Source organism: Phocoena sinus, chromosome 1 (assembly GCF_008692025.1).
Source record: "Phocoena sinus isolate mPhoSin1 chromosome 1, mPhoSin1.pri, whole genome shotgun sequence".
NCBI lineage: Eukaryota > Metazoa > Chordata > Mammalia > Artiodactyla > Phocoenidae > Phocoena > Phocoena sinus.
Genome location: NC_045763.1, coordinates 63,376,014 through 63,448,102, shown reverse-complemented (window position 1 = coordinate 63,448,102; position 72,089 = coordinate 63,376,014). Strand labels below are relative to the sequence as shown.

Below are 72,089 nucleotides of genomic sequence, written 5' to 3'. Positions count from 1 at the left end.
ATTTTCACCTCTCATATGTTTTATTATGCCTATTTTCTAGAGCAGTATGCATCTTACAATGGATAGAAGAACTCTCCTGCTATATTTTTATGTCTATTTCCTACTTCAAATCTATCTATTTATCTTGTACATGATACCTGGTAGTAATGTTATTTAAGGCATAATTATGCTATATGCTACTTTTCATCATTAATGAAAATTTTCCATTATAAAATGACCTGATTATTTTTAAAGTATAGTTTGTTGTGTGTTCTAACTTTTAAGTTTTAGTGTCAAGGATATAGTGTTGAACAAAATGACAAAAAATCTACCTTCAAGTAATGCAAATACTACAGGAAGAAACTAATTATAATCAAAATATAATTAATATCTAATTATTGGTACATGCTTTATAATAGAAAATGTTAAGCAAGAAACATAAAATTCATATATAATATATGATATACTGTCAGGTATATAATGTGATCACATTTTGAACAAGAAATATGGCAAAATGAGGGGATTTGAAAGTGACTAGACTGGGTGTGTGGGACTATTTTACGTAGAGTTGTCAGAGAAGGAGGAAAGAAGGTAACATTTGAAAAAAAACAGAATAAAATGACAAAACGAGCCATGTAAATGTTTAGGGCAAAAGTGTTTCAGACCAAGTGACCAGCAGGTTCAAAGGATCTAGGTTAGGCATATACTTATCATATTGAAGAAACAATAAAAAGAGAGTTAAAACACAGTAAGTCAGAGGCTCACAGCAGGGTCAGATAATGTAGGGCCTTGTCACCTATGGAAAATACTTAGGATTTTGTTCATTAAATATAATGAGAAGCTTCTAGACAGTTTTGGGCATAGAAATAATATAAAACCACTTATGTTTGAGAAGATTCGTTGTCTATTGTGGCAGGGAAAAGAGTGTATGTAGGGAAAACATTGAGGAGGCTATTGCTATATTTCAGGCTATGTGATGGTGGCTTGGCCTTTTCTAAGTTTTGTTTTATTTCTAGATAAAGGAAGCTCTGGGAGTGTAAGATTTAGGGCATATATTTATTTTTCTAATGCCCAGTAAAGCACACGCCATAAAGTAGGTACTCAAAAAATGCCTCGTGTAAAGAAAATAGTGATAACTTGACCAAAGTTTTAGTATGAGATAGAAAGAAACCTAAAGACAAAAATGTTCTTCAAATATTTGTATTTTATTATAAATTTTGCAATATAACAATATCTAACCAATACAATAGATGAACTTTAAATGTAACTTGTACCAGAGGGTAAATGTTTCTCAATAAACCACACCACGCAGATCATGAAAGTTCTAATAAATGAAGATCTTTCATCTGATACACTTTATTACTTAATATTAAGAGTAATAACCAAAATTAGAAACATTATTGATGTAGAATGATTAAAATGTACCATATTTTAATCAGTATCTTTTCATAGGTGTCTTATTTTAACATATGTTACAAGAAGTCCCAAAGAAAGAAGATGAATTCCAATAGTATCTCCAACTGGGTGACCTTTGACAAACTTATGAGTTTTCTTATTTGTAGATTGGGACCAACATTCTGTTTCTACTATCTAACGTAGAAGGTTAATATGAGAAATCAATATGATGTAATATCTGAAAACAATTTTATAGCTTCAATTTACTACAAATTTATAAACTATTATTACTCTAACCAATTTTCTAAAGTCAGTTAACATGGCACATGTGATGGTGACTTTATTTCCCTTGTACCTCCTCTTACTGCATTATTGCCCTACTTATCAGACCATCAAGTCTATCTGGATTTTTATATGTTTTGTTTTAAATCCTACTCACTTTTTTATTATAACCAGTGACTCCCAAACTTGACAACATGTCAGCATCATATGAAGATCTCATTAAAACTTAGATTGCTGAGTCCCACCCCTAGAGTTCCTGAATCAGTAGTTCTGGATAAGATCTGAGAATTTTCATTTGTAACAAATTCACAGATAGTGCTGCTGCTACTGTTCTGGGGACCACACTTTGAGAACTACTGCTTATGGAGATAATGAGCATTTAATAGAGTTAAAGAAAAATGCTTATTTTAATTTTTTTGTCTTAAACTGTACTTCTGTCAATCTGTACACAGAATTTCTTTGGAACGATATATAACCAACAATTAACAATCACTTCAAATGGAAAAAAGTCAAAGTAATTACAAACAAATTTGAACATTTTGATGACTGAAATACTCCTACATGGGAACTCTCCTGAATGAGCTAAAAGATATGAATCTAAATTCCAAGTGACAGAGGCAAATCCATCTCTTACTAGAGTTGAAAGTTGAAATTACATATATGTTATTTATTATATTAAAAACACTGAGGTGTAAAATTATAAGTGCAGTGTCAAGTACTATTTCTTTATTCAGAAAAGTCAAAATATTTTGAGTGTAACAATATTTTTAATAACTTTCTTTACAGTATTAGTTATGACCAAAGAATAAGTTAATCAATATTTTTTAAAGCAGTTGAAGAATCTGTTGGAAATATAAGAAATATTCTTCCAAAATGCTTTTGGAAAAGTTTTGCAGTCACCAGAAAGACAGAAGAACCTAGGTAGAAACATGTAGACAATTCTTTATGATCCATACTCTCAGCTTTAGAAAATCAAATCACCTAATGGAATACAAATTAAAGTTCAAGAACCTGCTTCTATTTCTAAAACATCTTTATAAATGGTGTATGCTTTCACCTCTCTCTTTTTAGTGTATTTTATTGCTACAAGTATTAACAACTGTGTTCTCGTTAGTACAGAAGCATGATACTGTCCTTCCTAGGCTTTAAATGAATTTTCACATATGTACATGTGGAGGAAACAAAGTTATTCTTAACATCTACCCCCAAGCCACACCCACATATGAAGAAAAAGAAATATATATATATATATATATATATATATATATATATATATATTCAGAAATGAGAGACATGATATATGAAGTAAAGACCAATGATACTTATTTTCTTTGGCACATAAATATCTTTATAGAGCTTTTGCCTCAGTAAATATGTGTGCTGTGTTCCAAAGAAAACTTAGACACTTTTTACCCCCAAATAGATAATAAATTCACTTAATTTTTGATCATGATACAATTAATTTGACAATATTCTTAGTCTGAGGCCTTAACAAATGAATAGGGAAAATACAAAGTAGGAGAGCAAGATATGGAAAATTCCATTTTTTTCAAGAAAATGTAAATTCTGTTTCTAAAGAGGAAAGAATTAAGCTAAATACTGATATGAAAAGAACTACTCCTATGTTTGGTTGTCTATGTTTAGCTGTTACCTTGAATCTGGGTCAGAAGATATATTAATACTCGACACAATTTTGAATAGAATGTTGTTACTCCTTTTAAGACAAGCATCTCTGTCCCCTCTTGTGACATTAATGTAACTGGATACTAGGATTTTTGAGTGCACATAAAACCATTGGATTATCAGAACACTTATGTTGTTTCTTTCAGCTAACTTGCTAGAAGAAATACTGAGGAAAAAAGTATCCTATGTTATGAAGGACCTCTTAATATTATTCTCCTCTAGAAATTCTGCATAATATGAAAACCAGCTTGCATATGCTACAGTCTTTCCTTCAGTGGTGATTTGCTTCATTGGAGTTATGTTAACTTGGGCCTCCTCTGAGAGTCTTTCCCTCAACTGCCAACATAAGTGTTTCCATTCTGGGCAACTCAGTACCATTGGTTCAGGTTCAGTTTGTGGTCACAGGTGATATGTACAACACTCAGGTGCCAGAAGATGGGGAAGGTTCTAGTGAAGCCTGAACAACTGTAATTCAGTAAAGGCCAGAATGACTAATCTGTACTACTAACTCAGAATTAGTTTTCCATAGGTGACAAATCAAATTTCAGTAGAGACTTCACAGCATTAGTATCTGCTTCCAAATGCCTTACAGAATTGTATTTTTAAATTTATTTATAAAGATGTGCTCACCTACAATGAAAACAAGTTTTACAGTTCAAGATTAATATTCCCTTAATAATCCCTTTATTTTCCAACCCCTATTGTTTAAATGAACAACCAATCAAGCACTGTATATTCATTAAAACAGCATGTTTCTAGATAGTACACTGAGAATGTATATGCAAAAAAAAGATTTGGAAAGAAAATATGCCAATAGTTCAGCCTCTCCTATCCAGAAAGTAATAGGTCCAATTGCTGTATAAATTGCTATAGAAAGTATCAATATAATGTATAATATCAAATGCTTATCCTAGCATCTAAAAATCTATACACATTTCCATTAGAAAACAGAAACTTTATTGAGCCAGGGCCCCCTTGGGAAATTCTGAGCTTGCACACCAAGCCTCTTGGCCATGAGTCATGGTCTGTCCCTCTTCCCTCCGAGAAAGAACTGGATTCATAAATTGTCAGTAGTGTTCCTGTTTGCAATCACAAGACTGTTTTATTCCAAAAAGATAATTTTTATAAGTTACAGCAATGGAGAACATGAAAGTACAGAGTATACTAGAAAATTCATATCTCTTTCCCTCTGCCTTGAAATATGATGCATACTCACTACTTCATAATAATTCTATTAGAGACTAGGTGGTGAGTTTCTCATGACCCCAAATGACCAAAAATATTGTGATTTGATACCATTCCTATTTCAATTGCTCAACTTTAAGCAAGAATAGTCAGAACACCTTACTTCTGCAGAGAAAGTTGGAATAATGGCTTTTATCAAGAATAAAAAAGATAAATGTTGGCAAGCATGTGGAGAAAAGGGGACGCTTGTACACTGTTGGTCGGAATGTAAATTGGTGCAGTCACTATGGAAATCAGTATGGAGGTTTCTCAAAAAATTAAAAATAGAACTACCAAATGATCCATCAATTCCACTTCTGGGTATATATCTGAAGAAATAAAATCACTGTCTCAAAGAGCTATCTGCACTCATGTTCATTGTAACATTATTTACAATAGCCAAGACCTGGAAACAACCTACGTGTCCATTGATAAATGGATAAAAAAAAAAAAAACTGTGATATATTATGCACATACACAATAGCCCTTAAAAAAAAAAATAGCCCTTAAAAAGATCCTGCCATTTGCAACAACATGAATGGACCTGGAAGGTATTATACTAAGTGAAATAAGTTAGGCAGAAAAAGACAAATACTGCATGATCTCACTTATATGTGGAATCTAAAAATAATGAACTCATAAAAATAGAATAAGTAGGTGGTTTCCAGAGGCAGGAAGTGAGGAATTGGAAAAATGAGTGAAGGTGGTCAAAGGGTACAAACTTCCAGTTATAAGATGAATAAATTCTGAAGATGTAATACACAGCAAGGTGACTACTGTTAACAACACTGTATTATTTATTTGAAAGTTGTTAAGAGTGTAGATTTGAAAAGTTCTGACCACACACATACACAAAATTGTAACTATATGAGATGATGGATTTGTTAACTAACCCTACGGTGGTAATCATTTCACAATATATACATATGTTGAATCATTATGTTGTACACCCTAAATTTACATGATGTCAATTATATCTCAATAAAATTATATCTCAATATCTCAGTTATATCTCAATTATAACTCAATAAAATAATTATGTCTCAATAAACCTGGAAAAAATGAATTTACAGACTTGGTTTAAATCACCACAGTAGTCCCATCTAACTTGGAGGCTAAATTACCCAGAACATCTTTTGAAATATGACCATAATGTAATAACCTAAACATAGTATGTTATAATTTTCAAGTACCTTAGATTTTAATATCGTTTTTCTTATAATACTTAAATGCCAAAGAGACAATTCACATGTCTATCTTTTCATTGCCACTAATTATATAATGCTCTAAGTTACTTTTCACTAGAGTGTTATCTATATAGGCTATATGGAACAGCTAGTTAAGATAATACCCCCAGAGTGCTTAGGGTCAGAATTAGGTACAGACTTCAACTACTTTTTATTATGATTATAGCTAACACTAATATTTGCTAGACTTTTTTCCAAGCACTTTAAACTATGTCACTGTACTGTCCCAACAATCCTGTGACACATTCTTATCATGATCATGTTACAAATAAGGAAACTGAGGCCCAGAGAGTGTAAATAACTGCCCCATGGTCACACATTTAATAAGTGGAGGAACTGAGATTCAACACAAGCAGCTGGCTCTAGGAGCCATAACTGTTGCCTCCCAGTTAGAAAGATCAGCTCTTTTATCAGCTGGATGAAATTTAGCCCTCAACCACAAAGTAACATGAAAAGATTAAATGTATTCCTATGAAAATAAGAACCAATAGCTTAGAACTGGAGATTTTTAGGTTATTTCCAAGTGTCATGGAGATTTGCCCACTTTGTTCAGTTGTAGTTATTTACCTTGTACTGTAGGCAGATGTCAGGCCACTCTGTCAATCACTCAATGTATATATGAATGTATGTATCTATTATCTATCTGTCTATGTATCAATGATTCATCTATGTATCAATCAATTGATCTATGAGTCTATCTATTTATGATTCATTGATCTATTTACTTTATCTATCTGTCTGTCCATGATCATCTATCTATTTGTGTATTCAGCCATCTATACAGGTTGACCTCCTTGAGAAGCAGATTCTGAGGTGGAGATTAGTTGGCAGGATGTTTATCAGGAAGTGTTCTCAGGATATACAACTATAAGAGATGTGAAGAAGTAGGACTGAGCAGAAGAAGTGGACTATGAGGCAGTCATGGCAAAAGTACCAACTTACTCCACAGGGAACTCTAAGGCTGGGATGGTACTGCAGAGTTGTACTGAGTTGGAGCAAGTGAACCTATTTTTCAGCTAAGGGCAATTCCAGCAATAGTCTGAGAGCCCTCTGTTGTTGATTGGTCATGGTCCTAGCATGTGGTGGTATAGGACCTTCAGTGCTGAAAGAGGGAGACACAGATACACACACAGTGTGTGTATTTTTAAATGACATACATGTACTTCTTTAATTTGTATATTAAATATTTATAAAGTTATTCTTTGCTTACTTTTAAAAATAAAAAATGAGTGCAGATGTTTAAATATGTTTGCCTACATTTCAAATTACTTCTTGTGCTCTTCTATTTTGGAATTAATCTCCAGATAAAGATAACTATTTTCACACAGTTTATTGTTCATTTATTTACTTATGCTACTCTTTGATATAAAGATATTTTGAGGTGGTTTACAGAGATGTTTTAAGAATATCAAGATTAAAAAATAAATAAAAGCTATCAGGACAAAGGGAATTAGAATAAAAAATGAAAACAATAGGAATTTAATAGATTCATTTTTTAAAAAGGCCATAAGATGCTCTACAATTCCAAGATATGAAGTGCAGGTTTGGTGCTGAGCTTCTAACAAAAGAAAATAGTATCTATTATAAGGGTTAATGTCTATGAATTAAAAATATACCCAATGCTCATGGGAATGACAGATTTTCCTTATACTGATACCTTAGTGAAATTTCACCTTTGCCTCTCCATATGGTTTATTTTTTTCAACAAAAATTGATACTTATATTCAAAGGTCTATGCATAATCAAGTAGAGAAGGTAAGATTGTAAACTGTTGAACATGACTGAAAAGACTACTTACATAACATAATGAGGGCAAAGTCAATCAATGCAGACAGAAATAACAAAGAAGAGTCACGTAGGAGGTAGCATTTAAACTAAACTGTAATGCATAATTAAAACAGGTAACAGGAAGTTACAGTTTGGAAAGGCAGTAAAGCCAGAAATGCTACCATGTCTAAATATATGGAAGAAAAAAGGCAGAGCATATTTGTGAAATTAACTAAATTAGTTTTCTTGGTATCTTTGTCACAGCTACTTAAGGTTGGTAAGTGCTAAAAACCGTTGCCAAAATACCAGTAAGAGAGATCAGCTGAGAGTATTGTTTAAGCATGGAATTGGTATGACTAAATAATATTTTGTTTAAATTTATTTTAAAGCCAAAATGCAATATTTCAAAACTTACCAAAACTAATTTTGCCTTCAATATTATGAAGATATTACTCTTTACAAATGTTTATCATAATTTGGAAGGAAAAGGATTAGTAGTTGTACAGTGATGAAAACAAGTTAGTATGGTTTTACAGGTAAAGAAAAAGGGATGACTTTTCTGGAATCAAGAAATCAATTTTGCCTTATAAAAATGATTTTGATTATGGCCCAGCATATAACAGGCTTGGAAGTTGCCACTCCACCTAACAATAAGAGATAAGCTGAACAACTGAAAAATAAACTTTTCTTACATTCCTCAGAGAAGTAAGGTCACAGGGCAAACTGCTGCCTCAAAACTGGAGAGATTAACAGACAAACCTAGAGAATCACAACTTACTGAAACAGAAATCAGGACTGGAAATTTTCATGGAAGCCAGTGCTAGGGTAGGGAATCCTGAACTGTAATTAATGAATTACTAGAGGCTCAGTGTGGAAAACCCTGAGAGACAAAAACTCCAGGAGGGCATAGTAGTTTGGGAGACATCCACACTCCTGTGAGTTTTACCTCCTGAAGCTCTAACAAATTATTACAGTGAATATCAGAGAGAAATCCCCTTGTGCATTCATCAGGGTGAGGAAAAAAGGAACCATTTTGAAATATACCAGATTGTTCTATTCTTCTTAACATGGTGTGCCCTCATGTGAAACTATTTAACTGGAGCATAACCTTCTGGGGTTTTATCAGAACCCAACTTACCTGAAGGAAGAGAAATGCCCACCCCTAGACAACTCTCAACTCTCATGTAAAATAAGGGAAATATCCAACTCCAATCCACTCTAGGTATCCTGCCCCATATAAAGGGGGACGGGGGAGACTGAGAAGTATAGATGAAGTTCACAATCAAGAAGAACAGGCTATTAAAAGACTGAGACCTAATCATAGGACTACAGTCACTTTCCCTTCCCACACACCTTAACACTACATTTCTAATGACCCATTTACTGCAGGTTTTTTTTTTTATCCAGTACATCATATTCACCATCAACAAAAAATTACAAGGCATACTAAAATGCAAAAAACACAGTTTGAAGAGATATAGCAAGCTCCAGAACAAGACACAGATATGACAGGGATGTTGGAATTAGCAGAACAAGAATTTAAAATAACTAGGATTAATATGCCAAGGGCTTTAATAAAGTAGGCAGCATGCAACAGTTGATGGGCAATATAAGCAGAAAGATGAAAATTCTAAGAAAAAAACAAAAAATAAATGATAGAGATAAAAAAACAACACTGAAACAGAAATGAAGAATGCCTTTGATGGGTCTATTAGTAACTGGTCATGGCTGAGGAAAAAAGTTCTGAGTTTGAGGATACCTGAAATGCAAACAGAAAAAATAAAAAAGATTGACAAAAAGAGAACAGAATATCCAAAAACTGTGGGACAACTATAAATGGTAAAATATTTACATAATGGGAATACCAGAAGGATAAGAAAGAAAAGAATGAAAGAAATGTTTGAAATAATAATGACTGAGAATTTCCATAAATTAATGTCAGACACCAATCCACCAGACCCAGAGAACATCACAGAAGCTCAGAGAACATCAAGCAGGATAAATGTCCCACAAAAAAACAAAAAAATAAAAAAAAAAAAGCAAAGTACAGCAAAGCCTATCAGTTTCAAAATACAGAAAATAATATATAATAAAATTTCTGAAAAAAAGCTAGAGGAAAAAAATCCCTTACATATACAGGATCAAAGGTAATAATTACATCAAACTTCTCCTCAGAAACCATGGAATCAAGAAGAGAATACATATGTGTAACTGATTCACTTTGCTTTTTTACTAATACAACACTGTAAATCAACTATACTCCAATTAAATTTTTTTAAAAAAGAGAATGTAGTGAAATATTTAAAGTGTTGAGAGAAAAAACCCACCAACCTAGAATTCTATACCCTGCAAAATAATCCTTCAAAAGTGAAGGAGCAATACAACTTTCTCAAACAAACAAAAATTCAGGAAATTTGTTGCCAGTAAAAACTAAGATCTACATAAAGAAAGAAAAATCATCAAAGAAAGAATAAATTAAGGTAAAATATTAATTGATCAAAGAGAAAATCATATGTTCAAAATAATGACAGTGAATTTTAATTGTATATAGTTTTATATATGTATAAATGTATATATACCTTATATTTATATTTTAATATTTTATTTATAATTATATGTTTATATTTTCTTATATATAAGTGAAATGAATAACAGCAATGATACAAGGAAAGGGAGGGAATAATTAGAAATTCTGTATTATTAGAAGGTGCTTGCTCTACCTGTGAAGTAAAACTGTGTTATTTGAAAGTGGAATTGTATTAGTTTCATAAATGTATACTGCAAACTCTAGGGTAACCACTTTTTTTTAAAAAAAAAAGTATAACTGACAAGCTAAGAAAGGAGAAAATGGAATTATATAAAATTTTCAATTAAAATAAAAAAGGCAGAAAAGACTGGAAAGTTAAAATAAAAACAAAGAACAATGGCAACAAATAGAAAACAGTAACCAATATGGTAGATATTAAACCAGTATATCAATAATGGCTTCAAATGCCAATGGTTTAAATGTACCAATTAAAAGACAAAGATGGATCAAAAAATAGGACCCAACTCTATGTTGTGTATAAAAAACCCTCTAAAGATTTGAATTAAAAGTAAAGGATTGGAGAAAGATATACCATGCTGACAGTTATCAAAATAAAGTGGGCATAGCTATATTAATTTCAGACAGAGCAAACTTCACAGAAAGGGAAGTTATAAAGGATAAAGAGGGGCATTAGATAGTGTAAAAGAGATCAGTTCTCCAAGAAGACATAATAACCCTCAATGTTTAGGTGCCTAAAAACAGAGCATCAAAATAAGTGAGGCAAAAGCTGATAGAACTACAAAGGAGAAATAGATGAATACAATATTATTGTTGGAGATCTCAACACCTTTTTATCAGAAATGGACAGAAAATCAGTAAGGACAGAGTTGACCTCAACAACACCATTAACCTACCAGATATAATGGATATCTATAGACTACTCCACTCAAGAACAGCAGAATACGCATTCTTCTCAAACTCACATGGAACCAAGATAGACTGATTTCTGGGCCATAAAACACATCAAAAACACACTTGCCACAGACTACAATGGAATTAAACTAGCAGGCGATAGCAGAGAGATAGCTGGAAAATTTCAAAATACTTGGAGATCAAACAACACATTTATGAATAACACACGGGTCAAAAAAATATCAAGAAAAATTTTAAAGTATCTGAACTAAATAAAAATGAAACCACAACATCAAAATTTGTGAGATGCAGCAAAAACAGTACTTATAGAGAATTTATAGCACTGAATGCACATATTAGTAAAGAAAAAAGAACTAAAATCAATCATCTAAGCTTCCATCTTAGGAAGTCAGAACAAGAAGAGAAAATTAAATCCAAAGTAAACAAAAGAAAAAAAAAAAAGAATTAGAGCAGAAATGAGTGAAATTGAAAATAAAATATCAATATTAAGAAATCAATGAAACCAAAAACTGAGAGTTAGAAAAGATCAATAAAATTGATAAGCCTCTAGTCATGCTAAGGAAAAAGAGAAAGAACAAAAAACTACTAATATCAGAAATGAAATTGAGATCACCACACTTTCCATTTACAGTAAAAGGATAATAAAGGAATACTAGGAACAATGCAATGTTCACAGATTTGACAGCCTCAATGAAATGGACCAATCTCTTGAAAGATACAATCTGCAAAAACTCACATAAAAGTAGCCAATCTGAATAGGCCTATTAAAGAAACTTAATGAACAATTAATAACCTTCCAAGATAGAAAGCACAAGACCCAGATGGGTTCTCTGGTGAATTCTACCAAATACTTAAGGAAGAAACTATAATAATTACCATAAATCTTTTTCAGAAAATAGAAGCCAAGGGATTATCCTGTCATTCTGTGAGGCCAGCATTACCCTAGACAGTGGCATTAAAAGAAAATTGAAGACCAATATCTCTCAAAACATATCCCTCAACAAAATATTAGCAAATAAAATCCAACAATGTATAAAAATAATTACACACTAAAAGCACAATTTATGAAAGAAAGAATTGATAAGCTGGGCTTTATTAAAATTAAAAATTTCTGCCTTTTGTAAGACATTGTCAAGAAAATGAAAAGACAAGCCAGGTATTGGGAGATAATGTTTGCAAAACACACATCTGAAAAAGAACCGTTATACAAAATATACAAAAAACTCTTAAACTAAACAAACAAACAAAAAATCTGATTTAAAAATGGGAGAAAGCCCTGAAGAGACACCTCACCAAAGATATAAAAATGCAAACAAGCAAAAGAAAGAGTGCTCCACAGCAAGTAGATCATCAGGGAAATTCAAAATATAACAGCAGCTAGATACCAATACACCTATTAGAATGGTCAAAATCCAGAGCATTACAACATCAAATGTTGTTGAGGATGTAAGAGCAACAGGAGCTCTCATTCATTGCTGGTAGGAACACAAAATGGTACAGCCACTTGGAAAGGCAGTTTGGCAGTTACTTACAAAATTAAACATACACTTACCATAAAATCCAGCAAAAAACATTCCTTGGTATATACCCAAAGGTGTTGAAAATGTATGTCCACACAAAAACTCACAATTTTAATAGCAGCTTTATTCATATTTGCCAAAACTTGGAATCAACAAAGATTTCCTTTAGTATGTCAATGGATAAATTAATTGTGGTATATCCTGACACTGGAATATCATTCAGCATTAAAAAGAAACCAAAGTTATCAAGCCATGAAAAGACAGGGAAGAAACTTAAATGCATATTATTAAATGAAGGAAGCCAATTTGAAAAGGTTACATACTTCACCATGCCAACTACATGACATTCTGGAAAAGGCAAACTATGGAGAGTGAAAAGATGAGTGGTTGCCAGGGAGGCAGGAATAGACAGAGCAGAGAGGATTTTTAGGGCAGTGAAACTACTATGTGTGAAGCCATTATATGTTTGTCTAAACTCTTAGAATGTAAAAGACCAAAAGTGAACTGTAATGTAAACTATGAACTGTGAGCAATAATGCTGTATCTATGTAGGTTCATCAGTTGTAACAAATGTACCATTCTGGTGGGGGAATAGTGATCATTAGGAAGGCTATGCATGTGCTGGGCATATGCAAAATCTCTGTACAATATGGTACTCTGTGAATCTAAAACTGCTCTAAATAAATAAAGCCTGTTAAAGGAAAAAAAAATAATAATTTAAAGATGATTTTGTAATTATAATACAGATTAAAAATTAATTCATAGATCTTTTGTTAAGGTTTACTATAGAAGATTTTTACCTCAGTCTTTCTGTATAATCTACCGTTGATTAAGTAAATATTATTGAAATTTATTTTTTAATATACCAAAACCACACACGGTGTTTTAAAAAGTATTGATTAGTTGATCAAAAAATGTGCTATGGGGCTTCCCTGGTGGCGCAGTTGTTGAGAGTCCGCCGATGCAGGGGACACGGGTTCGTGCCCCGGTCCAGGAAGATCCCACGTGCCGCGGAGCGGCTGGGCCCGTGAGCCATGGCCGCTGGGCTTGCGCGTCCGGAGCCTGTGCTCCGCAATGGGAGGGGCCACAACAGTAACAGGCCCGCATACCGCAAAAAGAAAAAATGTGCTATGAACAAGATAAAACTACTTGTAAAACTTTTATAACTGCTAGATAAACTGAAAATTGAAAAATAGAAAATTTTCATAAAACATATTTCCTATGCAACACATATTGGTGTGATATTATAACTTCGAAGAAGTTATGATTAAACATAGAAAATTATTAAATGCATTCCATAAGATGTTACGGAAAACCTAAACAAACTTTTTGGCCAACCCGTTATATATATACTTGGATGTTAAACCCAGTATTTAGTGTCCTGTAGGAGTGGACACATACAGTTAATGGAACTGCTTTCAACTGTGTTAACTACAGAAAAGACGTATATTATCCTGCAATTAAGTAGTGTGCTGTGAAATATACACCTATTTTTCGTTTTTGACTTTAAATATAATGTGGGTCACTTTGGGGCCAGTTTGATATCTCTACTGCTTTAAAACAAATAATCATTTCCCTAAATTTAAATCTAAAATCCTTTAAGAATTATAGTATATATCTTCATACTAGATTTCTTATAGACATTATGGGTATTTCCCACTGCATATTCTAGTGAACCTGACTAAAATTTCTCTTTAGACGTCACTCTGAGTAGAACAGTTTGTCATGGAATCTGCTAAAGTCTTCATTTTTCTTTTCCCTTACAGTCACTCACTAAAATGTTCCTCTCTTGCATTCGCCTGAAATTTCAGCACTGCTGTTCAAGCACCCCTTTCCTTACACGTATGCCAAAACCCACATTCTGAAAAATGACTGTCCCTGCCAAACAGAGCCCTCTGAAATACTGTCCTTATCTCTCTGTCATAGCTCTTCTCACAGGGAGCAGCCCACACTTGGAATTCTGCTAAACATATTTCTCCCTCTTGTTACAGTTTAAGATAGCCCAAGATCACTGTCCTGATTTCTAATATTGTAACATAAAACATGTTAATTAGATGACTTAATTAATGTGTCCATTGAATTATCAGATAAATATTCAGTGTTCTTTTCTCTGAAGTTAAATGTTTACCTATAGAAAACAATCATTAGTGTAGAATATAATATGTTGATTAACTTGTGTTACCTAACTGAATGAATTTTACTCTATAAATGTACATTTTTTCTAAAAATTAGAATATAACATTAACTATTAAATCCATGACACTCACAGAGTTAAACTCATGCCCTTTCATGAGAATATAAAATCCACACTCTAATGTTTTTATTATAAAATATGGTACTTTTTTTCTAATCAAGTCATATTCTAATATTTGCAGACATTCCCTTCATCCTCCCCCCACCCATATTCTAATAACCCCCCTGGTTGGGCATGTTTTCCATAAGAGAAGCTAAAATCCTATGTTCAACTTAATCCTATATTGCATTTTATAATGCACAAAGCACTTTATATATATTATTTCACTTGCTCTGGAGCAATAAACTGGCTCCAAGAAATGAAATGGCGTTTGCTTAAGGTGACAAGAGGCAAAGAGCAACATCAGGATTCTGACTCTTACAGTTGTGCATTTTCCATCAGACCTGTTTTTAAAATATGTTTGCAAAAGTATTCTGGCCCTTTCAGTGCATAGTGCAAAATGTCGATTAAAGTAAGTTACCAATAAATTACTTCGGTACCATTTTGGGGAATGCAGAGTTCCAATTGTAATAAAGTTGTCCACACATATATCAGACCACTAACTTATTTATTAATATGTTAAATAAGCATAGCATTGCTGAATGTTTTTGTAGATTTTCTCACTTACTAAGATAATTTATAAACCATTTTTGTTTGTTAAATTTTTAAAAATCCCTATGTTCTCAAATTTATATTGTGTTTTACTAGCCTACAAAAATCATTTAAGTTAACCTAAAAATCTACCTTTTCAAATAATAACACAATATACAATATCAGCATCTATATTTGAATAGCCCTCTCTGTTTCTTGTTAAAGCCCAGAATCAATTAACTCATGTACCACTGAAAAGATCACAGAATTGAGACACTAATCAGATATTTTCCCCCTTGGTTATTGCTATATGTTTAAATATCCTACTATTCTGTAGGACACTTTATCCAGTTACCTAATCTTATTATGCCAACAATTAAAATATTCTAAAATAGGTCTTCCTCAATATAATATAGTAGTAACAGAAAGCTGGAACATTAATGTAAATATCCTCAAAATTTATGACTCCAGATATTTATATTTACATTATTTTTTTGTACATATATTTTTCTGAAGGAAATACATATTTTGAGAGAAACAATTTTGAGAGCAGTACTTCCTTTTCACAATTCTCACAACATTAACAGGAAGGGTATTAACAGTCGCTACAGGTTATTTTAACTACTGTTAAACTCTTTGGCATTAACATATCTTGTTTTAGTTTTTTAATTTTTATTGAAATATAGTTGATTTACAATGTTGTGTTAGTTTCAGGTGTACAGTAAAGTGAATCATATATATATATATATATATATATATATACACACACACATATATATTCATTTTTTACATTCCCTTCTATTATAGGTTATTACAAGATATTTAGTTCCCTGTGCTATACAGTAGGTCCTTGTTGGTTATCTATTTTATATATAGTAGTGTGTATATTTTAATACCAAACTCCTAATTTATCCCTCTTTCTCCTCCCCTTTGGTAACCTTAAGTTTGTTTTCTATGCTGTGAGTCTATTTCAGTTTTGTAAATAAATTCATTTATATCCTCTTTTTAGATTCCACATATAAGTGGTATCATATGATATTTGCCTTTCTCTGTCTGGTTTACTTTACTTAGTATGATAATCTCTAGGTTCATCCGTTTTGCTGCAAATGGCATTATTCCATTGGTTTTTATGGCTGACTAAAATTCCATTATGTATATATACTACATCTTCTTTACCCATCCATCTTTCGATGGACACATAGGCCACTTCCATGTCTTGGCTATTGTAAATAGTGCTGCCATGAACTTTGGGGTGCATGTATCTTTTTGAGTTAGAGTTTTCTCTGAATACATGCCCAGGAGTGGGATTCCTGGATCATATGGTAATTCTATTTTCAGTTTTCTAAGGAACCTCCATACTATTCTCCATAGTGGCTGTACCAATTCACATTCTCACCAATAGTTTAGGAGAGTTCCTTTTTCTCCACACCCTCTTCATCATTTCTTATTTGTAGACTTTTTGATGATGCCCATTCTGACTGGGGTGAGATGATACCTCATTGTAGTTTTGATTTGCATTTCTCTAATAATTAGCAATGTTGAGCATCTTTTCATGTATACATTGGCCAACTGTATGTCTTCACTGGAAAAATGTCTATTTAGATCTTCTGCCCATTTTTTGATTAGGATGTTTATTTTTTTGATATTGCACTGTATGAGTTATTTGTAGATTTTAGAGGTTAATGCTTTGTTGGTTGTATCATTTGCAAATATTTTCTCCCTTTCTGTAGGTTGTCTTTTTGTCTTGTTTATGGTTTCCTTTGCTGTGCAAAAGCTTTTAAGTTTCATTAGGTCCCATTTGTTTATTTTTGTTTTTATTTACATCAATCTAAGAGACAGATCCAGATACATACTGCTGAAATTTATGTCAAAGAGTGTTCTGCCTATTTTTTCCCTCTATGACATATTACATTTAGGTCTTTAATCTATTTTGAGTTTATTTTTGTGTATGCTATTAGGGAATGTTCTAATTTCATTCTTTTACATGTAGCTGTCCAGTATTCCCAGCACCATTTATTGAAGAGACTCTTTTCTCCATTGTATATTCTTGCCTCCTTTGTCACAGATTAATTGACCATAAGTGCGTGGGTTTATTTCCGGTCTTTCTAGCCTGTTCCATATATCCATATTTTTGGATACCATACTGTTTTGACCATTGTAGCTTTGTAATATGGTCTGCAGTCAGGGAGCCTTATTCCTCCAGTGCTGTTTTCCTTTCTCAAGATTGCTTGGCTATTCAATATCTTTTGGGTTTCTATACACATTTTAAATATTTTGTTCTAATTCTCTGAGAAATACCATTGGTGATTTGATATGAATTGCAATGAATCTGTAGATTGCTTTGGGTAGCACAGTCGTTTTAACAATCAGTTCTTCAAATACAAGAATATGGTATATCTATCCATGTGTTTGTGTCTTTTCGATTTATTTCATCAGTATCTTATAGTTTCTGAGCACAGGTGTTTTGCCTTCTCAGGTAGATTTATTCCTAGGTATTTTATTCTTTTGATGCAATGGTAAATGGGATTGTTTCCTTAATTTCTCTTTCTGACCTTTTGTTGTTAGTGTATAGAAATGCAACAGATTTCTGTGTATTAATTTTGTTTCCAGCAACTTTACCAAATTCATTGACGAGCTCTAGTAGTTTTCTGGTAACATCTTTAGAATTTTCTATGTATAGTATCATGTAATCTGCAAATAGTGACAGTTTTCCTTCTTTTCTAATTTGAATTCCTTTCAGTTTTTTCTCTGATTGCTATAGCTAGGACTTCCAAAACTATGTTGAATAAAGGCGGCGAGAGTGGACATCCTTGTCTTGTTCCTGATCTTACAGGAAATGCTTTCAGCTTTTCACCATTGAGTATGAGGTTAGCAGTGGGTTTGTCATATATGGCCTTTATTATGTTGAGTTAGATTCCCTCTATGCCCACATTCTGGAGAGTTTTTAACATAAATGGATGTTGAATTTTATCAAGTTTTTTTTCGGCATCTACTGAGATGATCATATGGTTTTTATTCAGTTTGTTAATATGGTGTATCACACTGACTGATTTGTGGATATTCAAAAATCCTTGCATCCCTGGGATAAATCCCACTTGATCATGGTGTATGATCCTTTTAATATATTGTTGGATTCAGTTTGCTAGTATTTTGTTGAGGATTTTTATGTTTATGTTCATCAGTGATATTGCACTATAATTTTCTTTTTTGTGGTATCTTTGTCTGGTTTTGGTATCAGGATGATGGTGGCCTCATAGAATGAGTTTGGAAGTGTTCATTCCTCTGAAATTTTCTGGAATAATTTCAGAAGGATAAGTGTTACCTCTTCTCTAAATGTTTGATAGAATTCACCTGTGAGACCATCTGGTCCTGTAGTTTGGTTTGTTGGGAGTTTTTAAATCACAGACTCAATTTCAGTACTTGTAATTGGTCTGTTTGTATTTTCTATTTCTTTCTGGTTTAGTCTTAGGATATTGTACCTTTCTAAGAATTTTTCCATTTCTTCTAGGTTTTCAATTTTATTGGCATATAGTTGCTTGTAGTAGTCTCTTATGTCCTCTGTATTTTTGTGGTGTTGGTTGTAACTTTTCCTTTTTCATTTCTAATTTTATTGATTTGAGTGCTCTCCCTTTTTTTCTTGATGAGTCTGGCTAAAGGTTTATCAATTCTGTTTATCTTTTTATCTTTTCAAGAACCAGATTTTAGTTCCATTGATCTTTTCTATTGTTGTCTTTGTCTCTATCTCATTTATTTCTGCTTTGATCTTTATGATTTCTTTCCTTCTGCTAATTTGGGTTTTGTTCGTTCTTTCTCTAGTTGCTTTAGGTGTAAGGTTAGGTTGTTTTTGAGGTTTTTCTTGTTTCCTGAGGTAAGATTGTATTGCTATAAACTTTCCCCTTAGAACAGCTTTTGCTGCATCCCATAGGTTTTGGATCCTTTTGTTTTCATATTTCTCTAGGTTTGTTTGTTTGTTTTAATTTTGTCTTTGACTTCTTCAGTGATCCATTGATTGCTTAGTAGCATATTGTTTAGCCTCCCTGTGTTTGTGGGTTTTGCAGTTTTTTCTTGTAGTTGATATCTAATTTCATAGTATTGTTGTCAGAAAAGGTGCTTGATAAAATTTCAATTTTCTTAAATTTACTGAGGTTTTCTTTTTCCTTCGTCTGGAACATACTCCTTTGCCATCTCATTTTGTTTAAGTTTCTATCTGTATTTTTATGTAAGTAATAGCTTATTTACATTTCTTGACCTTGGAGAAGTGGTCTTTATTTTGGGATGTCCTATGTGTCCCAGCAGTACACTCCCCTATCATCACCCAAGGACCAGGATCCAGCTGGTCCCAGGGTTGTTTCTGACCTGTGTTTGCAGACTCAGTATTGCAAGCTTTAGGACTGTAGTTTCCTTCCTTCTCATGTCTGTCCCTTCATGGATGAGTGTGGCCTAATGGTTTGTGCTGGCTTCCTTGTGGGAAGGGCCAGTGCCTGCCCACTGGTGGGTGGGGTTGTGTCTTGGCCCTCTGGTGAGCCAGGCCATGTCAAGGGTCATGTCTCGAGGCAAAGGTGGGCTCAGAAAGTCTTTAGGCAGCCTGTCTGTTGATCGGTGGGACTATGTTCCTGCCCTGTTGGTTGTTTGGCCTGAAGCAACCTGGCACTGGAGTCTACAGGCTGTTAGGTGAGGCCAGCTCTTGGTGCTAATGTCCCAAGCAAGATATTAGTCTTCAGAAGAGTACTCCTGGATATGTTCCCTACCAGCTTTTATATCCAAAGAGAGAGCCACATCTCCCCAACCCCAGCCTCCCTAGGAGGCCCTCCAAGACCAGCAGGTATATCTGGCTCAGGCTCTTATGGAGTCACTGCTTTTGTGCTGGGACCCAGTGTGCACAGGACCTTGTGTACACCCTCCAACAGTGGAGTCTCTGTTTCCTCCAGTCCTGTGGTACTCCTGCAATCAAGACCCTCTGGCCTTCAAAACCAAATGATCTGGGGGCTCCTCCTCCCAATGTCAGACTCCTAGACTGGCGAGCCTGACATGGGGCTCAGAACTCTCACTCTCATGAGAGGACTTCTGCAGTATAATAATTCTCCAGTTTGTGGGTCTCCTGCCCCAGGGTATATGGGATTTGATTATATTGCAAGAGTACATCCCTCCTACCATCTCGTTGTGATTTTTTCTTTGCCTTTGGATATAGAATATCTTTTTTTTTGTAGATGCCAATCTTTTTTATTGATGGTTGTTTAGCAGTTAGTTGTGATTTTGGTATTCTGTGGGGAGAGGTGAGCTCAAGGTCTTCTCCTCTGCCATCTTGTGAATTTTTTCAATACATCTTGCTTTATGTCATTTGGCATGTAAGGATAATAGTTCCAAATGAACTCCTACTTTTTGATGAAGACATATACAGTTCATTTTTTTTGAAAATGCTAGGAATAATCTTAATTCATTTTCCAAAATTATACCTATTTTACTGAATTTTCATAATTCATAATTTTCATGCCCTTATATAACTTCCTACAGGATATAATTTTGAAGTTAATTATGAGCACTCCACAACCTATATGCCAAGCAATGGAGTATACAATTAACTTGCTACTTCAAAATTTTCTCATTAGCTTATCAATATGCTTTACACTTTTTAAAAGCATCAGATGTTATTTGAGCTATCCTGGTATGTGATTCTCTTAAACAAAGGTATACATTTGTTAAAGACTTTAAGAAATACAACACTGAATAGATTCCTCAACCTTTCTAATAGTGGTATATTAATGGTTGTATATGTGTGTTGTCCAAATGCAGAAATCTGCTGAAAAAAAGTCTGTGGAGGAGTTTGTATTTCTAAAACATCAACATGGACTCTATTTGCCCTTATGCCCACATCAGACATTGTGCCAACCTCCTGTTTCCTAGTGGCTGCCCACATAGCAAAGGAAGAAATTACACAGGTTGAGTTTTCCCCAGAGACATATGGAAGCCAATAATCCTGCTAACGTTTGCTCCTGTATCAAAGGCCAAGCCAGCATTCTAGCTAGGCAGCTACCCACATTTTTCTGCTCTGCTTTCACAATGAGGGAAATGCATGCATGTTTCCACTGGCAGGAATCCAGGTAGCCATTATGACAGGTGTAGTATCCAAATAGAGAAGAATCAGCTATAAAAATTTCATCTAAATGATAAGATATTCCAGTAAAATGAAATTACTCTCTACAAGACTATAAGATTAAAACAGTTGTGGGTAAAAGGAGGTTGAAAGGAACTTTTCCTGTTGCAGAAATCACCAAAACCCCAATCAAAGAGACACAAAATATCCCACTTTCTAACGAAAAATGGGAACAGCTGGAGGCAAAAAACTCCTTTATGGCTTACTAAAAGGGGGGCATAACCAGTTATGCTATCACAAGGAATCTCCTCAACATTCTGATTTTTAGCCTGAAAATGGTCAGAAGGAGTGTGTGTGAGGTGAATACTCCCTGGCATCACCGTGTTCATACTCACCTAGCTCTAAGACAAGTGAAGAGGTATCTAAAATATTAGCTTGTAGAGATTAAGGGTGTCTAACGAACACAATAACTGGTATTTCATTATTCTACTGAACATGCCCCAAATATACTGATCTGGCCTGAGCAGAGGAAAAGAAAAATGTTTTGCGGACCAAAGTCGAGGAAACAAGAGGATTTATGCATTTGCTAATGTAGACCACAGGGCAAAAGACCCACCCCACCTCCTAGTAACCAAGACCATTATTGTAGACTTGAAGGAAAGTAATCTCAGCTTATTAATATTCCTGTATTAGTCAGGTTCTCCAGAGAAACAGAATTAATAATGTGTATAAAGAATACACACACACACATAGACAGAGTTAGATGGGGGGGATATTTAAGGAATTAGAGTACATGAATTTTGGAGGCTGGTATGTCTAAAATCTGCAGGATAGGCAGCCTAGCTGGAGACCCAAGGAAGAGCTGATGTTGTAGTTCAAGCCCAAAGGCCATCTGCTGCAGAATTCCTTCTTCCTGTGAGAGGCCAATCTTTTATTTTATTTTTTTTTTTTTTTTTTTTTTTTTTTTTTTTTACCAGAAGAACATGTATGCTTTATTTTATGAGATAAAGTATCTTTTTTTGTTGTTTTTTTTTTGTTTTTTTTTTTTTTGGTTTGTTTTTTCATAGTTTATTCTTTTTTTTTTTTTTTTTTTTTTTTTTTAAACATCTTTATTGGGGTATAATTGCTTTACAATGGTGTGTTAGTTTCTGCTTTATAACAAAGTGAATCAGCTATACATATACATATGTTCCCATATGTCTTCCCTCTTGCGTCTCCCTCCCTCCCACTCTCCCCATCCCACCCTTCCAGGCTGTCACAAAGCACCGAGCTAATATCCCTGTGCCTTGCGGCTGCTTCCCCCCAGCTATCTACCTTACTACGTTTGTTAGTGTGTATATGTCCATGACTCTCTCTCGCCCTATCAAAACTCACCCCTCCCCCTCCCCATACCCTCAAGTCCGTTCTCCAGTAGGTCTGCGTCTTTATTCCTATCTTACCCCTAGGTTCTTCATGACATTTTTTTTCCCTTAAATTCCATATATATGAGTTAGCATACGGTATTTGTCTTTTTCTTTCTGACTTACTTCACTCTGTATGACAGACTCTAGGTCTATCCATCTCATTACAAATAGCTCAATTTCATTTCTTTTTAAGGCTGAGTAATATTCCATTGTGTATATGTGCCACATCTTCTTTATCCATTCATCCGATGATGGGCGCTTAGGTTGTTTCCATGTCCTGGCTATTGTAAATAGAGCTGCAATGAACATTTTGGTACATGACTCTTTTTGAATTTTGGTTTTCTCAGGGTATATGCCAAGTAGTGGGATTGCTGGGTCATATGGTAATTCTATTTGTAGTTTTTTAAGGAACCTCCATACTGTTCTCCACAGTGGCTGAACCAATTCACATTCCCACCAGCAGTGCAAGAGTGTCCCCTTTTCTCCACACCCTCTCCAGCATTTATTGTTTCTAGATTTTTTGATGATGGCCATTCTGACTGGTGTGAGATGATATCTCATTGTAGTTTTGATTTGCATTTCTCTAATGATTAATGATGTTGAGCATTCTTTCATGAGTTTGTTGGCATTCTGTATATCTTCTTTGGAGAAATGTCTATTTAGGTCTTCTGCCCATTTTTGGATGGGGTTGTTTGTTTTTTTGTTATTGAGCTGCATGAGCTGCTTGTAAATTTTGGAGATTAATCCTTTGTCAGTTGCTTCATTTGCAAATGTTTTCTCCCATTCTGAGGGTTGTCTTTTGGTCTTGGTTATGGTTTCCTTTGCTGTGCAAAAGCTTTGAAGTTTCATTAGGTCCCATTTGTTTATTTTTGTTTTTATTTCCATTACTCTAGGAGGTGGGTCAGAAAGGATCTTGCTGTGATTTATGTCATAGAGTGTTCTTCCTATGTTTTCTTCTAAGAGTTTGATAGTTTCTGGCCTTACATTTAGGTCTTTAATCCATTTTGAGCTTATTTTTGTGTATGGTGTTAGGGAGTGATCTAATCTCATACTTTTACATGTACCTGTCCAGTTTTCCCAGCACCATTTATTGAAGAGGCTGTCCTTTCTCCACTGTACATTCCTGCCTCCTTTATCAAAGATAAGGTGTCCATATGTGCGTGGGTTTATCTCTGGGCTTTCTATCCTGTTCCACTGATCTATCTTTCTGTTTTTGTGCCAGTACCATACTGTCTTGATTACTGTTGCTTTGTAATATAGTCTGAAGTCAGGGAGCCTGATTCCTCCAGCTCCTTTTTTCGTTCTCAAGATTGCTTTGGCTATTCGGGGTCTTTTGTGTTTCCATACAAATTGCGAAATTTTTTGTTCTAGTTCTGTGAAAAATGCCAGTGGTAGTTTGATAGGGATTGCATTGAATCTGTAGATTGCTTTGGGTAGTAGAGTCATTTTCACAATGTTGATTCTTCCCATCCAAGAACATGGTATATCTCTCCATCTATTTGTATCATCTTTAATTTCTTTCATCAGTGTCTTATAATTTTCTGCATACAGGTCTTTCGTATCCTTAGGTAGGTTTATTCCTAGATATTTTATTCTTTTTGTTGCAATGGTAAATGGGAGTGTTTTCTTGATTTCACTTTCAGATTTTTCATCATTAGTATATAGGAATGCCAGAGATTTCTGTGCATTAATTTTGTATCCTGCTACTTTACCAAATTCATTGATTAGCTCTAGTAGTTTTCTGGTAGCATCTTTAGGATTCTCTATGTATAGTATCATGTCATCTGCAAACAGTGACAGCTTTACTTCTTCTTTTCCGATTTGGATTCCTTTTATTTCCTTTTCTTCTCTGATTGCTGTGGCTAAAACTTCCAAAACTATGTTGAATAAGAGTGGTGAGAGTGGGCAACCTTGTCTTGTTCCCGATCTTAGTGGAAATCCTTTCAGTTTTTCACCATTGAGGATGATGTTTGCTGTGGGCTTGTCATATATGGCTTTTATTATGTTTAGGAAAGTTCCCTCTATGCCTACTTTCTGGAGGGTTTTTATCATAAATGGGTGTTGAATTTTGTCGAAAGCTTTCTCTGCATCTATTGAGATGATCATATGGTTTTTCTCCTTCAATTTGTTAATATGGTTTATCACATTGATAGATTTGCGTATATTGAAGAATCCTTGCATTCCTGGAATAAACCCCACTTGATCATGGTGTATGATCCTTTTAATGTGCTGTTGGATTCTGTTTGCTAGTATTTTGTTGAGGATTTTTGCATCTATGTTCATCAGTGATATTGGCCTGTAGTTTTCTTTCTTTGTGACATCCTTGTCTGGTTTTGGTATCAAGGTGATGGTGGCTTCGTAGAAGGAATTTGGGAGTGTTCCTCCCTCTGCTATATTTTGGAAGAGTTTGAGAAGGATAGGTGTTAGCTCTTCTCTAAACGTTTGATAGAATTCACCTGTGAAGCCATCTGGTCCTGGGCTTTTGTTTGTTGGAAGGTTTTTAATCACAGTTTCAATTTCAGTGCTTGTGATTGGTCTGTTCATATTTTCTATTTCTTCCTGATTCAGTCTTGGCAGGTTGTGCATTTCTAAGAATTTGTCCATTTCTTCCAGATTGTCCATTTTATTGGCATAGAGTTGCTTGTAGTAATCTCTCATGATTTTTTTTATTTCTGCAGTGTCAGTTGTTACTTCTCCTTTTTCATTTCTAATTCTATTGATTTGAGTCTTCTCCCTTTTTTTCTTGATGAGTCTGGCTAGTGGTTTATCTATTTTGTTTATCTTCTCAAAGAACCAGCTTTTAGTTTTATTGATCTTTGCTATCGTTTCCTTCATTTCTTTTTCATTTATTTCTGATCTGATTTTTATGATTTCTTTCCTTCTGCTAGCTTTGGGGTTTTTTTGTTCTTCTTTCTCTAATTGCTTGAGGTGCAAGGTTAGGTTGTTTATTCGAGATGTTTCCTGCTTCTTAAGGTGGGCTTGTATTGCTATAAACTTCCCCCTTAGAACTGCTTTTGCTGCATCCCATAGGTTTTGGGTCGTTGTGTCTCCATTGTCATTTGTTTCTAGGTATTTTTTGATTTCCCCTTTGATTTCTTCAGTGATCACTTCATTATTAAGTAGTGTATTGTTTAGCCTCCATGTGTTTGTATTTTTTAAAGATCTTTTCCTGTAATTGATATCTAGTCTCATGGCGTTGTGGTCGGAAAAGATACTTGATACAATTTCAGTTTTCTTAAATTTACCAAGGCTTGATTTGTGACCCAAGATATGATCTATCCTGGAGAATGTTCCATGAGCACTTGAGAAAAATGTGTATTCTGTTGTTTTTGGATGGAGTGTCCTATAAATATCAATTAAGTCCATCTTGTTTAATGTATCATTTAAAGCTTGTGTTTCCTTATTTATTTTCATTTTGGATGATCTGTCCATGGGTGAAAGTGGGGTGTTAAAGTCCCCTACTATGAATGTGTTACTGTTGATCTCCCCTTTTATGGTTGTTAGTATTTGCCTTATGTATTGAGGTGCTCCTATGTTGGGTGCATAAATATTTACAATTGTTATATCTTCTTCTTGGATCGATCCCTTGATCATTATGTAGTGTCCTTCTTTGTCCCTTTTAATAGTCCTTATTTTAAAGTCTATTTTGTCTGATATGAGAATTGCTACTCCAGCTTTCTTTTGGTTTCCATTTGCATGGAATATCTTTTTCCATCCCCTTACTTTCAGTCTGTATGTGTCTCTAGTTCTGAAGTGGGTCTCTTGTAGACAGCATATATAAGGGTCTTGTTTTTGTATCCATTCAGCCAATCTGTGTCTTTTGGTGGGAGCATTTAGTCCATTTACATTTAAGGTAATTATCGATATGTATGTTCCTATTTCCATTTTATATATTGTTTTGGGTTCGCTACTATAGGTCATTTCCTTCTCTTGTGTTTCGTGTCTAGAGAAGTTCCTTTAGCATTTGTTGTAAAGCTGGTTTGGTGGTGCTGAACTCTCTCAGCTTTTGCTTGTCTGTAAAGGTTTTAATTTCTCCATCAAATGTGAATGAGATCCTTGCTGGGTAGAGTAGTCTTGGTTGCAGGCTATTCTCCTTCAGCACTTTCAGTATGTCCTGCCACTCCCTTCTGGCTTGTAGGGTTTCTGCTGAGAGATCAGCTGTTAACCTTATGGGGATTCCCTTGTGTGTTATTTGTTGTTTTTCCCTTGCTGCTTTTAATATGCTTTCTTTGTATTTAATTTTTGACAGTTTGATTAATATGTGTCTTGGCGTGTTTCTCCTTGTATTTATCCTGTATGGGACCCTCTGTGCTTCCTGGACTTGATTAACTATTTCCTTTCCCATATTAGGGAAGTTTTCAACTATAATCTCTTCAAATATTTTCTCAGTCCCTTTCTTTCTTTCTTCTTCTTCTGGAACCCCTATAATTCGAATGTTGGTGCGTTTCATGTTGTCCCAGAGGTCTCTGAGACTGTCCTCAGTTCTTTTCATTCTTTTTTCTTTATTCTGCTCTGCAGTAGTTATTTCCACTACTTTATCTTCCAGGTCACTTATCCGTTCTTCTGCCTCAGTTATTCTGCTATTGATCCTATCTAGAGTGATTTTAATTTCATTTATTGCATTGTTCATCGTTGCTTGTTTCATCTTTAGTTCTTGTAGGTCCTTGTTAACTGTTTCTTGCATTTTGTCCATTCTACTTCCAAGATTTCGGATCATCCTTACTATCATTATTCTGAATTCTTTTTCAGGTAGATTGCCTATTTCCTCTTCATTTGTTAGGTCTGGTGGGTTTTTATCTTGCTCCTTCATCTGCTGTGTGTTTTTCTGTCTTCTCATTTTGCTTATCTTACTGTGTTTGGGGTCTCCTTTTTGCAGGCTGCACTTTCGTAGTTCCCGTTGTTTTTGATGTCTGTCTCCAGTGGCTAAGGTTGTTTCAGTGGGTTGTGTAGGCTTCCTGGTGGAGGGGACTAGTGCCTGTGTTGTGCTGGATGAGGCTGGATCTTGTCTCTCTAGTGGGCAGGTTCACGTCTGGTGGTGTGTTTTGGGGTGTCTGTGGCCTTATTATGATTTTAGGCAGCCTCTCTGCTAATGGGTGGGGTTGTGTTCCTGTTTTGCTAGTTGTTTGGCATAGGTTGTCCAGCACTGTGGCTTGCTGGTCGTTGAGTGAAGCTGGGTGCTGGTGTTAAGATGGAGGTCTCTGGGATATTTCCACCGTTTAATATTATGTGGAGCTGGGAGGTCTCTTGTTGACCAGTGTCCTGAAGTTGGCTCTCCTACCTCAGAGGCAGAGCCCTGACTCCTGGCTGGAGCACCAAGAGCCTTTCATCCACACAGCTCAGAATAAAAGGGAGAAAAAGTAGGGAGAATTAGTAGAAGTATGAGTAAAGAAAGAAGGAAAGGAGGAAAGGAAGGAAGGAAGAAAGAAGCAAAGAAGGAAAGAAAGGAGGGAGGGAGGGAGGGAGGGAGGAAGGAAGGAAGGAGGGAAAGAAGGAAAAAAGACAGAAAGAAAGATGATACAGTAAAAATAAAATAAAGTATAATATAGTTATTGAATTAAAAAATATTTAGAAAAAAAAAAAAAAAAAGGGACGGATAGAACCTTAGGACAAATGTTGGAAGCAAAGCTATACAGAGAAAATCTTACACAGAAGCATACACATACACCTTCACAAAAAGAGGTAAAGGGGGATAAATCATAAATCCTGCTCCCTGAGACCACCTCCTCAATTTGGGGTGATTCGTTGTCTAAAGGAGGGAAGGAAGGAAGGAAAGAAAGAAAGAACGAAGGTAAAGTATAATAAAGTTATTACAATTAAACTTAATTATTAAGAAAAAGAATTTTTAAAAAAAAGTCATGGACGGATAGAGCCCTAGGACAGATGGTGGAAGCAAGAGTATACAGACAGGATCTCACACAGAAGCATACACGTACACATTCACAAAAAGAGGAAAAGGGAAAAAAATCATAGATCTTGCTCCTAAATTCCACCTCTTCAATTTGGGATCATTCCTTGTCTATTCAGGTATTCCACAGATGCAGGGTATATCAAGTTGATTGTGGAGCTTTAATCCGCTGCTTCTGTGGCTGCTGGGAGAGATTTCCCTTTCTCTTCTTTGTTCTCACAGCTCACAGGAGCTCAGCTTTGGATTTGGCCCTGCCTCTGCGTGTAGGTCGCTGGAGGGCGTCTGTTTTTTCGCTCAGACAGGACGGGGTTAAAGGAGCCGCTGATTCGGGGCCTCCGGCTCACTCAGGCCGGGGGTTGGGGGATGGGGGTAGGAGGGGCACTATGTGCGGGGCGGGCCTGCGGCTGCAGAGGCAGCGTGACGTTGCGGCAGAGGCCGGCGTGATGTTGCACCAGCCTGAGACCTGCCGTGCGTACTCCCGGGGAAGTTGTCCCTGGATCCCGGGAACCTGGCAGTGGCGGGCTGCACAGGCTCCGCGGAAGAGGGGTGTGGAGAGTGACCTGTGCTCGCACACAGGCCCCTTGGTGGCGGCAGCAGCAGCCTTAGCGTCTCCCGCCCGTCTCTGGGGTCCGCGGTTTTAGCTGCGGCTCGCGCCCGTCTCTGGGGTTTGCGCTTTCAGCCGCGGCTCGCGCCCGTCTCGGGGGCTCGCGACTTCAGCCGCGGCTCGCGCCCGTTTCTGGGGTTCGCGCTTTTAGCCGCGGCTCGCGCCCTTCTCTGGAGATCCTTTAAGCAGCGCTCTTAAACCCCTCTCCTCGCGCACCAGGAAACAAAGAGGGAAGAAAAAGTCTCTTGCCTCTTCGGCCGGTGCAGGCTTTTCCCCGAACTCCCTCCCGGCTAGTCGTGGTGCACTAACCCCTTCAGGCTATGTTCAAGCCGCCAACCCCAGTCCTCTCCCTGAGCTCCGTCCAAAACCAAAACCCGAGCCTCAGCTCGCAGCCCCGCCCGCCCCGGCGGGTGAGCAGACAAGCCACTCGGGCTGGTGAGTGCTGGTCAGCACCGATCGTCTGTGCAGGAATCTCACCGCTTTGCCCTCCGCACCCGTCGCTGTGCACTACTCCGCGGTCCCGAAACTCCCCCCTCTGCCTCCCGCAGTCTCTGCCCGCGGAGGGGCTTCCTAGTGTGTGGAAACTTTTCCTCCTTCACAGCTCCCTCCCACTGGTGCAGGTGCCGTCCTTATTCTTTTGTCTCTGTTTTTTCTTTTGCCCTACCCAATTACGTGGGGAGTTTCTTGCCTTTTGGGAGCTCTGAGGTCTTCTGCCAGCCTTCAGTAGGAGTTCTGTAGGAGTTGTTCCACGTGTGGATGTATTTCTGGTGTATCCGTGGGGAGGAAGGCGATCTCCGCGTCTTACTCTTCCGCCATCCGAGATAAAGTATCTTTAAAGTTACTTTATCAGGGGGCTTCCCTGGTGGTGCAGTGGTCGAGAATCTGCCTGCCAATGCAGGAGACACGGCCCCAAGCCCTGGTCTGGGAGGATCAGGCCAATCTTTTATTCTTTTCAGGTCTTTAACTGATTGGATGGGGCCTACCCACATTACAAAGAGCAATCCGCTTTACTCAAAGTCCATGGATTTAAATGCAAATCTCATCCAAAAACACTTTCCCAGAAACATGCAGAGTAATGTTTGACTATATATATGGGCAGCCAAGTTGGCACATAAAATTGACCATCAAACTTCTTACCACAATAATGAATGGTAGGGTCAAGTTTTCTCCATTTGGATGCCAGGAGGAGGAAGCAGTAGCATTGACTATGTTCACTCCATATGTATGTCTGAATTTCCTGTCAGTAAAGGGAAATTAGAAGTAGTTGTATTTGAAGCACTTTGTGGTATCTTCATGAGAAATTGTCTCACTATGTAAAACATCACTGTAATAGGCACAGTAGGTTATACTGCCAAGAATATCTGAGCTAGATCTCACGAATCAGGGAACTGTGCCATGAGGAGGGCCTATAGCACCTCCAGAAGAACTTATACATGTGCTCCAGATCACTGGCACACTCATCACACAGAGAATATGTCTGTTGGCCAGAAAATCTGTTGCAACCAACCAACAAAGAAATCTACAATAGAACCTGTTAATAAAAAAGCATGTGTAACTTTTTCTCTCCCATTGGTGCATCTTGATACACTGCAGGACACAGAATTTAGAAGAGATAGGGAGATGACATGTCTCAAAGACAGATGCATCTGTCTCTTTCAGCTCTGGATTTGAAGGGAAGAGAAACAATATTTTCAGATGGCAGAAGAGGAGGAAACTTGAATTGAAGATGAAGTTCAAAACAAAAACCACATAGATTTGTAGTAATTGAAAGTGACAGGAAGTTCTGAAATCCACCCAATAGTTTTTTAGGGATAACAACCTACTTTGCAGAATATGTTTGAAATGACTGGAGTAAAATAAATAAACAAACAAATAAAATGTCATGTTTGTGATTTATTAATTTTGAACACTTAATAAACTAGTACACTTATAAGTGGATGAGCAGTGTTATGCTATCTATCTGTGGTAGCTAAAGCTCTTCACTCCAGTCCAGCAGGCATCCCCCATCCCATTATTTTAGTGGTAGCAATCTGTTTCTTTGGAGAATTTCTCTATACCACCATATGGTCCTGCTGAGACTATTGGTCATGGTGTCCCCTCATCTCAGAAACAGGTCTGAATATTTGACCCAGAATAGGTCAGTCATAGTCCCACTGTACCATACACAGCCAAAGGCATAGAGGGAGAAACATGACCTGTGCCTGAGCACCTAGAATCCTATTCTGAACTTTTATGAATTTATTTTAGAGACTGTATCAGACAGAATCCAGTCAAAAGAAAAAGCCATGTTGGTTATTAGATAGGAGTATTTCCTGTAAAAATATTGTTAACTAAGTAACTGAAAGGGTAAAAAGATAGCTCTAAGTTATCATTGATGTGATAGAGAAAGCAGCTATCACCCTTAGGGCCAAAGGAACAAAAGAAGAGTCCGGAATTATTAAAACATAAAAACTTATAGGAGGAGCTCAAGAGTTGAAACTTGCACTACTGAAAAGGAGGCTTCACCCCACTGATGCTGGTATCTCTGAGTTTGGATGAATGTCCTTGGGTCTAAGATGGGGCCTCTGAGGAAAGGGCACTGGCAGATGATATCAATATTTACGAGAGGCAGGCGATGAAGCTGGGTTTGCAAGTGTTGAGAAAACTGCAAACTGGATTTAGCTGCTGCAATGGGAAAGCCTTGCTACTGCTGGGAAGTATTATTGGGATGATGCTTACAGGAACAGGAAGTAGTCCAGGAGCCCACAAGGAACAAACATAAAAGAGTAAGTCCTTTGTCTTCCAGCTCTGCTGTCTCTTTCTGGTGCCCATCATTGACAGAGCTTAACAGGGAGCCAGCTGACAAAGCAAAAATGTGGTTTACTCTCAGCCCCACAAAGCAGAATATAGAAGGGTAAGGTTGGAACTGCTGAGTTGTGTTAGTTTCTACCATACAGCGAAGTGGAGTTCCCTGTGCTATACAGCAGGTTCTTATTAGTTATCTATTTTATACATATTAGTGTATATATGTCAGTCTCAATCTCCCAATTCATCACACCCCCTACCAAATACACCAATTTAAATGTATCTATCTCTAGGTTTTCTTTTTTCTTCTTCCATTATAATGATGAAATTATCTACTTCCTAAGAAAAGCTGTCTTTCCATCAGCACAAAAACACATGAGTTCTTAGCACTCTACTTATAAAAGTGAACAAACAACAAACTTATAACAATAGCCAAAAAAAAAAAAAACCCTCTGAAGTTGCATTTATGACCCCGTCTTTCTACTCCATTTATTCTGAACACAAACTTCTAAACAGAACTCTCTAAGACAGTCTCTTCAACGAATGGAGCTGGGAAAACTGGACAGCTACATGTGAAAGAAAGAAATTAGGACACTCCCTAACACCATACACAAAAATAAACTCAAAATGTATTAAAGACCTTAATATAAGACCAGACACTATAAAATCTTAGAGGAAAACATAGGAAGAACACTCTTTGACATAAATCACAACAAGATCTTTTTTGATCCACCTCCTAGAGTAATGGAAATAAAAACAAAAATAAACAAATGGGACCTAATGAAACTTAAAAGCTTTTGCATAGCAAAGGAAACTACAAACAAGACGAAAAGACAACCCTCAGAATGGGAGAAAATATTTGCAAACAAATCAACAGACAAAGGATTAATCTCCAAAATATATAAACAGCTCATGCAGCTCAACATTTTTTAAAAAACAAAACTAATTATTAGAGAAATGCAAATCAAAACTACAATTCAGTATCACCTCATACCAGTTAGAATGGGCATCAGCAGAAAATCTATAAACAACAAATGCTGTAGAGGGAGTGGAGAAAAGGGAACCCTCTTGCACTGTTGGTGGGAATGTAAATTGATACAGCCACTATGGAGAACAGTATGGAGGTTCTGTAAAAAACTAAAAATAGAATCACCATATGACCCAGCAATCCCACTCCTGGGCATATACCCAGAGAAAACCATAATTCAGAAAGACATGCACCCCAATGTTCATTGCAGCACTGTTTACCATAGCCAGGTCATGGAAGCAACCTAAGTGCCCACTGACACACAAATGGATAAAAAGATGTGGTACATATACACAATGGAATATTACTTGGCCATAAAAATGAATGAAATTGGGTCATTTGTAGAGACATGAATGGAGGACCTAGAGAGTGTCATACAGAGTGAAGTAAGTCAGAAAGAGAAAAACAAATATCATACAATAACGCATACATGTGGAACCTAGAAAAATGGTACAGATAAAATGGTTTGCAAGGCAGAAATAGAGACACGGATGTAGAGAACAAATGTATGGACACCAAGGGGGGAAAGCGGGGTGGTGGGGGGTGGGATGATTTGGCAGATTAGTATTGAAATATATATACTAATATGTATAAAATAGATAACTAATAAAAAAAGAACTCTCTAAACACACTATGCCCTTTTATCTAATCTCTTACTAGCTATTTAATCAATTTCCTTATGTTTCAAATTGTTTTTCATAGAAATAAAACTTTAATGACAAGTTGAAAGCCATGTGTATACTTTTCCCATTCTCATTTTTCCCCACTCTTCTCAGAGGCCTGCAATTTTTGTGTATCACTTTCTGTCCATACATTTTATATTTGCACTACACACCTACCATACACCCATGAACCCACAAACACGTGGTTTTTTACAGCCATTAAAATTTTCATCTATTGTGTATTATTATACATAGTTTGTACAATTTTATTAGTTTGATTGAATTTTCACTTTTTTGTTTTAAAATTTATCCATCTTGGGGAGTCCCAGAACTCAGTTTACATGTAGTTTATGCTGACTCCTTACATATTCTTGGCCAGTAATCTGGCTATTAAATGTTACATATACTCTGATAATTCACAGATTTTACATTTATATTTCTGACACTTCCCTGAACTCCACATTGAGACACACAATTTCCTCCTAGACACCTCTATTTGAATGTGCAATAAGCTTCTCAAATTTAAATTCAATTCAGAAATTTTAATGACCATTCAAATTTACTCTTCTCTCGTTATTTCCTATCTTTGTAAATGGTAACACCATTATTCCATTTATTCATGTCAAGTGCCATAATATCATGGTGGTAGTTTTCCTTAAATAATTTATTTTTAATAATGACAGTCAACATAATGATAGATACATGTCATTATACATTTGTCCAAACCCGCAGAATGTACAAAACCAAGAGCAAATGATAATGTAAACTAAAAACTTTGGGTCATTATGATATGCTAATATAGATTCATCAATTGTAACAAATGTACTATTCTGGTGGGGGATGCTGTTGATAATGGGGGAGGCTATGCATGTGTGCCTCCAGGGCTATATGGGAAATCTCTGCAACTTCCCTCCAATTTTGCTGTGAACCTAAACTGTTCTTAAAAAAAAACAGTTTTTTTTTCTAAGATTAGGCTTAGGGAAATAAATCTTTTAGATTAAAAATAAAAACAAGTAGCAGAACACAAAATTAGAATTTACAATTAGCTGTCTCTTTGGAGCAGGACTGTGGGTAGAAAGACATGTGGGTTACAGAACTGCTGTTTTTCATTATAAGCCCTCCTGTACTAGGTGATCTTTTTCCTATTAAAATGAACAACTTTCATCTGAATTGATGAATGGATAAATAAATAACACAAAACCAAAAAAAAAATGATATTCTTATATGCAGTAGTAGGTATCCACCATAGGAGTCTCCCTGGTCTCAAGACATAACCTTCTATTTTCTGTTATTGTCCAGCTCCAAGTCTTTTAGTCAAAAAAGTCATCATTTTAAAATGCCTGATCATGTCACTTCTCTGCATCCTGCAGCAATATTTGGTCCCTTGTCCCTCCAGCCTGTCTTGTGCCATTCTCCATGCTTCACGTATACAATAGACTTCTTTCCTACTTGTCTTCTAGTCTCAAGGGCTTCACACCGATTTCCAGAGTAACACATCTGCTTTTCCCTGCACTCCCAGCCAAGTCCCTATAATTGTAGTCCTTCATATCTTAGCTTAAATACAGCTTCCAAAGAAAGGTTGTCCTTGTTTCCTTATCCTCAATCAGGATCTATGTTATACTTTCTCAAGGCACCCTGTAATTTTTCCTTATATAAATTTTAATATTTTGGCAGTTCTATATACATAGTCACAAGTATATAAATTTTGATTAATCATAGTTCTTCATTCATGACACATTTGAAAATCTGGCCCTCACATGACTCTTTCTTGAGTATGTATGTACCTATTTATAATACAAAAAATACCCATGAATCCACTACCTGACACTGGAGTAAATCTTTATTTTCCTTTTAGACTGAATGCTTTTATATTACCTTAAATCTATTTGCAAATTCCTACTGCAATTTTCCCTTAAACTCCCCTCTAGAGACAAGTATTATCCTAAATCATATTTAGCATTCTTATTTTTTAATTATACATGTTTTAGTTTTAATTTGGTCTTGTTTTAACTTAATCTTTCTCTTATTCATCAATGTTATATTGTTAAAATGTATCCATTGTATAATTTATAGCTATAGTTCATTCATTTTAAATTCTGGATAATATTTAATATGTGAACACACAATTAATTTGTGCATTTTTCTTTACATAAAGTATTTGTTTTTTTCCAGTTATTTGTTCTTATCACAAAGATACCATGAAGATACCTAGACATATGTTTTAGTCTGCATGTGTTTCAGGCAGAATCTTAGCTTCTGTGAACTTTGGCTCTTGGTGATGCTCCCATGAGTATGTTACATGGCAAAAGGGCTTTTCAAATGTAATTAAGGTTACTAATCAGCTGAGCTTAAGTTAAGAAGAATATCCTAAATTATGTGTATGGACGTAACATATCACCCTTCAAAGCAGAGATCTCTCTCTGGCTGGTAGCAGAAGAGAAAGTCAGGGATTTGAAGCACGAGAAGGATTCAATGTGTTGTTTTTGGCTTGAAGATGAAAAGTGGCAGGAAAATTGGGACTTAGTCATACAACTCCAAGTAACTGACTTCTATCAACAACCTGAATGATCTTGGAGATGGAATCTTAACGTGAGTTTCCAGATAAAAGCTTTGCATTGCAATAATTTGATTTTGGTCAGTGAGGCCCCAAGAAGAGGACCCAGTTGAGTAACATTGAACCTGGACCTCTGATTCACAAAACAGTGAAATAATAAATGGGTGTTTCAAACTACTAAATTTGTGGTACTATATCAAAGAAACAAGAGGAAACTAATATGTGTCATAAGTGTTTTTCTTGGAGTGTAATCAATCCATGGCCTTCAAAGGGAATATCTATGATGTTCGCTAGTGAATTTCTAGTGCCTAACACAGTGCCTTGTTCATTTTGAATATTGAATACGTTAGTGGATTAAATAAACAGAAAACTGAAGTCTATAAATATTTAAAAACTTAAGAGGAGAATAAGATATGAAAGAGAGGATAAATCAGAAAAGTGTAAATGATGAAAAAATATATTGCAATATAATAATGTAAGAAACTGATAGCTAATATTTGTGAAAATGTAACATATAGAATAAAAATTATAAGTTAAGAATTATCTGCAGTGCCAAATTTGTGAAAAATTATATTTAAAAAGTTTTTTGTAAAGACAGGTTTCTTAGAATTCAGACATTTTCACAAGGAAATTATAATATAGGGACCAATAAGTTTCCAACATTACCTAAAAGCACCAGATTAACACATAACAATCATTTCCATTAATGATGCAGGAGAAGAGATTATCAAGCCATCTTACTAGTAGAAATCATATATCAGCAAATGGCAGAAGTATGGCTGGACAGTGAAGCCAGAAAGTAGAAGATAAAGAATTATATTTGATATAATGGGAAATTATGGCATTTTTTAAAGGAAACTGTTATAATAAAACAGTAGTTCAGTCCAACAATGCTGTATAGTTTAAATGGAGTGGACAGGAGACTAGAGGCAAGGTCACCATAAGTCCTTTCAATTTAATCCACTTCAAGTGAAATAAGAGTACATTTAATTTGTGACCATTTGACAAGAACTATCTCAAAAAGCAACTGCCTAGGGCTTTTTTGCCATATTTAGATCACAGTTTTTTAAAAAAATCTCAAAGTTCTTTATTCTTGAATTTATTCTTTATTTCCTAGCCATTGTTTCTTAAAGAATTTTGGCATTTAACACACCGTGGTATTTTCACAAACTGTGGGTTTCAAATGTATAAATGATTACATCAGAAATTACACATGCTTTTAAAATGTTCCTTGAATTTCTGTGGGAGCGGTTATTAAAAAAATTCTCACACTCACTTTAAAAATAATCAATTTGGTGTGTTAATGGTTCACTAATTACTTATAAAATTTCCAAAAATTACATGACAATATAAGACAATACTTTGCATGGTTAAAAACTAACAAGCAGGCAGTGTATAATTTACATATGGTAAATTACTCAATGATATTTAACTCTATTGTTAGGCTGTAAGCTTCTGAGGGCAGAGAAATATATTGTCTATGTTATATAATATATAAACTGTATCTATATCTATATTATACACCACTGTATCCATAAAACCTAACACTCAGCCTGTACTTTATACATATTTGTTGAATTAATATATGGGTGAATGTATTAATGAATTCAACTAACACAAAATAGTCATTACCTAAGGCAAGTATACACTTAATATGAAAATTAAAAGATAATAAATTACTGCAGCAATTAGCAGATTTTCATAATCTTTAGAATGAGGGGTATACAAGCAAGTACTGGTTTCTGAGGCCATAACTATATCTCTTCTGCTGGAGAATAATTTGGTAGATCATCTCTATTAAAGCACATGTTCAATAAATTTAATGTTATTAGAATTGAAAGGATTCAAAACAACATTTTGAATCATTACTACATTTGTGTTTTTTTTTTTTTTTTCTGCAAGGGTACAAATAAAACCTGAAAGAAGTTATTTTGAAAGAGAGTAGATTAAACCAAGGGTAGACTATATTGACTATCTCCACAATTGGTACTATTAAAAAAAAAAAAGTTGCTGTCATAGATAAATGTTTGAATTGTTAGAATTCAAAAGGATTTACAATAGCATCTTCAAAAGGATAGTAGCAGAGAAATGCTCTTAGATATTACATGACTTCAGTAAGTCTTTAAGAATGATATTCACATGAAAAAAAAAATGAACGTTAAACCTGACTGGAAACAACACAGGAAAATCAATTAGAAATGAATTCTAGAATTAAGGTAAAAATAATAAAATAAAACTTCTAGAAATTATTGTAGGTCAAAATCCTCATGACTTTGAGATTGGCACAAATTTCTTAAACAGAAAACACACAAAAACACACTGATCACAAAGGAAACGATTGGCAGATTGTTTTTTATGAGATTCAAAAAAGTTTTTTTTTAATTAAAAGATACTTTTAAGAGATTCAAAAGGTAAATCCCAGAAAAGGAGAAAATATTTGTCATACATGTATCCATAGAAGAACTATTCAATAAATCCTACAAATTAAGGAAAAAACAACAAACATTTTTTAAAGAAATGAGTGAAAAACTTGACCAGGCTTTTAACAAAAAAGGATATCCAAATGGCCAATGAGCATATGAAAAAGTGCTCAATGTTATAAATCATCAGGAAAACACAAATTAAAACCACAATGAGGAGTGGGGGGAGGGATAAACTGGAAGATTGGGATTGACATATACACACGACTATGTATAAAATAGATAACGAATAAGGACCTACTGTATAGCACAGAGAACTCTACTCAATACTCTGTAATGGCCTATGTGGGAAAAGAATCTAAAAAAGAGTGGATATGTGTATAAGTATAACTGATTCACTTTGCTGTACACCTGAAACTAACACAACACTGTAAATCAACTATACTCCAATATTTTTTTTTTTTTAAACCCACAATGAGATACTGCTTCATATCTACCAGAATGGTTACAACTTAAAGAAACTGACAGTACTGATTTGGGGCACTTAAATGGATCAACGTGCTCTCATACATGTCTGCTGTTATTGTAAATTGGTACAACAATTTTATAAAGCTATTGGCAGTATCTTCTATAACTAAATGTTTGCATACCTTATAACCAAGCAATTCATGTTCAGCAGAGTCATGTACAAGAATTTTCACTAAGCACAATTCACAATATCTAAAAACTGGAGATAACCACCATCAATTATATAACAGAAAATACATGTTATATATTCATGTAATGACCTACTATATAGCAATGAAATAGAAAATACTATTTCAAGCAATAATACACATAAATCTCATAGACTCATGTTGAGCAAAAGAACCCCAAACACAGAATACTGCATACTACATTATTTCATATGTAAAAAGCACAAAATAGGTTGAAACTTATCTATAGTGATAGAACTCAGACTAGCGGCTACCTTTGGGGGTGTGTAAAGACTAAGGAACAGGAACAGGAGAGGCTTCTGTGGTACTTGTAATATTTTATACCAAGATCTCGGTACAGGTTACCCTGATGTGTTCACTTTATGAAAAATTAGCAGCCTGCAAACTTAATATTTATGACTTCACTATATATATTTTGCACTCCAATAAAAAATTTACCAAAATTATTTACTAAATGACTTAAAACAAAAATATCATGTGCAAGTATTTATAATCACTTCTTTAATTAGATCAAACCACTGTGTAGATGGTTGCAACATTCAGTTCAATAATTAGTATCCAAATATCTGGTTGTATTAACCAAGATTGACGCTGTATTTTGAAGTAATCAGTTACAGTTCATAAATCAGACAATTTGTAAAACTTTGTCTTCTTAATTTTCCCTTCTTTGTTATATTGCAAGATTTATAATCCAAATGTGTCAATTCCCTTTCAATTTTGCATAAATAAAGCAATGTTAATGGAGATCAAAATAGTCTTGATTCAATATTTATTTTGTGAGATACATTTTTTAATAGAAAGAAAAATTCTATTAACAAAAATCCACTCTTTAGCACTTAGTTACACAAGTATGCATTTTAAGCTTACATGCCTTTTGAGACCTGGTGGAAATAATAACAGTAACATAATTTTATAGAATATTTATTATGGGGCATACACTAGGGCAAACAATTTCTACAATTATCTCCTTTAAAAATCACAACATTCTGTAATGCAATTTTATTATTGTGTCTTATTTACAGATAAGGAAATTGAATTTTGAAGATGATACATCTGCCAGGTGCCGGTGCTTGGATTCAAACCCAAGCTCAGGCACATAACCATTTAGCTCAATGCTGAGTAACTAATCCTTAGAGGTGTCAGCCTTACTTAATTGCAGAGATGGTAGCAGTTAAAGATCAATGGTAGCATCTTGATGCTGTCTTTACATAGCTTTCTCCTTATTTACTTAAGTGGTCTCAGTTTGTTTCTTATGCATTTAAGTGCTCAATTATGTTAATGCTGTTCCCAGGGGATTTACTCTTCCCTCTTTCTGCTTTTTGCTTATGTGATCCCAGATGCTTCCCTTATTGAAATATGGGCTGAATTTTCTCCCTGATGAATTTATCATACCAAGCTTTTGGGGGCTGTATTGTCTGATATTGCCTTCCACTGTAGCAGACATTCAGATATGGGCACCTCTCCATTTTTGAAAATGTAATGGTTCTTTTACAAAATACTTATTAATAAATGCACATGGGTGTGGAAAGGTATTGCAAGTGTCCTTAACGTACAAGGATGGTTTTCACTTTGCTTCTACAAATGTTGCTTTAACGCTCAACCTAGTTCTTTCTTTTGAGCAACATTATCATCCATATTTAGAAAACTGTATCACCCATCATTTAAGAAGTATTTAGTTTCTAAGGTCTCAGAATGAGAAGATTTATGCATTGTTTGCTTCCTGTAGTTTAGGCTGATAATATTTGATTGAATTACAAAACATTTAAAATTCTGAAGGTATTACACTCTGAAGAGTTAGTGTTAGCCTTGGGTGTTTTGATTGTTTGCTTGTTTACATATCAGGTATGTACTCAGTGGCGATATCACTCTGTCTTTACCTTTCGCAAGAGTGTAATGCTGAGACTGGAAAAAGAGATGCCAAATACTGGAAGAGCAAAGAAGATTTTCTCTCTTTATTTTGCAACTAGAGCAGTGGACATGGAATACCAGCAGTGGCAAAAATTAAAATGATTAAAGGTTTGGTTATATCTTAAACATTTTATCCCATGTCCCACTCTCACTGCCATCCTACATCAATTTCCAAAAACGTTGATGCAACTTTTTTGAACTGGAGACAATTAGATTTTTATTGTTAAAATTTTCCTTTCAGCATCCTTACTTACATATTTCCATTTTTGCTCTGCCTCCATAACTAGAATACAATATCCTCAAAAATAGAAACTATACTTTTTTGTATACCTCCATAATTTCTAGCTTAGTTTAGTCATGTGGTGGATGATATTAACAATAACATGGCAAGTGTGTAATATGCCCTCGTGTGAGGACCTGTGCAGTGAGCACAGCTGCCGCTTCATGTGTATCTGTGGCTTCTCCTTCTATCATGCCTTCAAGCATCTTCAATTCACATTTGTCAGAATACTACAGAGTGTCACATACTTCAAGCAATAACCCAGCCAGGCAATCTGTCCTGGAGAGTGAGGTATCCCAGCAAGTCAGTGACTCACAGTTTTAGAGAATCTAGGTGACTTAGCACCAGAAATCTAGGCAGCAAAGCAAGCAGTTTGAATTGAGGTTGACTCTTAGGAGGTGGCAGGAACTTAGCTTCTGGTTTAGGTGTTGAATAGTAAAGGTGGGTGAGAGTTGAGGAGAAGGAGAGCATGAAGAGGAAAAGAATCTTATTTCAATCATAAAAAGGCAAAGAAATATGAGGCATATCTCACAGGTAATGACAGAGACATAGGGATCGTGACTGGAAGAGTAAGGTCATAAGAGGGGCAGAGGAATTCAGTGGCAGGGAAAAGGCAGACACTGTTATCAGAACGGGGTACCAGCTAAGAATCAAATCACAGTGAGGTTACCCTGATATTATTTCATGAGTGCTGGCATAGCTCCTCAAATATCTTGCAAATAAGAGTCAGGATAGGCAGTATAATGAGGCAGGGCTGAGCCTAAATGCTAAAGCCAAGTGATTCCCGCTCTAGAGAAACTGATTCAAAGACCAGGAAAATGACAGTGCTGAAAGAAGGGGAAAATAATTATTTTTATTAATTGGAGCCAGGTCAGAAATATGTGTTTAAAGTAACTAGGAGCAAAGTTTAATGACCTTGGCCTGGTTGCTTAGCAGTAGTACAGTCAAACAAAAGTAAGAAAATGTTCATGTATTCCTAGACTGAAACCTCTTTAAATTTTTCTCTAGTGTACGAGTCTCTAACTATAAGACTTGACAGAGGGCTTCCCTGGTGGTGCAGTGGTTGAGAATCTGCCTTTCTAATGCAGGGGACATGGGTTCGAGCCCTGGTCTGGGAGGATCCCACATGCTACGGAGCAACTAGGCCCGTGAGCCACACCTACTGAGCTTGCGCATCTGGAGCCTGTGCTCCGCAACAAGAGAGGCCGCGATAGTGAGGGGCCCGGGCACCGCGATGAAGAGTGGCCCCCGCTTGCCACAACTAGAGAAAGCCTTTGCACAGAAATGAAGACCCAACACAGCAAAAATAAATAAATTTATTTATTCCTACCCCCAACATCTTCTACCCCCAACATCTTCTTAAAAAAAAAAAAAAAGACTTGACAGAAATCCAGTTGCATTTTTCTTGAAGTCATTTACTTTTGCCTTTTTGCATAACCTTATTCAACTAATCTTCTCTTGCCTTACAGACATGACCACAGATACTTTAGTAACTGCATTCTAGTTACCAACTGTGGGTGATTTTCTTTTGCAATGGATATGAATTGCTTATTATGAGCCATGCCGACTGACAACACTAGTTTTGTGAGTTAATTCTCCTGATAGCAATTGGAAATAAATCACTCCATCCCTTAGCTATAGGTGCTCAAGATATTGCAAAATTCTGACAGAATTCAATTATTGTCTGAGTGTTCTGAGTGAATTCAAGGATATAGATTTACAATAGTGCAGGTTGTAATAACAATAGTTTCAATAAAGTAATAGTGCAACTGGTTTACATTTTACATAATTCATACAGACATTTTTGAATTGCTGTTTGTCAAAGTCTGCAAACAAACCCTAAACCAGTTCTACTCTTTTAGAAAGCTACAAATTTACACAATACATTTTGGTTTCCACAGCCATATTTGTGAGCCTGAAGGAGGGGCTTTAGTATTTAGGAATGCTACTAGAATTTGCAGTATTCAAAATTACTTCACAATTATAAATAGGTTGCCTGAGGTAGTCATCTGGCTCGCCTTAATGATAACAGTCACTCTGTCTTTAGGGAATTCTCAAGGTTGGAAGTTTTCAGAAACATGCTGAGAGAAAGAGAATCTTAAAAATGGAGGCAATCATAGCTTGAGACTCTGGCCCTCAAACTTTAGTGAGCATGAAAATGCCCTGGAGGGTTTTAAATACAAATTTCTTGATCCCACCTCCAAGAGTTTCTTTCTCAGTATGTCCGAGATAGAGCCCAATAATTGGCATTTCTAATAAGTTCCCAAGCAATATTATGCTGCTGTAGCTGACCACACTTCGAGAACAATGGCTTAAGCTTCATTCTATTCCAGAACATAGAATACAAAAGAAAAATTTTAAAGTCAGATTTAAAGAAATCAATAATTTATAATCTACAAAGAAATGAAAGCCATATTTGGGATAATTTGGGGGCTAGACAACCCTGGATAAGGGTAATACTGACCTAAATACTCTTTTTTTTTAATACCAGAGATTTTCTGATCCGGAATGACCTGCTTATTTTCAAATGGTGATGGGTGTTAACATATACTGCTACAAATTCAGCAGGAATTGCCCTTACAAAATGCATCCCTATTTTGGACTGATATTTTCAAAAGGCAAATTTCTACCAAACTGTTTACAGTACATAAATTACTTTTTTAATAGAAAAAAAAAATAACTTTCTTAAGTGAGATAATTTTAAGCCAAGAAAAAATTATGTAGCTTTAAGTATAGATTAATTGTTCTTAAAATATCTATTTGGAATCAGCAGGATTTTTAACTTTGTGACTGTAGTTATTTCATTGATTTGACAGAGGTTCCCACAGCTATGTATCTTGGTCCCCGTGTGGACTTCTCAACATTCAGAGTAAGCTACTGAGTCCCGGCCTGCGTGAGGAAAGCACATACTACATTGTAGGAAGTAACATGCACTATACAATCCCCTCAGTATTGCGTAATGTGTTTTAAGTTTCTTTCCTCTTTCATCTTTCTCCCTCTCTACTTATCTCTCTTAATATCCTACCTGTCCTTTCTCAAAAAGAAAGATGAATACCCTCCACTAGATAGCTGCACTAGACATTTCTTTAATGCTCTGCCTTTCCCTCTTCCCTGCTTTCTTTCATTATCCTGTCCTCATCTTTGCCTTTCCCAGTGACCAAAAGCTGGCTCTGACAGGTGTAGTGGTTTATGGTTACTTTCATGATTGGGGCAATCAATGGAGGCAATTAAAACTCTATCTTGATATTTATCCCTATAAATCCAACTTTAATGTATTTCCCAAGGGACCACTGAATTACAAGGTGGTGGGAGTCTGTGAAAATATATCTATATCTATATCTGTATATATATGTATATTTTTAGAACATACTGTGTGTGTTTGCATGTGTGCTCATGCATCTGTGTGCAGGTAGCTAACACCTCATTATCTGCATTGTTAATATTGCTGATTTTTTCTTTATACTTAGTTTCTTTCAAAGAATTAAGATCATTTTATTAAGATACTTTATATGATAAATGAATCTGATATCAGATTTATTTGCATTTGTTCTGACTTTATGTTAGAGGATTGATTCTTGATTTGAAGAATAACAGATGGATGAGACCTTTTGCTTCAGCTCTTCTCTTTCAGCGTCCCCTTTGACTGGGTTGGATATCTGTTCTATTTTCCTACTTCCTTTTTCCTTCCTTTCCCTTCCTTCCTGCATTCCTTAACACTAAAAGTGTGATCAGCAGAAGGCAACTACTGGCCTCACTTGGAAGTTTGTTGTGAATGCAAAATTTCAGAACCCCTCAAAGACAATGAATTAGAATCTGAATTTTAACAAAATCCTCAGGTAACACCTATAGGCACTGAACTGTGAGAAGCATTAATCCATTATATTATCTATTGGCAGCCATCACCGACAGGTCCCCCAGAGGCCACACGTGGCACACAGGCATGTGCTGTTCACTTTAAGCTGTATTTTAAAGTGTTTTAATTATTTGGAAACATATGAAAATTAGGAGAAATAATGGAACATGCATCCCCAATTCTATTAAAAAATTAAAATATCTGACTAACCTAGGCTCACATTGCCACATGGAAAAAATCTGTTTAAACGGTTGAACTCGCTCCTATTTAAATTGCTATATAAAGTACAAGAAATCCAGTTAAATTTTAATTTCAAGTAAACAAAGAATACTCTTAGTATAATTATATGCCCAATATTGCATGTGACATGCTCATACTAAAAAAAGGTATTCATTTTCTATTTGAAATTCAAATTTGACATTCCATTTTGCTTTTGTTTTTCTTTAGTAATTTTATTCCCTATTGATCAGCATGTGATCATGAAAGAGTATTAAGTCATTTGATAAACAAGTAGAAAGAAAGCATCTGCACACAGGAAGGAATTAACAAAGGCTATTGTCTTTCCTTTTCCTATATAGTTCTCCTGTATACCTGTGTCTTATAGCATCTGCAAAACCAAACCTAAGTGTAAAATAAACATTTTATTAAATTATATAATTCTGTGAAAACAGGAATACTTTTGAAGCAGAAATGTGTTTTTGCAGCAATTTGTACAAATATGAACACAATTTATCTCCACTGTAGAACATCTGAAAACCCAAGAAATTATACAGAAGAAACATGAATCACACATAATGATGAAAGATAAATTCCACACACTTCAGTTTCAGTTATTTCCTATGACTATATATTACTATTGATTTGATTATGCCAAAAATACAGGATTAATTCTATTTTTTAATCTAATATGTCAGGAATAGTACAAATGCCGATAGAATAAAAATATTTAATAGCATCCTATGGGTGAAATTCATTTGTGTAGTTACTTCTTATTGTTATTTAGGCTGTTACTGGCTTCCCAATAACATAAAAAAGTAAAATGTATAATATTAAAACATTAGAAAAAACTTCAGTAACCAGTCTTTAAAAATGGTTATATATTTGGTTTAATGATATGAAATTGCTGATATTCAACTATTTTGATACACAAACAGCAATTTCATATGGTCCAATCTAAAAATTGAGATGCATTCAAGGATGGGCTATCATATACCATTAAGAATCCTTAAAAATGTTTAGAAAATATGATGAAATGTTTATATCACACTATAAAACCAGAAAAAATGTAGAAAAACCCACTAATTTTTAGAAAGACCTCTCTGTGGTGGGTTCAGTGGTGAATTCATTTGGTTGTTTCTTTAAAATTTCTGCAACTTTCTATATTTTTTATTACCAATACATATTCCTTTTGTAATAAGAAAAACAGCTTACTTTTAAATACTTTTAGTGACAATAGGAGTGGTTTAAAGTCAAAATTCAACAAAAGAGAGTAACCACATACTGTCTGCCTCTGATGTTCTCTGATCTTCTCTACCTTATTCCAGGAATAGAGTTTGCAAAAGATGAGCATTCTTAGTTCAATGTATGGAGAAACTTGGAAAAAAGTCTCTCCAAGTGTCATAATGTAAGTCTACAGTTGCACTGTGCAAGCGGTTGAGGACCCTGGCAACTCTTTTGTCACTTTCTAGTCTATCTGAGTATAAAACACATGTGTGAGACTCAACGTTTTCTCATCTGATTCATCTTTAACCTATGTGAAACTCAGGGGGAAGCTTATGGTTACCCCTACAATGTACTTAGTGGTACAGAAGTTTCTCCACTCTCTACTTCCATCTTAGAGGAAATGTGTAGGTGTCTGTGCACAGTGATAAGTCCTGAATTGGTTGACTGAAAGTCAGGAATCTAATTTAACTATCAGGGCACTTTCATTCTTGGACTCCCTGGTGACCTTCATTTTTTTACGGGTATTTTACCAAGAAATATGTGTCTTTTCATATAGGAGCATTCTCAAACTAAAAACTAGGATCGTATTTTAGTTGGTCCTGAATTCAGATCACCTTATATCACAGAAATTCCAATATTTTGTCTTAAGGCAATGTAGTTGCACAGATAATAGAGTCTTCATTTCACTCTGGCTATTTAAATAAATGGATTTCTTGACAGCTTTCAGCTCTGAATATTTTATTCCAAATTTATTTCTCTCAAATTATTTTGGAAAAGCTGTAAACTTTTTCACCTTTTGTTTTTCTTAACATTATATATAAATAGGCAAATTGATTTAATGCTCATTGTATATTTTAAAGTTCAAAAAAAACGATGAACGTAAGAAAGTATTATAAATCCCATTTTACAACTGAGTAAACTAAGCAGTGAAGTGATTTTTCCTAGGACTCATGTACTAATAATTTACCACCTTCACCCGAAACCTTAGCACACTGCCTCACTATAGTAAATGCTCAAGTAGCAGTTGTTAAATTAATAATGCTACAGCAGTGCCTCAAATCAAAGGTTTTCTAATTCTAACTTGTGTCCTTTTTCATTTATTCACTCATTAATTTTATTGAACATTTATTAAATAGGCCTCCAAAGAGGTCTCAAGACATAAGTCAAGGTTACAGATGCAAGATTCAACTTCACAGAGGTGGAAGTTGAACCCACATAAGCATATGCTATCATTTAAGATGATCCTGTTAAAAGAGATGAGAAGAGGAACAAAAGCATGATTTCACCAAGTGAAGACAAAGGGCAGTCACTGAAGGATACTGCATAGGATATAAACCAAGAGCAAATCATAAAGGTGGAGATATCACCAAAAGAATATAAAAACTATAAAATACAGTCTTACATGTCAGTCTGCTTGAGTGGGATAAAAACAGAGAGAAAACCCAGTAACTTTTCACCAAGTAGATCACTGTCTACCAGTGGACTCCAGGGAATGTAGACTACATCTAAGAGAAATTTGTTAATTAGCTGATAAAAAAAATACATCAGTAATTTAACAGATAGTAGAAGTCAGAAAATTGGGAACTGTTAGTTTTTTTGTTTCTTTTTATTTTTTTGAGGGTACATATTTGTAATCTAAGAAAATACAGATTGCCTACAGTACTCATTTGACTGAATCATTCCTCCATAATATCTGATAGCTCATAAGGACAACTGAAATCCTTGTTTGATGAGATTCATTCTTAGTAAAATATGGCAAACAAACAATATATGATCTCAACAGCAGCAGGTATAATGAAGAGAATATTATAGATTTGTGTTTTTCAGATGCAGAATGATGGCTTCACAAAAAACATCACAGTCAACACAGTTAAGTGGTGAAAATGTAAAAGAAACCATAAAATTACATATTATGGACATAGATTGATATCCATAACATATAAAGAGTACTAATAAATAAATAATATAAAAACCCCTTTTAAAAATAGGTAAGGGAGATGGCCAAAAAGTACATGAAAAAATGCTCAATATCACTAATTATTAGAGAAATGCAAATCAAAACTACAGTGAGGTATCATCTCACACCAGTCATAATGGCCATCATCAAAAAATCTACAAACAATAAATGCTGGAGAGGATGTGGAGAAAAGGGAACCCTCCTACACTGTTTGTGGGAATGTAAATTGATACAGCTGCTATGGAGAACAGTATGGAGGTTCCTTAAAAATCTAAAAATAGAACTATCATATGACCCAGCAATCCCACTCCTAGGCATATACCTGGAGAAAACCATAATTCAAAAACACACATGCACCCCAATGTTCATTGCAGCACTATTTCCAATAGCCAGGACGTGGAATCAACCTAAATGTCTATCAACAGAGGAATGGATAAAGAAGATGTGGTACATATATACAATGGAATATTACTTGCTATAAAAAAGAACAACATAACGTCATTTGCAGCAACATGGATGGACCTAGAGATTGTCATACTGAGTGAAGTAAGTCAGACACAGAAAGACAAATATCATATATCACTTATATGTGGAATGTAAAAAAAAAAAAGGGTACAAATGAACTCATTTATAAAACAGAAGTAGAGTCGGGGATGGAGAAAACACTTATGGTTACCAGGGGATAATGGGGGTGGGGAGGAATAAATTAGGAGATTGGGACTGACATATACACACTACTATATATAAAATAGATAACTAATAAGAACCTGCTGTATAGCACAGGGAACTCTACTCAATACTCTGTAATGGCCTATATAGGAAAAGAAGCTTAAAAAAAAAAAGAGTAGCTATATGTATACATATAACTGATTCACTTTGCTGTACACCTGAAACTAACACAAAATTGTAAATCAACTATATTCCCATAAATTTTTTTAAATAAATAAGTAAAATAAAAATAGGACACAAGCAGATAATTTTTTACAACCAAAAATATATAAAATGAAATGAGAAATCATCTTATTTCTTTAATCAAAAAATTAATGATTTACTTTTTAAGAAATATTTAGTTTAATTTCCAATTATTTTGTTTAAAAAAATGCTGCCATTCCTTCTTTTATGATGAAGAAATTAAGAATATTTTCCAGCACAAACAATCTTGTAATAAGCACTGTCATATACTTAGTGGAAGGAAAATTCACATTTTCTGCAGGAAAATTTAATATGTACCAAACACTATGAGTGAATTTTTCTTATAATAATTTTCTCCACCCACATCATGACCTCAAATAAACGGCTGTTCATCACAATTTTATTTATAATAATATGGTTAAGTAAACTATGAAATGTTCACACTTTGGAATACGTCCACAATATTTGACATATATATTCCTATATTTGGACTATCCATTATAGGAATAAAGCAATTTATAAAGATGACATAGATGTAAATTTATTGACATGGAAATGGGACCACAGTATTTTGTGTTGTGGGAAAAAAAAAGTATTCAAAGCAATGTTTACATTATTATTCCATTTTTTCTGAAAAGCCATATATGCCAGAAAATACATTTGGAAAAACATATACAGAATCATTAACAGTGATTATTTTTAAGTGTGGTACTATTATAAGCATTTTTTCTATATTCATCTATTTGGTATGAAGTTTTATCAACAAGAGTGTTTTTCAATAACTACAAGCAAGCAAACCTATTATTATTTGGGGGGAAAAAAGAATAAACTTCCTCATTTTTATGATACATTCATTGGTGTTTTCTTTTCTCTATGACCAAATTTAGAAAAAATAAAAAACATACTATTACCGCCACAATTTACTCAGAACAATCAATATCCATTAAAATTTCAAGTTGGAGGGCTTCCCTGGTGGCGCAATGGTTGAGAGTCCGCCTGCCGATGCAGGGGACAGAGGTTCGTGCCCCGGTCCGGGAAGATCCCACATGCCGCGGATGCGGCTGGGCCCGTGAGCCATGGCCGCTGAGCCTGCGCGTCGGGAGCCTGTGCTCCGCAACAGGAGAGGCCACAGCAGTGAGAGGCTCGCGTACCGGAAAAAAAAAAAAAAAAAAAAATTCAAGATGGAGTTTGTGTGAAGAGGAGTGGTCATATTACCATGTCATCTCTTACCTTTGTTAAAAGACTAGGGAATCTATAGGTTTGAGTTCTTATTGTTAGAAATATGGAGGTTAATATTATTGTAATTAATCATTTTCAACAGAGAATTAAAAATAGGTAAGAAAAAATTAACCCAGTATTGATTTCCTTTAAAGCTTATCATCTTACATCTGCCTGAGATTATTTTCATAAGATTTATAAAAAATTAATTAAAAAATACTTATTACAGTAACAATCAATAAACAGACACATTTTTGTCTGAAATCATGTAAAATGTTATGTTAGCATTGCAAAATTAATGGCCTTTTAGCAGTCTTGTTATGGACAGTTCTAAAGCAAAGCCGTCATAATAAAATAAGTATCATGGGCAAATCGTTTAAAAAGTGTTATTTAGAAGGTTTATATCAAGGCATCTCCCATATATTAGATGACTTTCAAAATAATGAGCTGCATTGCTACTAGCTAATGATAAGTGTTAGCAAGAAATATTTTTTCTTCCTAAACTCACTTTTTATTGAGATTTCCACACAGCTTTCTGCCTGATGGGATCACTAAGGGTTGGAGTGTATGTATCTATTTTCTCCAGTTACTACTCTTCCCCAAGAAGTAAGAATGGCTGATCCAAGCTTACTAGCCACTGGGCCACATTTCTAATGAGCAGACCAATGCTCTCTAGTGCCCTGTTGTCACTGCTACCTCCTCTGTCACTGTCTTCCCATGACTCATTAAGATAAGCTGAGCTTCTAATAATTGTTCTTAAGCTGTTTAGGCTCTCAGGGAACATATGATTGTACAGATCTCAAGGTTTAAATTGGGGAAGTAGAAGTTCTGACTCCAGTCCAGCTATTACCCAAGAGCTCTGTTTTTTTTTGGTGTTACTAGTTAGGTCCTCCATTCTCTCAGAAGCCATTGTTATCACTATCCCCACCTCTCTCTTTCCTTGCTAGCTCACCAACATGCAAAAGATGTTTCCTCTGTCTGGATAGTCATTACCCAGGTATTCACACTTTACTTCTCTGTTCAGGAGATAACAAAGAGACCTACTCTGCCTGCTTTCTACAAGAGTTGCCTCCTGCCCCATCACACTCTGTTCTCCTTAAACTGCTTTATTACTTTTTCACAAATTTTATCATACCTGATTTAAAAAAAAATGTTATAACCACACAATTGAATAGTTTGTTAAATGAAAAGTGAATGTTATGAGTTCATAAAGGGGCAATAGGTTGACTAGTTATTAATAAAGCAGATAGTTTGGTCCATGTTTTCACTCTGGTTTATCTACATGCTTTATTCATAAACCCCTAGGAAATTTTTGAAGTCTAAATTTAAAAAGTCATAAAGGGAAAATAAGCCACACATCAGGTAGGATAATAAGAAATACACTGCAGGTCTGGGTTAAATGTTAGTTTCCTAAAGGAAAAATTCCTCCTGTAAAAAACTACCCTACCTGAGGGAAGTAAAACTGAGATTATTAGCATAAACAATAGGCGCTTTTGTATTTAGATGTCATAGATATCATATCTCTTATCTTCCTCTTTATAATTCAAGGGAAGATGTTAAGCACATATATCTGTTCCAAAAAGCAAAGTATGGAAGAAAAGAAGGAGTTGCACCTTTATCAAACAAATAGTTTTCTTAGTGGGGGAGGCAAGAAGCCAACATAAAGAACAAGTAAAATATTATAAAAGCATAGCTAGGTTGGCTTGAAAAGAGAATGGAAATGGCAATGGGTAATGGCATAAAAGAGGCCCATCTCTGAATTTCCAAGAAAGCAGTAGTGTCTCAAATTCCATGGCTTCCTACAAATATAAAAGCATTTTGTGAAAATGAAAATCTTGATTGTAGATTTTTCTCAGATGGGCAGAAGTTACGAGTTTTTTTTTTTTTTTTTCCTTTTTGCTTCATCTAGACATTGCACAAATTGAAGAACATACTGGCAGGGCTAAAACTTTCCTTTTTATGCATTATTTTCCCCTTTCCTTCCCATATAACTCTATCTGTTCCTGGAATATAAAAGCAATACTGATCTAGATTGGAAATATAATTTGTTTGGAGAATACAATTGCATTTGGGATAATAGATGCAGAAAGTGAAATTTTTACTGTGTCTTCTAAACATTGTTTGGATGAAGAACTTGCTCTGATGTTCTTATTTATACCCATCCTCTAAAATTTAGAAACATGAGTAATTTAGGATTGAAGTAATTCAAATTTGGAAATTGCTCAGGAAACTCCTTTCATTCATTGGAAAAAACAAGGCTTAACCTTTTGTCCTGGGAAGAAAAATTCATACTTGTACGAGTAGGAGGATAAACCTTAACCCATTTTTATGCTTATTCATTCTGTAATTCATTCTTTTAAGAAAGTATGTTCAAAAGTAACAGAGAAGAATGAAACAGGCTATTAAAGCATATAATCAAGATTCATACATGTGAACTGTGGCTACAGGACAAGGCCAGAACTTCACTATGGGAAAGTGTCTCTTCACTAGTCTTCCAAAGAAGGAATTATCAGTGGACAAGAGCTAGCCAAAACATATAATAAAGAAAGTCTGAATTTGACACATCCATATACTCTGACATCTACCAAAATTGCTGTTGACCTAGAAGGAACAACAGCCAAGGGAGGGGTATTAGTTTCCTATAGCTGCTGTAACAAAATACCACAAACATAGTGGCTTAAAACAACACAGCTTTATTGTCTTCCTTTTTTATAGTTCAGAAGTCCACAATGAGTCTAACTATGCTAAAATCAAAGTGTTGGAAGGGCTACATTCTTATTTGGAGGCTCTAGGGGAGAATCCATTTTTGTGCCTTTCCAGCTTCTAGAGTCTAACTGCATTCCATTGTTCATGCCCCCCTTCTGCTATCTTCAAAGCCGAGAATGGCTGGTCCTGCCTTTATCACATTTACTCTGATATTCTCCATAGTCACATATCTCTCTGAACACCTCTTCTTATTACACTGGACCCACCTGGATAATATAGGATTAACTCTCAAAAGTCAGTTGATTAGCATCTTAATTCCACCTGCAATCTTAATTCCGCTTTGGCATGTAACATAACATAATCATAGGTTTCAGGGATTATTAGGCTGTAGACAACTTTGGGGGAGGAGAGGACACTTTATTCTGCTGACAGTCACCAGCAAAGCCCATTAATAATTCCCAGGAAATAAAAATAGGATCTGGGTAATAAAGCCTGACCTTCTTTTTTCCTTTGTGCTTCATCTAGTTTTACTTGCTTGTAGGGTACAGAGGCCTTACACCCAGCACTTCAGACCAGAGTTCCTAATGCAAAACCATTGTGCCTGACACCTTAGCTCTGCAGGCTGTGTGCAAAGACACTGTGCTGCCACTGTGATCTGGAGTGCTGTGAGCAACACAACTGCACAGACCTGTCAGAACTCTGCCCCCTCCCTGCTGACAAGAACTCAATAAAGCAGCCCTGCCCACGGCCTTTGGAGTACCCTGTAGGAATTCCTTGAGCATTTAGCTGTCACCCGGCAGGAAGTCTGAAAACTCTTCCCTTTCAGCCGGAAGGAGGAAAGAGAACACCCTGGCCTCAGACAGCTGTGCCACCCCCTAATGAACCAAGTTGATCAGGAACTAACGTGGCCAAGCTACTCTGGACTGGAGGCCGTCCCATCTAACTTCCTGTGGGATATTCTAACAGAGGAGAGACTAACTGTCTCAAGCACGGGCTGTTACAAATTCAAGGGGGACTCCCAGCTATATCTTTTGGTCTTTCGAGGAATCCATTAAGAGTTTGTTGCTAGTTCCAAATTTCCTGAAATAGAAATCTTATTTGGGTCTTCTCCAATCTACACAAAGGAAGCATTAGACAAAGCCTGAAAATAGGGCTTCAATAGAGATCTAGGAGGCCATGTGTGGCTAGTTAATGAACATGGGCAATATTCCTTTCCCCAAACTGCAGCTTGTCAAGCCATCAGGGAGGCTCATCAAGGAACTCACTACAGGAGGGAAGCCCTATGTACTTGGTTAGTTGAGGTCATGGTAACTCCTGACATAAAAAGTATAATCAGTCGGATTTAACCACCCCAACACCAGACCCCTCAGAAGTCACTAGATAAGGCCCATTCCGACCAGAGGGACATATCCTGGCCAAGACTGGCAGATTGAATTTCCTGTCCTTTCGAGAGTACTGGGCAATTTCAGGTATCCCTTGGTGCTAGTAGACACGTTTTCTAGGTGGATAGAAGCATTCCCTGCTAGAACTAAGACAGCAGCTGAAGTGGTTAAGGTTTTACTAAAGATAATAATCTGCAGGTTTGGGCTCCCAGGATCCCTACAAAGTAATAATGATCCAGCATTTGTGTCTCAAGTGACGAAGGGAATGAGTGCCCTGGACAAGAAATGAACCTTGCACTCCGCCTGGAGACCCCAGTTGTCAGGGAAAGTAGAGAGATCCAATCAGGCCTTGAAATAGGCCTTAGTCAAGGTATGTCAGGAAACTCAAGAAAATTGGATAAAGTTGCTTCCGTTGCCTTGCTCCACATGAATTTAGCCCCAAGAGGTAAGTTAAAGTTACATGCATTTGAACGCAGGTATGGTAGATCCACTCCCCATGCCCAAGACAAGGGGCACCTTAACCCCCTTGAAATGGAACAACTCAAGTATGCCCTCGAGATAGGAGAAACCTTGAAAGCTCTCACTGAATATGGTAACCAGGTGCTGTCTGCATCCACTAACCTGGCCCTTCATCCCTTCCAGCCAGAAGACTGGGTGAACCTAAAAACCTGGAAAATCAGCAAGCCCAGAAGGTCAGCTCACTCCTAAGTGGAATGGGCCCCACTTGGTAATCCTAATTGTGCCCTGAAATTGCAGGGATCACTCTGCAGGCACATCACACTCAAGTGAAGAGGGCTCCTGAGCCGCAACCTCCAGAGAGACAACCTGAGGCAACAGACCCCCTTGACTACTCCTGTGAACCCCTCTCTGACCTGAAGCTTCTCTGCTGGAAAAGAACAAAAGTATCACCAAGGAGATTCAGGCCGCGGCAGTGAGCCTCAACTTCAGGGCACACTTTTGCCTACAAAAGACCTAGATACCTTCATTTTCAGGAAAAATTTGACATGTGACCATTATTCTCTTCTAATATTTGCACCATTCATTTTAAATCGTCTGGTACGCTTTGTCTCCAAAACGTTAGACACGTGGTTGTTGCTCAGGGCAAACAGGGCTAAGGTCTGGGGACAATCGAACACATCTATAGGCAGCTGGGAAGTACCGCTCCTCAACCTGGGTTATGACGATGCCTCAAATCAGCAGAACTGCGTCCCTCAGTGCCTCTCAAGAATGAGGAACAGGACAAATAACAGAAGGCTTTGTCACAGGCAAAGCCCATTAATTATGCTCTGGGAAATATAGAATCTGGGTAATAAAATATTTTTTAATAAAATAAAAAAGTCTAACCTTTTTTTTTCCTTTTCCTTTGTACTTCGTCTAGTTTCACTTGCTCTTAGGGTGCCAAGTGCAGAGGCCTTGTACCCGGCACTTCAGACCAGAGTTCCCAGTGCGAAGTGGCTGCACAGGATACTTCAGCTCCACGGGGCCTGCTCCCAAGTGCTGGGCACACACTGTGATTCAAGATGGCGGTGGCGGGCCGTGTGCAGAGGTGCTGCGTCAGACACTGCAATCAGGAGTAAGTGCTGGGAGCAGAAGCAGCAGCAACACAGCTGTGCCAGACTCGCAAGAACTCCGCCCCCCTCCCCACTGACAAGATCCTTATAAAACAGCCCGGCTGAGGGCCTTTCAGGGAGATCTTGTACTCTGGAGCACTAGCCCAAAACTCTCCATTCTTTGATCAAAGAATAAAGCCTTCCTTTGCTTCTGAACCAAACTCAGTCTCCTTCTACAGGCTCAAATGACACTGGGTAGGAGAACTCTTGTAACACAACCACAGGAAGACTGTCCATATTGGGGGAGATTTGTGTGTCTACAGATAAGACCAACTAGAAATGTCCCTTCCTGTTTGAAGAGATATATATATAATGTCCTTAGGAGAGGCGTGAGCTAAAGCACCTTTGTGATCCAGGGAGGCTTAGAAAAAAGAAGGCTCTTAAGATTATATAATCAGTATTGAGTTTTGCTGTGATAAACTAATATGTAAATATCCTTTTGATATGCTGAGTTTGCCAAGGTATAAAGACTTACACAGGCTTCCGTATTTTTACCCTAATATATTATTAAACTTGATGTCAGTATTCTATAATACAATTTAGTAAAAGAGCCAAAACAGGTAAGTAAATAATAATGCTACAATACAAGCTATTTCTAAAAATGCGAAAATGCTAAAGTGTTCTGGAGCATTTAAACGGTAAGATTCTACTTGATTGGTAGGCTCAGTATCATTAAGGAGCATTTTAAAGGTGTAGTTCTAAGTAATTTTGTGTCATTTTTGATTAGTTCAGTCAATTAAGGATTGAGAGTCAGCCTGCTTTAGTGGAAAGAGCAGAGACTTTGACGTGTTGAGAAACCCTTGAGAATTGAAACCCCAGCTGTTCTAGTTTTACCTGATCTCTAGCAAGTCTTAACTCCTTCCCCAAGCCTAAATTCACCTTATATAAAATCAGAAAAATGATATGTAATCCCCAGGATTTTTTTCGAGATTAGATTAGAGACAGAGTGTCTAAAGCATCTAGAATACCTCTTGCTATAAAATAGATTCCCACTGAGTAGTAACTATTATTTTAAGCTGCAATCTAAACCCCACTGTACTGGATTTTTAGTCCAACACCTTGAAAATATGTATGCCTTTCACAGGCACTTATTATCTTCTCTATGAATTTTTATTTTTTAGATTACATATGTCCATCATTTCACTGGAAACGTGTTTTCAAATCAAAGTATGGTTCTAGATATAAAATCTCACAAAGCACCTGATTCTTTTGAGAAGTATATTGATTTAAGGTTAGATTGTATTCTTGTACTTAAGAAGTAAAAGTATTCATAGTTAAAGCAAAACCATTAGAGTACATGAGACTTTGACATATTTAACCAGTACAATAATATCAAACATAGTAGGTGATTACATGTCTATGAAATAATTTTAAAATGTAAAAATAAAATAAATGAAGAGAAAGTGAAAATAAATTCTAATAGAGCTAGAAGTGGCATGATGGCCAGGTGCCAAGTTTCAGTAGGGTAGCTGTCTTTGGATCCTCAATGCTTCTTAGAGCCTGGAATATCTCAGATGCTTAAACCTAAGTTTATGGAATTGAAGTTAGTGTTTTCATCATGTTCATTACCTCATCTTATTTTTGCATTGGTATTAATTGGTGCCTAACTAACATTTGTGGAAATTGTAACTAAACTGAATCAAATTTGATAGTTATATTTAACTTCTGGCCTTTAAACTCCTTTCAGTTTCCTGATTCTGATTCATTATTACCCTTTTACCTTTGATTTCTAGTATATGTGTTTCATTAGTACACCTGAAACCCTATGTGGAATTAGACTAATTCCCTCAAACAAATTAACTTTCAGGTAGTATTCTTTCAGGTAAAGCTTAATTTCCATATCATCTCTGTTAAATAATAGCATTGCAAAATTAATAATATTTTATGGTTTCATGCATCTTTTGTGTTCTAATAAGGGGACATATTTTCTGTAGGCATGAGTATCCTGTTTGTCTCTGATACAAAGGAACCAGGAAATAAGTTTTAATGGCTTGGTCACTACCACTCATAGTAGGCTGTATTATCACCTCTGTGACTTTCACAGTCCTCTTGGACACACTCATGGGTGAAGTGTATGTACAATCCTCTCAGCATTTCAGGATCTGAAGAGACTACATGAGCAAATAATCACTTTCTGCAGTGTAGTACAATTTATGTAGATTATGGACATTTTCTAATTTTCTGTTTTCAAGCTCTGATTTTTATCCTTTTTGTCTCTCATCCACTTTGTTATGCTCCTTTGCAGCTTCGAACCATGTAATATCTAATTTGTGAAGCAGAGAAAACAGGTGGCCTATTTTGTGGCTTTGGAGTCAGGTCTGGTGAGAAAGAGGGAAGCCTAACAACTGCTGTGGAAGGAGACTTGGATTAGGAGAAACCAGTTCAGACAAGAAATGTATGTGCAAAGCAGTCATTAAGCAGGTGTCTAAAACTGTCTTCCCATTAAGAGATAGTTTGTTCTTATTTGCAATGTATATAAGCATGTATTGTCAAGGGAGTCACGTTTCAAAGCAATTAAGTCTTTGAATTAGTATTCATTTATTTGTTCATTCACTCAACAAATATATATCTAGTACCTACTGTATGCTAGTCACTGTTCTAACACCTGGGAATACCACACAAACTTACACAAAACAAAAATATCTGTATCAGTGAAGCTTTTACTCCAGTGCAAGGAGCAGAAAACAAATATACCAGTAATGATAAAGGTTACAAAGCAGAATTAGAGGATGGAATCTGTGGCTACCATTTTAGATACAGTGGTCAGAGAAGTTCACTGCCTTTCATATATGACTGGGAAGCAAGGTCTAAATCTAGTCTTCTACTTTCCAACGTATACTGATATAATTTTTATTAATAATTCTTAAAGAGTTTTTGAAAAGTGCTAATGTCACTCCCCTTATTATGTATTAGCTTTCTGGGGACACTCACCATTCCCTATCAGGTTTTGTAGACAGCCTGGTATAAAGTATTCTATTTTCCCAGTAGTCCATAGAGTTTGCAATTCAGTGGCTGGCTAACCATGGAGAAGATGGTAGGGACAGTGTTCCTGGGAGGAAAGAGATGGAAAGGTGAAAATAACTCAGGACTAATTTGACAAGGACTTTAAACTAGGGAAAGAGACCTGGTCTTTTAGTGCACCTTAATCCCTTATATGTTGCTATGCATTCCCTTCCTCTGCCTTTCAGAAATCCTGTCGTAAAATGAGAAAATCCAATCATTGAAACAGACCTATGGTCTTCTTGGTTTTCAGTGTCTTAGAGATGTGGGACTGAAGAAAAAGAGCATTTTTATCAGGTGCATTGGGTCTGTTTGTAGTCTTTTGTTTTTTGGGTTTTTTTTTTTTGGTACACGGGCCTCTCACTGTTGTGGCCTCTCCCATTGAGGAGCACAGGCTCCGGATGCGCAGGCTCAGTGGCCATGGCTCACGGGCCCAGCCGCTCCGCAGCATGTGGGATCTTCCCGGACCGGGGCACGAACCCGTGTCCCCTGCATCGGCAGGCGGACTCTCAACCATTGTGCCACCAGGGAAGACCAGTTTGTGGTCTTATAATTCCAGACTGGGACTGGAACTCATATTCTAATAGAGATGTTATTATGCAAGCTACTGAGAGTGGGTAATAATATTTGCCCACTTTTAAATTTATCCTCATAATTTTATATAATTTTATATATTCTAGAATACACACACACACACACACACACACACACACAAACACACATTCTCTTTGGGTACCCAAGAGTTAAAAAAAAAAAAATAGTGAAGACTAACTTGGAAAACTACTTTAAACCACCATACGTCATATTCTTTATATGGTGAAAAGGAATACCAAATTCCAAACAAATGACTTAACAATGCAGAGAATCCCACCTATTAAGTTGGAAACTGCTTTAGAGTGAATCTTCTGAATAGAATTCTACTAAGCTCTTTAAGAATGTTGTGAGACTTAATTACCCACAAAGCTCGCAAAAGTACAATATCATTCTGTACAGAAGGAAGAAATGAGAAAATGACTTAATAATTCCCCCCATACAAGTTAAAATGATAGGCTATCGTATAGCTGCTCCCTTACTTTTTTTCCCTTCTAAAATTTGTTTAAAACTGTGATCTTAGGGATAAAATATCTCATAAAAAGTTTAATATCATGAGTTATTTTGTAGAAAGGAAATTAATTCACATATATTACCAAATGAAAGTCCCAAATGGTAAAGCTCTTTCTGGAAAAGGTTATTTGTAATGACCAAATTCGTCACTGTTTGGAATCTTGTAAAGGTCACAATAGGAAGTTTTCACTTGTTTTAAATAAAATTCTATACTTTAAAAATAAATATGCTTTTCTTCCATTTCATAGAAATATCAACACTATTTGTACTATAATTTACTTTTTGAGCTTCTGACATTTACCCAGCTGACTGTCTTTGGAGAACAATCTCTTGACTGAGAAACACTCTAGGTAAGAAAACTGTCAATTACAAAGTGCTTTTTGATGCATTGCAAAGTGCTGGAACTCTTCAAATTTGAAAAACGACCTTGTTAAATACTTTTGTATCTACTACCTCTACCTTAAATTTTAAACAGCCTTTGTATAAATGCAGAGTAATGTAACTAACAAAGATATCATCTTTGATAGTCAACAAAAAGAAAAATTCTGTTACAAACCTAATAGTAGAGTATTTCTAAGTTCACAAAATGTTGAATCAGATTTCAAATATTTTGAAAACCTCGGTATTATAGGGTTATCCTATTATCTTGAGGGAAATATACTTTCTTCATAAGATGAATCATTGAAATCATGAATTGAAATAGTATGATTGTTTACATATATAATTTGAATTAATAGTGAAATTGATATTATTTTTAATGACAGAACAAGACTGAACATATAAATTATTGTTTTGTGCTTTTGTATTTATTTTGAATTTTTTTTTTTTTTTTTTTTTTTTGGTACGCGGGGCTCTCACTGTTGTGGCCTCTCCCGTTGGGGAGCACAGGCTCCGGACGCGCAGGCTCAGAGGCCATGGCTCACGGGCCCAACCGCTCCACGGCATGTGGGATCTTCCCGGACCAGGGCATGAACCCGTGTCCCCTGCATCGGCAGGCAGACTCTCAACCGCTGCACCACCAGGGAAGCCCTGAAAATATTTTAGTACATATACTATATCAAGTCTCCAAAAGTAAAGTAAATATTTGCCAAGAGTAATTCAAAGTAATAGTTAAAAAGAAAAAAGAAGCTAATGTACACAAATTGTTTGTCAAAGATGAATGGTTTTACTAATGTAATTGGCAATATTGTAAATTATATATTTACAAATGTATGGTATAACACACAAATCTAATTAATGCATTTAGTATCATATACATTCATCAAATTTTTATTGTATCATAAATTTGTACCTCCAGTGTAATATTTTCAAAATATTATATATTTTATAATTAAACTCATAACTTTTGCTAGAAAAGAATTTCCTTTCTCAGTGAAATTCAGTGTAAGCTCTGAAATGAATAATATATAAATATTTTTATATTGACACAACAATCCTCTCCAAAGAAAAGAAACAACAATTAAATTCTTCTAATTATGGCTAAAGCTGAATTTAAAGAGTTACTTGGATTTAACCAAATAAGAATTTATGTCTTAAAATGTGTATCTTTCAAGACTTTTATGTTTTGTTTTGGGATAAAATAAAATATTATTCAATATATTTCATTTTTATAGAGCTGAGATAAATAAGATTTTTCTGGATGTCCATGTCCAAGAGAGTAAATATATCATAAGTTTTGTGGTATAATAAATGCTAATATTGCAGAGATTTTGATGAAGATATATCTATGTCATCTATATCTATCTATCTATATTAATACCTGTTAGGATATATGGGAGATATAGAAAAAGGTATATATATATAACCCATACAAACGTGTATTTGTGTATTCCAGAGAGACTGAATGCATTATGATCAGGTATTTTATAGTCAAATAAATGTTTCACTTCAACTCTATGATAGTTCCTGAAATACATGTGTTACTTCAGAGCATATTTTAAATATGATTTTATAAGTCACTATTGGCTTATATAATGAATGCAGATATTCATTTATATCTTCATTAATGTATTCATTCAAAAATATTATGTTAGGTTTTAAACTCTGGGTTATAATTTCAAATAGGACAACTGTTCTGTCCTCTAGGAGGTCATAATCTCATTGTGGCAAGCAAGTAAACAGGCAATTTAGATACAGTATAAGAGGTGATATAAAGAAGATAAAGTTAGAGGAGTATATCAGAGAGGCAGCTGTGGGGTTTAAAGGAAGCTTCCAAGAATGTATGATGTAAGTCAGAAAGAGAAAAACAAATACCATATGCTAACACATATATATGGAATCTAAAAAAAAAAAAAAAAAAATGATTCTGAAGAACCAAGAGGCAGGATAGGAATAAAGATGCAGACATAGAGAATGGACTTGAGGACACAGCGAAGGGGAAGGGGAAGTTGGGACAAAGTGAGAGAGTGTCATGGACATATATACACTACCAAATGTAAAATAGATAGCTAGTGGGAAGCAGCCATATAGCACAGGGAGATCAGCTCAGTGCTTTGTTACCACCTACAGGGGTGGGATAGGGAGGGTGGGAGGGAGATGCAAGAGGGAGGAGATATGGGGATATATGTATATGTATAGCTGATTCACTTTGTTATAAAGCCGAAACTAACACACCATTGTAAAGTAATTATACTCTAATAAAGATGTTAAAAAAAAAAGAATGTATGACTTCTAAACTAGATAGTAGGGGATTGGCAGGAATGGGCAAAGCAGATGGTATTTGGTATTGAAGTAGGCAAAAGTGGTGTTGACATGCAACATTAATAGTTTTGCAATGAAAAGACAGGTCAAACACAAACAGGTATGGCATTTGCACATTTGCAATTCCCTCATTTCCAGAATATTCCTTATTAACAGCTAACCACCAAGTCTAAAATTTTCATCTAAATAGCAATTGACTTTAGGCAAAAATTTCCATGTCTAGACTGCCATGATTTCTGCAGACTCCTGAATTGGCTTGTTGGTTTCTCTTTGAACAAGTGAAACTTTTCTTAGCTCATTTTGTGTTTCACTTGCTGATTCCAGTGAAGAAATTTTCAACTACAATAAGATACTAAAATTTTAAAAAATTCAGATTGTGATTTAAATAACACAAATTCTCAAAATCAAGATATTGCTTTGTAAGGGGGACTACATTTTGGTACCATTGCCAGTTGCAATTTGAAAACCAGAATTTCTCTTTCTTTGGGCCTATATATATAATATATTGCTATACATAATTCTATATATTGCATACTGTTTCAGAGCACATGATTACTGAAGTCAGATACCTGTCATGTGTTTCAATGTTGTGATGTTTCCTTTCATCTGTTTGTTCTTCCTTGTTATTTCCCTGAACTTTTGCTAGCATAGAGGGCATCCTTATTAGAATGTTCATCAAAGAGAGGTTTCAACACTGCCTGTGTTAATAAAATCATCAAGCATTCCTTTATAGGCATGACAGGGAGAGTGCTCATCTATCATGAGTGTTTCATTAAGTGGCACAAAGCCAGAAGCTCTAGGAACAATGCCAGATTTTTTTTTTTTTTAAATAAGTTTTCGGTAGCATAGAGTTCCCCTCATTTCAAGATCTATGCAATATATGGAGTTACTTGCTTCTGTATCCTCATAGGGCACCTTGCCACACAATATACAGGAACTTTGATTAGGATTTTTTGTATCTCTGCTCTGAAAGGATAAAATAACTCAGAAAAATATTCTGTATCCTGTCCCAGTCATCCAAAAATGTACAAAGACAAAAAGAATCCCCGAAGATCCAGTTAAACACATTTTACAAGGTACTTTATGTGAATTCATCTTTTTTCTATTACAATTTCATTTTTAAGCAAATGTTCACAGGCATTTTTTGTAAAATTAACCAACCAAAGAGGTTAGTGCTGACCAGTTTCATCAAAATCTCTTTTGAATTATATCAGGAAACCTATTCAAATATCTATGTACCACCTAATGGTAGAGCTACCTGAGTTGCACAGTAAGAATACTATTTTGAAACAGATAAAGCAAATTGCCTGTCTCCCTTCTCTTAGGAGTGATGTTAAACACATCTATAACACTTTAGAGAATGCCTTTGGGCTGAAATGAATCAAATGTGTCCTTCACCAGTCACTGATGGAAAAATCGACCATAGTGGACCGTCAGGTGATGCCCACAGTAATTTCCCCATTAAGTTTACCTTAAGTAACAAGATTGCCTCTCCCTGATACTGCATGTTGCACATTGTTTTGGATGTACTCTGGAAGTAGCAATCCTTTTGTTCTGGAGACAAATCCTCAACCTAGGGGTATCCTGATAGAAAGCTGGTATTTGAGTGGTAGTCCTTCCATTGACAGAGCAGCTGCCAGCACACTCTGGGACAAAAGCTTTGTTCTTGACAAATGGGCAAAGCAGATGGTAGTTGGTACTGAAGTAGGCAAAAGTGGTGTTGACATGCAACATTAATAGTTTTGGACATATTAATAAATGTCACAAATATCTACTACGGGTAGGCTTGGAAAGTTGCCAGTAACAAGTGTTTCATTTGCCTATGGAGTCAGTAATTAGCCGGGGCAGCATCAAGTTATTTCTGTCCCCACTCAACACCAATCTCTGTTTCTACCACCAGTGCTAAAATTCTCTATGAAGCTTCCAAGTTAGAAATCAGACTAATGCTTTTGTCTTAGTCTTTGACATTTACACTGCCAGATTAGGAAGGAGATATCAACAAGGTGGCTGGGTGGGCGTGATCCTTGAAACCAAAGATTCCAATAAACAAAATACTCCATATGCCATTTATCATAGGAATGAGTAAAAGACAAAGAAGGAGAGGAGCTGAGTTTCAATTTTGGTTCATGCAATTAACTTAAATTTGTGTAATATAGTCAGTGATTTAGAGTGCATGCATTTAATCATATATTGTAATAAATTGTAATAATTCGTCATTCTCACCATTCTGTAATTAAAGTTTTTAGCTTTCTCTTCAGACAGTTTTCAGAATTGAGATTTCTTTGTTTATTAATTCAATTAGCAACTAAGTATTGAGTCTCTACTGTTTATCTATGCGTGATCCACTCCTCAGGGATGGGGCCCATGTGTCTTTAATCTCTGTGTCTGTAGCTCCAACCTAAGGGACTGGCACATCACACCAGATAGATAAGTATTTGGCAAGTGAATTTGGTATGCCAAGGGCCAGCAGATACTAAATTAAAGAAAATTTAGTCCTCAAAATATATACATTTTTGCCACAAGTCAGACAAGCAAATTGATGCTTATAGTTATAAAGTCTTGTGACTGAGGTTTACTGCAAAGTGTTCTGGTGTCCTAAAAGAAACTGGAGCATCAGGAGTTGGCATCCTGAAGGAGGTGATATTTTAACTGTATTATATTTAGTTTAAATTGGAAAATGCTTTGAAAAATAAGCAGGAATTAGGTGAAGAAAGGGAGAGGCTTTCTCCTGTAGTACAAACACCCTATGAATGACCAGAGAAAGGAACAATATAAAGCATTTGGGAAATGTAGGCAGTTCCATTGCCTGGAGGGAGAGGTTTTGTGTGTGTGTGTGTGTGTGTGTGTGTGTGTGTGTGTGTGTTTCTATAAATGGCTTTAACTAAAGCTGGAATGAGAGATAGGTTCTATCTGGATCATGAAGGTCCAGGGTTTTTAATTGAAGACATTGGACTTACTTTTGAATGCTAGGGGAGAAATCAAAGAACTTGAACAAAGAAAAAGACGCAATCTGCTTAGCATGTAGAAAGACCATTCTGCTTGCAAGGAGGAGTAGAGCTTAGATATAGCCAGACTGCAGGCGGAAAGACCAGTCAGGAGATTGTTACTTTATAATTAGATAAGAAGTAAAGTGCTTTCAGGCCATCATTCATTTTAATTGTTTAATATAATTTCATTGATGTTTGTATTAAAATATTTATTACAGAATCAAACTGGCAAATATTTTAGAATTTCCTGGAACCCCATCCTGTGATAATAAGTTCCTTTTTAATTAGTAGAAATCAACGTTCATTTTTGTTTAATAAAAAGGCAATATTATATTTTCAAACTTTAATTAGAAATAGTGATTAATATAGAATGTACAATTTGGATATTAGATATCCTGGACTAGGTAAAACTTGTAAACTTAACCAGAGCCCTGCCATACTTCTGAATTTTCTTCCAGAGCAAATGTAAAGTGTTTCTTTCAAATTTCTCTCATCAGTGACATTAATTAGTGATTAGTGGTTATTGCTTGTGGTTTTTGCATCTCCTCTATTAATAGGAGATCACAAACTAATGATTACTTCAAAATGTGCTAAAATGAATCACCCTTAAAAAATAACATTTTTGTTACTGTTTTATGCATATTGCTCTCAAAAACAAGATGTGAGGTAAGCCAGGAAAATGAATAATGTTATATTGAGCTTTTATAACCATTTACTTCCTAGGGAGTAGGACAAATATATTCATCAAAACCACACTCCAAAAGTGTGACAGTACTAGCTATTTCATTCAAAGAACTTGGAGTTTAACATAATGTAAAATGTAAATGATTAGTCGATTCATGTCAGTCTGAAAGGGACAACAAAGTGACATTTCAATTTAAACAGAAACGGCTGCAACCAACCTTAATCAGATGTTCTAATAAATGAGCTGAAGGACATTATTGCAAACTTCTTAATCCAAAAGAAAACCAATTGCCATGGCTCTTGTTCAAATACCACACAAAACAGTATGGAAATAATCATGAACAGAGTTGAATTGAATATCAATATGTTGCTCTGAGTTACAGATTCTACTCTATTTTTGTTTTCTTTCAAATAGCATTCAATCATTCAAATGTATATAAATACATATTATATATATATCATATATAAATATATTTGAATATATATGATATATATCACTTAATATATGATATATATATATCACTTAATACAATACAATAACTACTTGTAGAACCCTTACTAAGGGCAAGGTGTATAGTATATTTTGATGAGTGACGTATACTGAAAGAGGAATTCATCATGTATTCATTTATTCATTGACCAAATATTTATTTATTTATTTATTTATTTATTTATTTATTTATTTATTTTTGGTACACGGCCCTCTCACTGTTGTGGCCTCTCCCGTTGCAGAGCACAGGCTCTGGACGCGCAGGCTCAGCGGCCATGGCTCACGGGCCCAGCCGCTCCGCAACATGTGGAATCTTCCCGGACTGGGGCACGAACCTGTGTCCCCTGCATCGGCAGGCGGACTCTCAACCACTGCACCACCAGGGAAGCCTGGACCAAATATTTATTGAACTACTATTTTCTATTAGGTTCTGTTCTAGAGAGTGGGGATTTATTTTCAAGAAAAAAATGACCATGTAACTGCCCTTGGGAAGGAAGACAGATATTAATCTAATAATCTCACTATCAGAGAAAAATTGATAATTCTTCTAAGTGGTGTGAAGGAGAGATATACCATATGTAAGTGAGGGGGTCTTCTAGTCAGAAAGGTCAGGACAATCTTCCTTGACAAAGTTCTATTTTAGTTGAAATTTGAAGGATGAGTTGTACTTAAGTTAAAGGGAGAAGAGGAGAGCATCTAGGAAAAAAGAAATAGCATGTGTAAATTACTAGTAATTGGAGAAATTATGGTGATCACTATGAACCAAAATGAGGCCTGAATGATTGAAGTGAAGAAAGCCTAGTGTGGGAAGATCCCAAAGGGAAAGGATTGAAGAATTTTAATCAGGAGTGGAGAATTTGGAGGAGAGGGTCTCGAAAGACAATTTCAGATTCTGATTTTTTAAATCTCTCTCTAGCTACGGTGTGGAAAATAGACTGGCTAAGACTCAGAGTAGTAGATCTAGCCCAGGTGAGAAATCTGAGGCAGAGATGAGCATTGATGGTGATTACCCCTCTGAGTGTGGTTGAGATTTCCTGTGAAGAGAATATTAAGTGAGAGAGGAGAAGGTTTTGGATTGAACCTTGAGGAACTCTAAATCTAATGGCTAGGTAAAGGAGGGTGAGACGACCAACGAGACAGGGAAGGAGCAGCCAGAGGGTTACGAGAAAACTAGGAGAAATCATGTCATGGAAATGAAGGGAAGGAAAGTGTTTTAAGACAGTGGTTAATTGGCTCAAATACTACAAAGATATGAAATAAGTACTTTAAACATATCCATTATCTTTATCAACATGAAATCATTAGTCACACTGGTGAAAATTACTTCATGGAATCATGATGATTGAAGGCATGTTAGCCTGAGTAGGGCAGTGAGTTGGAAGAAAAGAAATCACGACCTTTGGTATAGTTCACTATCTGACCTTCTGGCTATAAAGGAAAGAAGAGAGATAAGCCTGTAACTGGAGAGGAAGGAAAGGGAGAATAAAGCTTGGATTTGGATTTTTCTTTGTTTGTTTAACTAATTAAATAAATTTGACTATGTTTAAGATCTCTGGGGCAATGAGAAGAAGTTGAATGTATGAGAGAAAGGATAGAATTATCGGAGAAGGATAAATTACTTGTGACTATAGGAGTAGATGGGATGTACAGCCAGGTGGGGAGATTTTCTTCAGACTGGCACACGAACAATTCTTTACTAGTAAAATGGGATGCATGTAGGTGGATCAGGGAGACTGTCTGGTGGCTTCTATTTTTTTTTTCCACAGAGCAGAATAAGGCACAGGGAAGATGTATTGATTCATTCAAAGTTGGGCTTAAAATAAAGAAATAAGCTCTAGGGGGTATGAATAATATTAAGAGTGCCATGAAGTTCAAGTTAAAAAAGAGAAAGGAGAGTTGTAAAGATTGATGCAAAGTAGAGGGGTCAGGAAAAGGATGAAAGGAAGTGACTATATTGCTGAATAGTTGTAGTGAGAGTATGTGAATAAGTACTCTGAAAGGAGAAAGATAACAAGAAGCTTACAGTTTGTAAACAGAAATTTGTCCTAAGAAATAAGGCAATACTTCCAGAGTTCAAGGAAGGAAAAAAATCTGCAAAAGTTAGTGCAGCACTTATGGAGTTGAAAGATTAGACATATGGTACTTTATTTTTTTTTTTTAATTTTAATTTATTTTTTTATACAGCAGGTTCTTATTAGTTATCTATTTTATACATATTAGTGTATATATGTCAATCCCAATATCCTAATTCATCCCACCACCACCCCCAGCGCCGATTTCTCCCCTTGGTGTCCATATGTTTGTTCTCTACATCTGTGTCTCTATTTCTGCCTTGCAAACTGGTTCATCTGTACCATTTTTCTAGATTCCACATATATGCGTTAATATATGATATTAGTTTTTCTCTTTCTGACTTACTTCATTCTGTATGACAGTCTCTAGGTCCATCCACAACTCTACAAATGACCCAATTTCATTCTTTTTATGGCTGGGTAATATTCCATTGTATATATGTACAACATCTTCTTTATCCATTTGTCTGTCAGTGGGCATTTAGGTTGCTTCCATGACCTGGCTATTGTAAATAGTGCTACAATGAACATTGGGGTGCATGTGTCTTTTTGAATTATGGTTTTCTCTGGGTATATGCCCAGGAGTGGGATCGCTGGGTCATATGGTAATTCTATTTTTAGTTTTTTAAGGAACCTCCATCCTGCTCTCCATAATGGCTGTATCAGTTTACATTCCCACCTACAGTGAAAGAGGGTTCCCTTTTCTCCACACCCTCTCCAGCACTAATTGTTTGTAGACTTTCTGATGATGCCCATTCTAGCTGGTGTGAGATGATACCTCATTGTAGTTTTGATTTGCACTTCTCTAATAATTAGTGATGTTGAGCAGCTTTTCATGTGCCTCTTAGCCATCTGTATGTCTTCTTTGGAGAAATGTCTATTTAGGTCTTCTGCCCACTTTCTGATTGGGTTGTTTGTGTTTTTTTAATACTGAGCTGCATGAGCTGTTTATATATTTTGAAGATTAGTCCTTTTGGACAAATGGTACTTTAATAGGTGGCAATAATGCTTGAGATAAGGGTTAGGGTGAGTTATTGGAGGTCAGGAAAATTCCAGTGAAGGGAGGCCCAGGAATGAAGGAACAATGATATATTTTCATATAGAATGATGATCGGTTCAATTTAGCTAAAGCAGAGGACATACGAAGGAAGCAGTAAAATAAAGTTTGGAAGGTAGGTTGAGATGCAGATTGGGGAGGGCTTTCAAAAAAGCTAGGAAGTCAATGTAAATATTTCATTATAAAAGCTCCCATTGGGGCTTCCCTGGTGGCGCAGTGGTTGAGAGTCCGCCTGCCGATGCAGGGGACACGGGTTCGTGCCCCTGTCCGGGAGGATCCCACGTGCCACGGAGCGGCTGGGCCCGTGGGCCATGGCCGCTGGGCCTGCGCGTCGGGAGCCTGTGCTCTGCAACAGAAGAGGCCACAATGGTGAGAGGCCCACGTACCGCAAAATAAAAATAAATAAATTAATTAATTAATTTAAAAAAAAGCTTCCATTGTAGAAAGCAAAGGCAGCAGAGATTTCCAAACATATGTGAACAACAAGTAGATCAAAACTAAAATGTATCTAGCCAGATATTTTCTGGATTAAAAATGGCCATCTGCGGGTCTGCCAATGAAAATATGATCAAGTGCCACAATAAAAATATCAACACAGCTACATTTTGCTTCATTAAACACTGAGATCATTGACAAGTGAACCAAAATATTGGCCTTTTCCATATGGCATGTTGTGTAATTTATGAAGCAAAAATCTGAAATTTGATCTTTAATGTAAAATCATACATATGAGGCATCTTCTAGTTTTAATAATTTTTGTTATAAATCACAGAATCAGGGGCTGCTTTTGAAATAGAAAACTGATGTCTTCAAAGTAAATTTAACCATGGATATTCTAAAAGTCCTGGATCAGTGATTCTATTTCTCCTTTTCACATCTAGAAGATACTGAAAATATTTTTGTTAGGACCTGCCCCTTCTGGCTCCTGGGCTAGAAAAGAGAGTTGATGCCAGCCGCAGTGAGGAGTCCTGGGAGGCACTGGCTGCTCAGTGCTTCCAAGGAGTGCCTGCCGCTGGTGGCCTTTTTGCAGATGTATTGCTGTCCCTGAACACTGGCCCATTGGAAAGCACTAGAGAAGTTCAGCCATCAGTATGTCCAAGTACAAACTGATTATGTTAAGACATGGAGAGGGTGCTTGGGATAAAGAGAACCGTTTTTGTAGCTGGGTGGATCAAAAAC

The 72,089-nt window shown here is 35.8% G+C and overlaps 1 protein-coding gene across 1 annotated transcript in view; it reads left to right on the top strand.

The window, feature by feature from the left end:
- The first annotated feature begins 71,920 nt into the window (after positions 1-71,920).
- Positions 71,921-72,089, top strand: part of LOC116764955 (bisphosphoglycerate mutase-like) — an 861-nt gene continuing 692 nt past the window's right edge. The window contains exon 1 of the mRNA XM_032653999.1: positions 71,921-72,089. This exon is cut by the window's right edge and continues 692 nt beyond it. Coding sequence (XP_032509890.1) covers positions 72,002-72,089 — 88 coding nt within the window. The 5' untranslated portion in view covers positions 71,921-72,001.